Genomic DNA, 68,025 nt, shown 5'->3' on the forward strand with positions numbered 1-68,025 from the left:
AACAGCAAGGTATAATAATTTTAGCAAAACATATGGGGCTAAAAAATGTTTTTGCTGTAAATATGAAACGTACCGTTGTTGCATTTTAATAAAGTGTGCTTGAATGAATCTGAAAAATGTGGAATGTCAGGTTACAGGGCTGACTTCACCTTAATCTTTCGGTTTATTTACAGACTAGGGCAGGAGGTTAATCCTTCAGCTTTTGCAAATTCCTCAAGATTTCTCACATCAGCAGCATTAAGCTACATGGACAGAACAAAGCATTGCTTCAGTAGCTGCTGCCAATCCCTTTTGGCTCAGCCTGGATGGGGGGCATATCAGCTCCCCCAGAGGCTGCCTGATCCTGCAGCCTCTGGTGATACACACAAAGGGGCATCAAATTCTAGAGCTCATCAAAGGCGTCTACCACGGTTGTGTTGAACAGCCTTCTATTTCACATGGAAGATCATTACAGTCAGTTTCTGAGTAGTTAGGGACTTGTAGGAATAAAATTATTCAAGAACACTGCAAGCAAGAATTCATGCAGTGGTTTGTGATTTTGGCTGCACATCAGAATCAGCTGAGGGCTTTTAAAAACATCCATGCCCTGTTCCCAGCCCAGAGCAATTGGATGGGAGGCTGAGTGTGGGGCTTGGGCATCAGCAATGCTTCAAATCTCCCCAGGTGATTCCCATGCACAGAAGAGGCTGGACTTACTGGCATGTGAAGCTTGGTAATTACGTTGGGAACACCCTCCAGCCACCAGCACTGATGCCAATCAACTTTGCAGAAATTAACCTGGAGGAGGAATGAAAGTCCCTCTCCCAAAGGAAGCCTTCGGAGGTTCTGTTACGAAAGTTCTGGGTGATCTAAGTGAATGGAGGACAGGTGAACTGGGCTTCTGTTCACCCCCACACCCCACTCACTCGTTCCCTCAATGTTTCTAGGTTCCTCCGTGCCAGACCATGTGCTGCACTGGGCCAGATCCAGAAGCGAGCTGTCCCCCAGAAAGCTTGAAGTCTGGCCACCGAGTGCACAAAGTGACCAGGAAGAAGTGTCATGGAGCATTCAGGGGAAGGAGCATGTCACCTATCCCAGCAGAGGCAGAGGAGGGAACACCCTTGAAGACAACTCTCTGAAGGAGGGGACACCTGGAAGAGGCCTGGAGAAGGACAAGGTGTGAGCCAAGTGCGGCACTTCCGAGAAATCAGCCACAAATCCCCTGTGAATGTGGCTCTCCGCCTGGGCTGCGCCACGCAATCACCTGGGAGTTTCTAAACACATCCCAGAGGCTCAGGTTTAATTAGCCCACAGTGAGGTCTGGACGTTTATATATTTTAAAAACATCATTATACATTTATTGAGGTAAAATTCACATACCATAAAATTAACCATTTTAAAGTGAATCATTCAGTGACATTTAGTACATTCACCATGTCGTGCAACCACCCCCTCTGTTGGGTTTCAAAACATCTTCATCTCCTAAAACGAATGCATTAAACAGTCACTCCGCATCCCTCTTCACCCCAGGCCCTGATAACCACAAATCTGATTTCTATCTCTATGGATTTCACTATTCCAGACATTTCATATGAAAGGAATCATACAAAATAGGACCTTTTGTGTCTGGAGTCTTTCACTTAGCATTTGTTTCCAAGGTTCATCCATGTTGCAGCCGGGGTCAGCCCTTCATTCTTTTTTAAGGTCAAGTGATGTTCCATGTCTTGCCAATGGGTTTCAGCCCCAGACAAGTTCACTATGGATGCAGTGTGACCAAAGAAATGACAGTAGAACGTTCTTGGGGTGAAAGGGTTATACCTAACTTTATTTCCATGGTAGCGGGTCAATCACTAGAATCCCATCCACTCAGAGCAAGTCTGCATGCAGCAAGCCGGTCCCTGCCTCTGGGCCTCTCTACCTGAAAAGCCGTCCCATTCTCTGCCCTTGGCACTGCCACCACTCCAGCCTCTGCTCTCCTGCAGCTTGCAGCTGTACCACCATGTCACCCAGAGCACTGGGCAGAGCTCTTTATATAGAGTCAATAATAGCGCATTGCCCATACACGTGTAGTGAGCTGGCCAACCAGGGCCAGGTAAGAATCCTGGCCACAGGAACCTTCATTTTATCCACATCCATTATATGGATATTCCATGATTTGTTTATCCATTCATCTATCAGTGGACATGTAAGTTGTTTCCATCTTTTGGCTATGGTAACCAGTACTGCTATGAACATTTGTACACAACTATTTGTTTGACATGTTTTCAGTACCTTGGGGCATATACTGGACATCTATATATTCTTTAAAGTTCTCCTGATGGTTCTAAAATGCAGCCAAGGTTGCAAACCACTGACCTGGAATCGTGGTCCCGAAACAGTGGTTCTAGTTTAATAGATTCCCAGACCTTGCTCTGGATAGTTTCATTCAGTGGCTAAAAAAATCTCTTTCCCTGGTCCCCTCTCCACCTTGGCATTTCCTTCTCCCCTGCTGATAGGCCAGCTTACCTGTCAGCCTCGGGAGTGCTTCTGACAATATGCCCCTCATCACATGCAGGAACACCTCCATCCCTTCCCAGAAGGTCCCTCACTTCCCGAGCTCAGGGACCCCCAGTGCTCCCAGCTGGATCTTCTGGGGCCACTTCAGGTGAGGCCAAAATGCCTCTCACCCTTCCTGCCTGGACCAGCCTCTGCTCCAGTCTCCTGTGGGCAAGTCATAGGCCCCACAGCCCCTAAAAACAAATCTTTGTGTTTAGAGACACAGTCTGATTTGCTCTTTAAGGCCTGAAGATCACTCCTTTCTACAAACTCTGCAAGGATGAATTTAGGCTATAGATGCCCCTACCGATCACATGACCCTGTGGTATATCCTGGTCTGAAGCACTGGTATTCTGCTTGCAAGTGAGCACACAGCTGTCGCCAAGAATCTTTTACATCTGTGTCACTCAAAGGCCCACCCTGGAGATCTTCCCCAAGCATAGGAAGCTGCTCCAGAAGTGATCACTCAACAACTGACAACCACTTTCAAATGGCACTTCTCTGGCTTCAAAAAAATTCAAGTCCCTGGGCACTGGTTATTTAGATAAGCCAAAATTGTACAGATTCTGGCACGAGTGTCAAATTCAAGAACATCATGGGGCCTCTATGAGTACTCACAAACTTCCCTGGTGTGACCTCTTGCAGGAGAGGGGCAGCCACTTCCCTCACCTGAGAACCGGAAAACCCAGGGAAGCTGACTTGTTGGCTTCAGGACGAGAGGTCGAAGGGCTCTAACAAATTTGAGCAATAAAAGGCCAAACTTTTGGAAATATTCTTGTGTCAACCAAATCCTAGGCCACAAGTCAGAGAACAACGCCAGTTTAATACATTCAATTTATGCGTCAAAATACTTGTAATATTTATTTTTACCATGGGCCAAACTGTCTGCTCAATTAATCCCCACAACTATCATGTGAGGTAGAATTTTTTATCCACATTTTAAATGTAAGCTGAGGCCAGAGAGGTTCAACAACATGCCCAAGGTCACACAGTAAGTAGGGCGACTGGGATGCGAACCCAGATCTGTTTGACTTCAATGTGTATGCTCTACATGACAAATATCCTCTTGAAAAACGCTGGGAATGGAGTGACCTACCTACTGATCTGCACGGATGCTGTGCCCACTCAGAGTGGTGCGAAGAATCTAAAAAAGATATTCACTGATTGTGTTTTCAAAATAGAACATGATGTAAGCTAACTGCTAGACTGTGCAGTCTTTGAGGCGAAGGACCCAGTGAACATCCGTGGTTCACAACACCTAGCCCGCTGCTAGCAGGATGCAAGCAGGGCTGGGTAAAAACTGGTCACTGATGACATCCCACTTCCTATAATGAACAGGCTAGTTATTTCTGTGGCCCCCCAAGCAATGTATTTTGTGAAGAAATTATGGATGAGATCGACCTTTAAATTTTTAATAACGTGTAAATCAACAAAATGACGTCTTTTGGGATGAGTTTGTATTGCACAAGATGAGTTGTAACATTTTTCATTTGGACAACGCAAGTTGTTGAAAAGGCTTTAGGGGACTCCAAGAGTTACCATAGAAATGGGAACATTCTTTCCTCGAGTGGATAAGTTTAGAGCTCTCGTTCTTTCCTGAGGTGACCACGTACATATTATCATCTATCCGTTATCCAAGGAAGTCCAACCAAGGAAACTCGTGTAATTAAATATTTCCATCCCCAGAGCTGCCTCACCTACCACATGCCCTCCGGGCGCTTATGTGCGATGGTAATTTTGGCCAGTAGGTGGCGACCTAGCCTACAACATTCTGCATTCCAGGCCTCTCGGAGGAGCAGACAGCTGTGGCACTCAGGAAAATTAACGGCCAAAGAAAATTAACGTAAAAATTCTACCCTGACGATTCCTTGGCGGGGAAGCTGCTGTTTGTAAACAGCAACAGAAAAATGCTAAAAATAAATAAATAAATAAAAGGTGCTTTCCCTGGTTTCTGATCCGTTTTTAGAAGGAACTGCTTTTTTAAAAAAGAAAGATAACTGCTTGCTTTTCACAACTTATTGAAAATTTGATAGTATTAAATTCAACTTTTTAATTAGTTTTGGTGGTGTTTTTTTTTTCACTGGTGTCAGGTGACTTTTTCATTTGCCTCATTTTCCAAGACTGTTTGGCACCTGGACATTCTTCAGAAGGAGTGCTCAAAGCAGAGGCTGAGCAGGCTGACTGGCCCTGCAGGAAAGTGTCTGTTTGCAGCCATCAGCCTCACTGGGTGGCAGCATTTAAAACATTATTTCTGACACTTGAGGTCCCAACCTGTCTCTGGGTTCCTTGGCAGCATCTTATGGAGGGGCTGCGAACCCAGAAACTAAGAAAGGGGCTGTTCTCATTAGAGCACCTGTTTTTGTATTGGAGATCAAGGGTAAGACTATTTCATAGCAATTTCTTGTTGCTGTCAAAACAAACAAAACACCTTTGAAAAACCACTGTTCATTTCACAAAGGTCCAGGGGTGTTCCGGTGGCACAGACAAGGCAGCTGGGGATTACACCTCAAGTCCCTTGACTCCAGAAATAAATGAGGTTGGCAAAGAAAATGATGTTAGCTATTTTGTTATGGTCAATTTGCACAGATTCTCAAAAGTTAGTATTTGTACACTTTAATTGTAAATTCAAGAAACCTAAGCATCAAAGTGGAAAACCATAATCAAAATTATTTTTTTAATGACCAATGCACAACCCTTTTGGATTTGGACAAGTTAGAAGTACCCCACACTCTTTGACTGGGAAGATGAAAACAGGCATTACCACTTACAGCACAGATGTGTTTTCCAGGAGCACACCTGGAAAGGGGGTGGCAGATCATCCACGCAGTTGGGGAAAAGTGATGGAGAAGAGGGAACACCTGATGGAGCATCTGCTGGTCTCATTCAGACTTTTGTGCTGGGAGAGAATTGTGTCCTCACTGAGCAGGCAGGGTCAGGCATCTCCCCACTGCTTGGGGTTCCTTCTGTCCTTTCTTTGCTTTCCTCGAACATTGATTGAGGTCCACTTTGCTGCCACAGAGAAAACCATGGTGGCTATCTTTTTATTCTAGCCCTGATAAGTGCAAGAACCACTGTGGGTCATTTTGGAGCTGGAAGAGACAGAACTCAGATGGTCCAACTCCCTCGGTTTACAGGAATGGGGGGGGGGTTCAGTGACTTGCCTGGGTCATCTTGGGTGACACAGCTGGGCTGGTGGCAGCAGATGTGATGTCTAGTTAGGAGTTTTTCCCATTGCATCCCAAGCGACCAAGACCAGCTTGGTGGGACTGTGCACATCAGAAACTGCCTTGGAAATTCTTATAACGGAGTCCCCAGAGAGTTCTTTGGGTCATGAACATTAGTTCCTATGATGCAAAAACCAAAGGAATGGTGAATTTTCAGAATATTCTGGTTGTTGTTTTTTTCATGGCCATAATCTGTTTACTAAAAGAGCTTTTAAATATACACATGCAATTCTTGGTATGTATACTCTAGCTCCTTTATTAGATTATGAGCTCTTGGAGGGCAGAGAAAGGGTTCTATTCATTCTTGTGAATTATGTAACTCCCTCTTTGCTGACAGGTGATGTGTAGTAAGTACTCATTGTTTGAATAGAAATGACTCCAAACTGAAGACTGGGTTCAGAGAGGCAAAGCAATGTCAAGAGTTTTCTTATCTCTTATTTTTAGGCCTTTTTCTCCCCTAGAGCAGCTTTCTGGAACTTTCTCTTCCCTCTTAAACTTAATCTCTGTAACGCTCATTTGAAGTTTAACCTCAGACAGCCTTTCCCTCTTACTCACTTTTGTCATATACAATGTCTTATTTGCCCATGAAAGTTGTCCTTTCCCCAAAGGCCAAGCTAATGTTTTCTGTACCTACAATATCCAAGTCCATATCTGTTACAGTGCTGGACACACAGAGAAACTCTGAAAATACTATTAAAAGAATACTTTCCAAATTGGCAAGAATTAACATAATACTTTTAAACAGCATTTTATTTTTTAAGTCACTTCTCCTCAAAAGTTGTGCCTTTTTCAACAACCTACTTTTAATATGCAAATTCTGTTCAAATTTTTTTTATTTATGTTACTTTTAATTGTGAAATTTCATAACATGAAATATGCCATTTTAAGCATTTTTAAGTGTGCAAGTCAGTGGTATTAAGTACATTCCCATAGTTGTAAAACCACCATCGCCATCCATCTCCAGAACTTCTCCATCTTCCCTACGTGAAAGTCTGTACACATTAAACACTCTCTAGTCCCCACCCTCTACAGCTCTGGGTAACCACCATCCTACTTTCTGTGTCTGTCTATAAATCTGACTTTTCTAGGTACCTTGTGATAGTGGAATCATACTTGTGCACAAATTGTATTGGTATTTTTTGTGACTGGCTTATTTCCCTTAGCATAATGTCCTCAAGTTTCATCCACGTTGTAGCATATTTCAGAATTTCCTTTAAGGCTGAATAATATTCTATTCTTGGCCAATCACATTTTGTTTATTCATTCATCTGTCTGTGGACAGTTGGGTTGCTTCCACCTTTTGGCTATTGAGCTGCTATGAACATGGATATACAAATATCTGAGTCCCTGCTTTCCATTCATTTGGGTATATCCCCAGAAGTGCGATTACTGATCATATGGCAATCCCATGTTTAAGTTCTTGAGGAACCACAGTGCTGCTTTCCATAGTGGCTATGCCATTTTACATTCCAAACGGCAGTACACAAGGGTTCCAACTGCTCCATATCCTCACCAACACTTGTTATTCTCTGCTGTTTTGTTTTGGTTTGTTAATGATCATCCTAATGAGTGTGAAGTGGTAGGTCACTGTGGTTTGGATTTGCATCCCTAATGACTAGTGATGTTGAGCATCTTTTCATGTGCCAAACATCCATTTTTATATCTTCTTTGGGGAACTGTCCATCCAAGTTCTTTGCCTACTTCTTAATCAGGTTATTTGTTTTGTTGTCATTAATGAGTAATAAGAGAGCCTGAGCCAACCAGTTATATGGTTTTCTCAGAAAATGTAAAAGCATTTGTCCTACTCTCTTAATCAGGTAGGTTGGCCTACAGGATCAATGTGACATTGTTTTCATTACTGGGTGAACCTCTGTCCTTCTCAGAATACCTTGTAAGGAGCAGAAGTGTGAAGACAACATCCTACAGATGCAATGAGTGAAAAAAGTGTTGGGCAAGGCCATCTCAGAAAAAACTGTTACTCTTGGAATTTTAATAGGCCAAATATTATAAATTTTATCTGAAAGGCATATACACGACAACTCTGTAGAAAAAAGTTTATACCTCAGAAAATAAAGGATAAAATGAACTTATAACTCTAATCACAGGAGAAGAAGGGAGGTTTGAAATATGCTCCAATGACAATTTTGTGCTTATCCCAGCATCAGAACTAGCAAAAGCTTCAAATACAATTTCCAGAATGTCTGGTTTAACCCCAGAAGCATTTATTTTGTCACTCACTTATGTTATCCATAAAGTTACCTATGTCTACTCTATATGATTTAAAGAAATTGCTTACATTTTCCCCAAATTTGAAAGCAAGCACTTTTCTTTCTTGAGGGCTCACATGAACATGAATACTTCCTATATTGTCTCATTCTCAAGTCACCAAAAACATTTGAAGTGTCAAAACACATTTTTGTGATATTCTGCTTTGGGATTTTCAAACCTTTTCAAATCATTAGTCTTTATGTGAAAGTGTATGTTGACCTTTTTGAATTACTAGTTTTACTGATATATAAAAGAGAGATGGTAATATAATGTAAGTGAGTTGTACCTAGAAATTCATATTAATAGAGTGTTCTGAGGAAATAATAATCATGACAATAACACTTTAGGGTTACTACTTACTAGGATGGCAATGGAGATTATAATAAAATTTTCCCATCTTTTTGGTGTTGCAACCTATCCAAGTCAAAGAAAAACAGGGTAAAACATTTTCCACCTATAAGTGGCAAATTTTGTACCATCTGCACTTTCTTTATTAAAGAGATTATTAGAAATAATCTTTCTGTAAAAAAATTTAAAACATTTTTATTATGGAAAGTTCCAAGCATACACAAAGACTTAAGAGGGCAGTATCGTGAACCACCATGTTCCTGCCACCCACCTTCAACATTCTTGTTTCATTAGCCTATATCCTTCTCCCTGTCATCCTGATTATTCTGGAGTGAATCTCAGATAATGCAGAATTAAAATGGAAAAATTAAGGTATGATGCCACCTGTAAATGTCTCCAAGGAATTCAAGTAGCAGCTATGGAATCCTAAAAAATAAATAAATGGACAATAATAAAAAAAACAAAAAGTAACCTTCCTGTTAGGAAGAGGAAAAGCATTAAATGTCATACCCTGTAAAGCATGGTGTGATAAAACTCTCACTGTAAGAATGTTTAGATTATATAGATAGAGCACACACAGGTGAAATAAAAGATAATACTTTTTGTCTGAAGGAGTGCTTTTTTTTTTTTGGAAAGCAGTGACTAAGTTACAGAAATGACAAAATACTAAATGATAGAATATCTGACACACACATCCTTCCTTGGGGCTAAAAAAGTGATGAGATCAAGTTAGACGTCTCTGCAAAGTGAGTGATTAGATATATAAAGGGAATACGAGTAAGCAAGGGGAATGGAAAATTACCGACTTGTTAGAACAAAGCTGTGACAGCTGCTGACTCTAAAATTAGGAACAGAGACAAGAAATGTCAGAGCAGCACCAAGCAAATCCCAAAGGCTCGATCCACCCAGCACCTTCCAGAGTGATTTTAACCCCTAAAGGAATCCGAGGCAAACAGCTCCGGCCAGGGTGATCACTTGGTGGCCGTTTCATGTCCCCAACACTCAATGCTCACTAAGTTCTGGGCCACTTCTCTACAGAAAGCTGCCCTTGAAAAACAACTCATGTTAAATACCAGTGCAGAGAGTGCGCATCCCTTTAAGGACCTTAGTGTGTCTACAGTTTACCGAGACTTTTATGATTTCACAGCCCATGTGTAAGTCATCATACTCTCTATGCTCTTCTGGCTCAGACTCTGGAACTAAAACGATTCCCTAGAGCACTCTTGTTGCATCACAAAGATCATTACCTAAAGTAGAAGCTTAGCCATGCTACTTAAAGTTAAAAAAAAACAACTTTAATCCCACATAAAGATCTATAAACACAGCACTTTGGGGTGAGTAGAAAGCAGTGTTAGGAGCCCAACATCTAGTTTCCAGTCCAGTCACTGCCCCAGGGTGACCAAGGACATCATCCAAGCTAATGTGGGACTTTGATTTCCTCCCCTGAGAAGAGGGAGTAGCTGTACTCGCCTTACCTCAGCCACAGGAATATGACTAGGGATGACCAAGGAACTATCATAAACAAACTTTGAAATTATTAAAATGCTAATAAGTTAGCAGGCACAAGGCTTTCTTTTGCTCCGTTTCCATATTGGGTATATATTTTTTGAACCAGTGGTGGTCATTAGCCTTTTACTATTTTTAGTCAATCACTATTTGATGGCCTAACAGCAGCTTCTCCTTCTGTCATTAACAGCAAATTTGCCCCCAGGAGTGTCCCTCCCTATTCCCAATCCTGTGGTTGGGTACCCTTCACCCCACCCTCCCCACCACAGCAGTGGCAGGCCAGGCCACAGGATCACATGTGCTCCAGAGAGAGGCAGTGTGACTTTGGATGGGATTCTAGAGAAGTGATGAGTGACATTTCTTCTCTACTTGCTGGACTGGATCCTGAGGAATGGGAGGGTGGAGGTGTGGCCACCTTGCCTGGGAATGAAGGTGGGAATGAAGCCAAAACCCAGAGAGAACAGAGGCAACAGACCAAGAGTTGGAGGCTGGGGACATCACTTCAATGTCCCAGTCCAGCTTCCCCAGAACTGCTCTGCTCTGTCAATACAGTCCTGGTTGGGGTTGAGTCTTCCGTAATTTACAAGAACAAGAATCCTAATTGACAAGACATTCATTCAGTCACTTGGCATAAGGCACTTAGCAGTATCATACGGGGAAGTTAACTACACCACAAAGGATCTCGGTGATTCGTTTAGTTACTGACGAGTGTATAGATTCTGAGCTAGTTCAGATTACTTCTAAATCAGCACTCTTAAATAATGCCTAAAGTGCCTAGTATCACTTCCTCCTTTGCTCCCAAGAATCAAGGAACTATCATTGGAATTTTTAGGATTTCTATCATAGGATGTTGGCTGTCATGTAGAGAGTATTATCTAGGTCCTATATATTTCAGATTAATTGCTACGTGGTGATACTAATATGGAGATATTTGCCACAAGGAAAGAAATTTGTGGGTTATATCCATTTTCCAGACCACCTAAGAGCCAGGAATTTGAAACTGCTCTTCCATAATAACTAAAAGGAAGAGTTCTAACCATCACCTCTCCAAAAAGCTGGAATATGGGTACTGTGCAGGGTTTCCAATATAAAATAGCAAAAATGTAAAATGAGATGTAGGAAGAGGTTATAAAATCATTATGTAAGGTCAGGTTCTGGAACCACTAAATAGGGGGAATGTTTTTTTAACATAACATATTGTCTAGAAATACTTTTCTTGGTAGTAGACAGATGCTGTCAGGACCTTCCTAGGAAACACTTTTCAATTACATTACATTCACTATGATTCTTTGATGGTCAGTATGGGGCAAGGAAATGTCACCCCTGTGTAGATCACGATTTCTCGACTCCAATACTGTGGACATTTGGGGGCCAGGTAATTCCTTACTGTGAGGGCTCTCCTGCACACCGTAGAATGTTTAGGAGTACCCCTGGCCTCTGCCACCAGATGCCACAGCTGTCCCCCAGGTATGACAACTAACAAATGTGTCCAGACATTGCCAAATGTCCCTTGGGAGGACCCTCTCCCTCTGTCCCAGTAGAGGATCACTGGTGTACAGTGTCAGCGACTGTAGCAGAACACTTATCGAGTTGACACGGAGCTGGTGAAATACCCACAAGGCTGGGATGCCATCTGGTACAATCATTATAAAGATTAATGAAGAAGCTGTCTACCGTGGCGCATTTGGGAAATGCCAAAAAGTAAAGTATGGGCTGATAATCCTACATTACTTAAATAATCAGACTGTAATGTATTTATTAGAGTATTCATAAGCCATACACAATTTCAGTTCAGCAAAGTTCCTTTCTTTAAATCATTTTGAGTGTAAATGAGAAGTACAAAACAACAGAGCTTGAATGATTACACTCCTCTGAGGTTCCTAGAGTCAAATACACAGAGACAGAAAGTAGAAGGGTGGGTGCCAGGGAACGAGAGAGGAAAAATGGGGAGTTATTTAATGGGCATGACAGTTTCCACTTGCAAGATGAAAAGTTCTGGAGATTTGTTACACAACCATGTGAATGTACTTAACACTATTGAACTATATACTTAAAATGATTAGGATGGTAAAGTACATGTCATGTGTGTTTTACCAAAATAAAAAAATTACAGAGTTCACCTCACTTGTAGTGGAAAGAGAGTGAACCTTTTCCACACATTTAAACATCCCTTCACTTATGCCGGGTTGATAAACCCAGAGAAGGGCTCTGATTGGCCTGGCCTTGGAAATGCGTGTGTGTGGACCAATCACAGGTGAACAGGTTGGCAGCACCATGATTTTCCCAGGCCTTAGGAGAGAAGGAAAGATCAGATACCCACCCCTGACCCAGTTAACTAGCCAGGGATGTGGACTCTGTCATGGCCAGCTAGCAACCAAGCCATAAGGCTGGAGTAGGCAGAGAAGCAAGTTCCAGACAAAGGTGGGAGAGGAGGTTCAGGACAGACAGAACGACTGAATAGTCCAATATTCAACCATCACAATTATGATCTAGTGTTTTCTTTCCTTGTTCCCTTCTGTTATCACTGTCACCAAGTTGAAACTGAGCTAGTTACATACACACAGGGTCTGAGATACCATCTGGTACAGTCGTTATGAAGATTAATAAAGAATGGCAGGCGTCTGCAAAGGGAAACCTATGATTTATGAAAACTAAGCCTAGTTGAATAAGAACTTGCATTGCATAGCCTGGGAACAGACTGGAGTTGACATGACTTTTTTATCTATCACCTTATCAATTAAGGGATCAGACACTAGAATGCCCTGGACAGAGCTGCACCACCAGGCCCTTTGGAGTCGGTGAACCTGAGTTCACAGCCTGGCCCCACCATTTGTTGGGGGAGTTCACTTCATCTCTAGCAGCTACCATGTTCCTCTGCAATTAATGGCAATGTAGAACATCCCTACCAGGCAGGCTTTGGAAGAACACAGATGCAGGCAAGTAATTGGGGCATGCCATGAAGCCATGGCTGCAGGGAGGATTGGACTCCCAACCAGGGTACTGCCACCAGATGGCCTGATGGCCTCTGATGTCTGTGGTAGGAAGGCTGTGCCTAACTCTGAGGGCCAGATTACTTGCCACCCCTCTGCTGTGCGTGACCTTCATTGAGTGAGGGAGGCATTTAACAATCTCTCGTGTGTGGTATAGAAGGTGGGAAATGCTCTAGCCAAGTGGCAGCGTGATCTAAAGGAAAGTAGGATGAAGAGGGACAAGATCAAGGAGGGTGCTGATGTCATAAGTAATTCCCTATGGCCCCTGGAGGGCTTTAAAGCAGGGAGCAACAGCGTGGTGTGACTGGGGCAGCAAGGTCAAGGTGGAAATATTCCCAGCTTCCGTCCCATTCCTGGGCTGATGCTCTACATCAGAGCATTAGAGTGGTAAGATTTATAGACAGTAACTCACAAAGACCACAAAAATAGAGAAGACAGGGGAAGAGCTCCTACAAGCAGAATGCAGGGGGAGATTTTGGGTGGAGAATGATATGAATGGACTCAGGGAGTTTTTTTTGATTGACTTTATTTCTTAGAATAGTTTTATTAAACTAGTTTAGCAAAACTGAATGGAAGATACAGATATCTCCTATACCACCTGTTCCCACATATGCACAGCTTCCCCGAATATCAATATCCCCCACCAGAGGGGTACATTTGTTACAATCAATAAGCCTACATTGATACATCAGTATCACCCGAAGTCCATAGCTTACATGAGGGCTCACTCTTGGTGGTGTATTTTGTGGGTTTGGACAAAAGTATAATGACCTATACTCACCATTATAGTATCATACAGAGTAGCTTCATTGCCCTAAAAATCTTCTGTGTTCCACCTATTCATCCCTCTCTCCTGAACCCATGACAACCAAATCCTTTTACATTGTTTCCATAGTTTTTGCTTTTTCTAGAACATATAGTATTTAGTCTTTCAGATTGGCTTATTTCACTTAGTTATATGTATTTGAGATTCCTCCATGTCTTTTCATGGTTTAGTAGCTCATTTTGTTAGCATAGAATAATAATCTATTACCTGGACATCCCACAGTTTATCCATTCATCTACTGAAGGACATCTTGGTTGTTTCCATGTTTAGGCAATTATCAATAAAGCTGCCATAAATACCTGTGTGCAGGTTCTTGTGGGGCCACAGGTTTTCAACTCATTTGGGTAAATAGCAAGGGGTACAAGTGCTGGGTCATATGTTAAGAGCATGCTTAAGAGTTTTATAAGAAACTGTTGAACTGTCTTCCAAAGTAAGTGGACCATTTTGCATTCCCACTGGCAATGAATGAGAGTTCCTACTGCTCTACATCTTTGCTAGCATTTGGTGGTGTTTCTTATTTTGGACATTCTAATAAGTATGCAGTGGCATCTCATTGTTTTAATTTGCATTTTCCTGAGGACACATCTTGTTAAGCATCTTTTCATAGGCTTATTTGCCATCTGCATATCTTCTTGGTGAGATGTCAGGTCTTTGGCCAATTTTTTAATTGAGTATTTGGTTTCTTATTATTGAGTTTTAAGGTTCTTTCTGTATTTTGGATAACAGTCTTCATCAGATATGTCTTTTGAAAATATTTCCTTCCAGTTTGTGGCTTGTCTTCTGATTCTCATGTCTTATACAGAGAAGAAGTTTTTTTTTTAGTTTAAGTCCAGCTTACCAGTTCTTTCTTTAAAGGATTATGCCTTTCTTGTATTCCAAAAAGCAATCACTATGTCCATGGTCATCAAGATTTTCTCCTATCGTATCTGCTAGGAGTTTTATGGTTTTGCAGTTTACATTTCGAGTTAATTTTTGTGAAAGGTGTGAAGTCTGTGTCTAGATTCATATTTTTTACATATAGATGTCCAGTTGTTGAAAAGACTATTTGTTGAAAAGACTACCTCTGGTCCATTGTATTGTCTTTGCTCCTCTGTTAAAGATCAGTTGGTATTTTTATGTGGGTTTACTTCTGGGCTCTATTCTGTTCCATTGATCTGTCTATTCTTTTGCCAATACCACATGTCTTTGTTGCTGCAGCTTTATAGTAGATCTTGAAATCAGGTAGTATCAGTCCTCCAACTTTGTTCCTCTCCTTCAAGATCATGTTTGCCATTCTGGGTCTTTTGCCTCTCCATATACATTTTGGAATCAGTTTGTTGATATCTACAAAAGAGCTTGCTGGGATTTTTTTATTGTTATTGCACTGAGTCTGTAGGTCAAGTTGGGAATAACTGACATCTTCACAGTATTGTCTTCCTATCCATGAACATGGACTCTCTCTCCATTTATTTAATTCTTCTTTGGTTTGTCAGAGTTTTGCACTTCTCTTACATAGATCTTGTATATAATTTATTAGATTTATAATTAAGTCATATTTTGGAGGTAGCAATATTTATAGTAATATATTTTTAATTTTGAATTCTACTTGTTCATTGCTGGCATACAGGAAAGCAATTGACTTGTATATTAGCCTTGTATCCTGCAACCTTGTGATAAGTTTTATTTGTCCCAGTTTTTCTTTCTTTCTTTCTTTCTTTCTTTTTTTTTTTTTTTTGTGTGTGTGTAGATTCTTCTGAACTTTCTGCATGGCAATCATGTCATCTGTAAACAGACAGTTTTGTTCCTTCTTTCCCAGTCAGGATACTTTCTATTACTTTTATTGTCTTACTGCATTAGCTAGGAGAGCCAGTAACAGTATGATGCTGAAAGAGTGGTAAGAGGGGACATCCTTATCTTGTTCCTTTTAGTAGGAAGCTTCTAGCTTCTCAGAGACTTTTTTTATTTGAAAAATACTGAACACAAAAAGTTAAAATGATCCATAAAACCTGTGTGTGTAAAAACTCTCCACTCCTCTATCTTCCTCCCTTCTTCCACTATCACCTTCCCTTAAGGCTATCACCAATTAATATTTCTGTGTATTTCATGCTGAAATTTTTCTTATATATTCTCACATATACTTTTTGAAAAATACAGATGGAATTGTGTTATATTTGTCTGCAACTTGTGGTTTTTTAGTTAAGTGTATATGCTGGTCACTAGCTTTCTAAGCCAGTGCATATATATTTATCTTATTTTTTAAATGTCTGCATAATAGAGGAGGATTTGAGGAGATAGTGTCTAGGATTAAGAACAAGACCTGTTTTGATATTTTTAAGATGTAGAAATGAACATTGGAAATGTTTTAATTACCTTTGGCTACTGGGGTGTGTTTTTTTTAATGCCACAGCAAGCTGAGAAAGGCATTGGGGACCCCAAGACTTGTTCAGGTTACATTAGAGAGATCCCCAAGGCAGTAGGGTGGAGGATAAGATTCATGGAAGATGGTGTTTAGACTAGAAAGGGAAAGGAGAATAAGGACAGAATATCTCTGTAGAAAGAGAGGGAGGAAAAATGCAGCCAGCAAGAGAATCTAAAAATCAGTGCTAAAGGCAAGAGAAGTGCCAAGGGAGAGTGCTATCCTGAAGTGCAACAGGAGAGAAAAATGTCAAGAAGAATGGAGTGGCAAACAGCATGCTTGAGAGAAGCCAGGCAAGGTCTGAAAAGGGTCCTTTGGATCTAAGAGATCATGGGTAATTTCAGTGGCATTGAGGGAGCCAGGCTGCAAGAGGTAGAGATGTAAGGGTGGAGCAATAGGGTGACACAGCAAGTACTGAGAAAATTCATTCAAGTTGAAAAGACAGCAGTTAAGCAGTGACTAAAAGGTTACAGGGATAATTTTGAACTCATATCATTGTTATATTTAGAGAGAGGAAAAACCAAAGCTGAGTCCTTTTCAATTTTATGAAATCAAACTGTCAAGTTAATGGAGCTTCACAAGTGAGTCAGACCCTATTAGAGCACATGTTACTTGGCTGTTACAGGTACCCAGCCATGACTCAGAAATGCTGACACAAAGCCATGTGGGACCATATATTACTAAGCATTGCCTATGCATTGTCAATCAGTGATTTAAAAGCTTGCACAGCAGGCCGAATGGCCCAGAACTATGGAAGTTATATTTCCTTTTGTGGAAACTTTGGGAACCTGTATTTGATTAGAAAATGCCTTAAGATTATAAAAACCAGTTCATAGATACAGAAAAGTTGCAGCTTTCTTCATATCTAAGCCTAGGGGCAAGAATGACTCAGAAATGTATTGATTCAATTCCATGGAGTATTTTTTTGGCTTAAGAAATTGATCTTTCTAAAAAAAAAAAAAATAGATGGCAGAGTGATATAGTGGTCAGGAGCACAGGCCATGGAACCCAAATGACTTATGTTTGAATCCCAGGTCAACCTCTTAGGAGCTTTGCAATTTGGGGCAAATTCCTAATTTGTAAAATGAGAAAAATAATTTTAAAGTCCCTTATACAGAGGGTTGTTATGCAGTCCAAATCAGACCATGCATATGCAGCACTTGGCTCCGTGTATAGCACCTAATAGGTGCTCAGTAAACACGAGCCAACATTCAGTTCCTGAGACCTGCAGGTAGACACTGGTAGAGAGGGAAATGCAGGCTGAAGTGCTGAAGGCAATAATGACTGCGGCTCAGCTGGGAGAGGAGAGGATACTGGGAGGAAATCAACAGGGAATGAAGGAAGGTAGGGTGGAGTGAGGTATGTGGATCTTTGGTTGGGAAAAACGAAAGCAAGACTTCCAGATAGTATCAATATTTTATATATATTGATAGGAGCCTTTCCTATGCTTTGCTAAACCTACGACAGAGATGTCATCTAGGCCACGCTTTCAGTATGAAGTGACAAAAACGCAACTTCAAGTGTCTCAAATTAAAATTGCACTATACGAGCTCAACGGCCCTGGAAACCGAAGTGGTGGCTCTGGCCTAGCTAGATCCAGTGCCTTAAAGAGGACCAGCCTTACTCACCCCTCCTCTCAGCTCACGTGTCTCCGTGGGCTCCCAGGTTCAGCAGGTGCTCCCCTCTCGGTGGCCAGCAGTTCAGTTACCTTCCCAGCGTCCCCCACTAGAAAAGCATGCTTCTAGTCCTGGGATTGGTCATGTTTACTTACACACCCATCTCTTTACCCTAGTCGCCACCGAGGATTGGGTTGGGAGGTGCCATTCTGATTGGCCAGCCTGAGTTCTGTGAGTTCCACCCAGGTCAACCTCGCAGAAACCACATGGACTAAGAACGGGGAAAGGTGGTTCCTTAAGGACAAATCAACAGGGAGTAGATTCTGAGCAAGCAAAACAACTCATGTCCTCCATCACCTCCGTCTCAGAGGTTGCAGATACTTTTAAATATTTTCAGTTCAAGAAATTAAAGGTCTGAATAAATTCTTGTGCATAGTTAACAGACTCCAATCCTCTACGGCAGAGTTTTTCAAACTCACCACTATTGACCTTGTGCAATGGATAATTGCCCATTGCAGTCAACTGTCCTACGCATGGCAGGATTTTTAGCAGAACCCTGGTCTCTACCCACTAGAAGCCAGTGCACCTACCTACCTTTCCCTTCCTAGTCTGACAACCAGAACCAAATATCCCCTGAGAAGCAGTCACCCCCTGCTGAGAACCTCTGCTGTAGGCTATGTGATTTCCCAGGGTTTATTTTTATGACAATAAAAATTATGTGGATAAAATCCAATTTTATCAAGTGATTCTAACCACAGCAGATTTCTCAGTGAGAGAAATTGGCTTTAGGGAGTTGGGGGAAAAAATCCTGTCCAAGTAGCTCTATTATGAGAATGTAGTCCTTGTGCGATCCAAAGAAGGCTGAATCAGCAATCCTGAAGGGTCCTTCTCAGCCTCTTCTCCCCCATGCTGTTTCTCTATTTCTCCACCCCAGTATCCAGTGCCAACTGCAGCTAGAATTTGTGTCGATGAGAGTAAATAGGGAGGAATCTGATTAGTTCTGCTCAACTTTTCAAGCCATGTCCCCAAGTCCTGTTCTGCTTGGACCAGAGGTCTGCCCAACCAATCAGCTATATCCAGGGATGGAGGGAAAATGGGATCCCATGTTTCAGAATCTCCCCCTTCAAACAATAGGAGCTGAAGCCAGGGAATCCTTCATGTATAGGACCATGGATTGAGTGAGAATGCAAATCAAAACACATCTACTATATGACGGACAGGTGGAGGGGAAAAGCACGGAATGTAAGACATGGACGATTCTCAGTTAGTCTGGCACTGACTCGGGTTTTTTTCATTAAAATTTTGTAGTGGTAAAATGTGTGTAACAAATGACCATTTCAACAAGTTTAAGTGTACAGCAGCATTAAGTTCATTCTGTTATGCTCTGTGTACATTAAGTAATACTGTGGCATTAAGTATATTCACATTTTTTGTGCAACCATCATTACCATCATCTCCAGGATGTTTTCATCTTCCCCAGCTGAAACTCTGCATATACTAACGAACACACTGGTCCTGTAGTCGCTGGCAATCACAAAAATTTTATTTTTTGTCTCTTTAATCTGACTAATTTAGGTACTGCATATAAGTGGATCATACAGAATGTGTCCTTTTGTGACTGGCTTATTTCACTCAGCATAATGTTCCTCAAGGTTCATCTATGTTAGAGCAGGTATCAGAATTTCCTTCCTTTTGAAGGCTGAATAATATTCCATTGTATAAATACATCGCTTTTGTTTATCCATTTATTTGTCAATGGACACTGGGGTTGCTTCCATCTTTTGACTACTGTGAATGGAACTGACTCATTTTTTTTAAAGAAACCCTAATATTTTCATCTTAAAATAGGGAGTGAATATTTTATTTGGTCTTATATTTTAGCATTAAACAGAGATTTCCATGTCAAAAGCATCAGGAGTGTACAGAGCTGATGATTCAGGGCACTGACCAAAGAGCATTCATAAAATTATATATCTTACCTTTCTTTTTCCAGTTTTATTGAGATATAATCAATACATTATTAAAAAATCATACATATTTAATACATACATTTAATGAGCTGGGATATATCCATGTATCCATGAAACCATCACCACCTTTATCAAGGAAATAACATGTTCATCACTTCCAAACGTTTCCTGTGTCCCTTTGCTTTTGTGTGTGTGGTAAAAATATTCAACATGAGATCTACCCCCTTGAGTTTTTAAGCACGCAACAGTATATTATTAACTATAGGCACTCTGTTGTACAGCTGACCTCTAGAACTTATTCATCTTTACATAACAAACTTCATACCTATTAAACAACTCCCTCTATCTCCATCCCCCATTCCCTGGCAACGACCATTCTATTTTCTGTTCTATAAGTTTGACTATTTTAGAAACTTCATGTAAGTGGAATCATGCAGCCTTTGTCCTTCTGTGCCTGACTTATTTCACTTAGCATGTCTTCCGAGTGCATCCATGTTGTCACAAATGGTAGGAATTCCTTCCTTTTATTAAGGCTGAATAATATTCCCTTGCATGTATGTACCACACCTTCTTTGTCCATTCATCTGTCAATGAACATTTGAATTGTTGCCATGTCTAGGCTACTGTGAATGCTGCTGCAATGAAGGTTGGATTGTAGATTATCTCTTCAAGATCCTGATTTCAGCTCTTTTGGATCTATACCCAGAAACGGAAATTATGAGATATATGGTAATTCTATTTTTAACTTTTTGAGGAACCTCCATACTATTTTCCATAGAGGCTGCACTGTTTTACATTCCCACCAACAGTTTCAATATCTCCACATCCTTGTCAACACTTCTTTTGTTTTCTTGAGAGTAGCCTTCCTAACAGCTGTGAGGTGATATTACATTGTGGTTTTCATTTGTATTTCCCTGAAAATTAATGATAGTGAGCACTTTTTTTGTATATGTGTTAGTCATTTGTATGTCCTCTTTGGAGCAATGTCTATTTGAGTTCTTTGCCTATTTTTTAATTGAGTTTTTAGTTTTTTGCTATGGAGTTGTATGCAACACCCCTGTATGTTTTGGAAATTAACCCCTTATCAGTTATATGGTTTGCAAGTATTTTCTCCCATATCATAGATTGCTTTTCATTCTGTTGATTGTATCCTTTGCTGTGCAGTAGATTTTTAGTTTGACATAGTCTCACTTGTCTATTTTTTTTCTTTTTTAGATTGAAGTATCGTTGATATACAACCTTATATTGGTTTCAAATGCACAACACAGTGGTTCAACAGTTATCCATATTATTAAATCCTTACCCCCTCTAGTACAGTTACTATCTATCAACATAGTAAGATGTCACAGAATCATTGGCTATATTCTCCATGCAGTACTACCATCTTACTTGTTCATTTTTGCCTTGGTTGCCTGAGTTTTTGGTGTCATATCCATGCAATAATTGCTAACAACGTCATTAAGATTTTCCTCATGTTTTCTTCTAAAAGTTGTATAGTTTCAGATCTTAGATTTAAGTCTTTATTCTGGGACTGGCTCAGTTTAGCACTAGAAGTCCTGTGTTCTAAGAAACCCCTTAGTCCTAGACAAACTGGAACAGTTGGTCACCCTAGATATGTACCCAGCTAACACACCGGAAGCCAGGGTACTGGCATAAGCAGGCAAGGGCAGCCCCACCATGGAGCTCAGCCTGCTCAGAGCATGATCTTGGTGTTCCAGGAAAGGTGGCCCTTCCTGCACAGCCTCTGAGGACTGAGCAAGCTAAAGAGAGGTGGCTTTCAGAGGTCCCCAGTGGAATGTCCAGCCTCAGTGACAGAATGCATGTCCAAAGGGGACATTGAAGATAACTCTCTCTCACACACATTCACATGCCACAATTTTCGGTTTTGCCTAAGCCTGGCCTTATTTGTAAATACCAAAGTGCATCAAAGATCTAACTCCTGTAAAGCTAAGAAGATTTTCCATTAACAAAAAACTTTATTAAAATCATGCATTTTCAAACAGATCCTACCATTTGCAACAACATGGATGGAGCTAGAGGGTATTATGCTCAGTGAAATAAGCCAGGCGGAGAAAGACTAGTACCAAATGATTTCACTCTTATGTGGAGTATAAGAACAAAGGAAAACTGAAGGAACAAAACAGCAGCAGAATCACAGAACCCAAGAATGGACTAACAGTCACCAAAGGGAAAGGGACTGGGGAGGATGGATGGGAAGGGAGGGATAAGGGCGGGGAAAAAGAAAGGGGGCATTACGATTAGCATGTATAGTGTGGGGGGCACGGGCAGGGCTGTGCAACACAGAGAAGACAAGTAGTGATTTTACAGCATCTTACTACGCTGATGGACAGTGACTGTGAAGGGGTATGTGGGGGGGACTTGGTAAAGGGGGGAGCCAAGTAAACATAATGTTCTTCATGCAATTGTAGATTAATGATACCAAAAAAAAAATCATGCATTTTCAGTAAACCTGAAATCTATTTCTTCCCTTGGTTTGTGCATTATTTCTTAAACACACTAGCTGCCAACGGTCTCGCTTTTCTATGTATTTTTTTCACACTGTATTGCTTGCGAGAAAACTGAATGCTCAGTTTCTGGCATTAAACACATTTTTTGGTATTCCTGTCAGCATAACGAACAAAGCTTCTGTTTTTCATGGTCTGCAACGTGGCTTGTTGTGTGTTGAGAACAGGAACAGTAGGTTTTGGGGAGGTGCAATGTTCTATTTGCATTGGTTTCCCAACTGCTAAATGTTGACAGATTTGAGCATCTTTCAGGTCTGACGTATTTTAAATCTTTGATGGTATTAGAGATGGGGAGAGGAAAGAGATTTATTAAAAATAAGTACTTGATCTGTTCATCATGGAATCAAATCATACTCTTTGGACTTTAACTCTCATGTTTTCAATCTCAGCTGTGTGATACTGTCTTAGGCCTACTGGTAGTGTAGGATGCAGAATTTTTTAAAGTCCATTTTTATGGACTGTTCAGTTAATTTTTCTACTTTTGTTAAATAAAAACCTTTATCTCCTAAAAAGAGGTTCTACCTATAAATATTAGGTGGAACATGATCAGATGTAAAGAAGCTGAAAGACCTCAGTAATGATGTAATATTGACCATCATAAACTGAGTGAACAGGCAACTGGGCCTATTTCTAAAGATCACACAGCCACTGGTAGCTTCACTTTGAGGAATCAGAATCGTCAGAGGGGTGTTCCTGGCTCATGTAAGCGTGGGCCTTCGTTACCTTCAGCACACCCTCCAATTCAACATGTTAATACATAAGAACACCTACGTGGCTGGGACTGATGATTGATTTAAAATTTTAAATTATGTGTAATGATATTTCAGAAGATAAAAGCTTCCCCTGGGGCTGAACTATGTGGCTTGGAACAGTCAGGGGGCTGTCTGCACAGCCAACTGCAGAATGTTGACAAAGGTGCCTTTTTCAGTTCATGGGGTGCAGTGGTACCCCTTGCACCCCAAACTTATAAATTAGGAGACGCAAGAGGCCTGACAGGGGTGCATGCTGCTGGCACTTGCCCAGGAACCATTCCTCCTCCTCCCAATAAAAGTCCTGATTTCTCCTCTTCAAAGGGACATAGGATCTTTATGGTACATAAAATGATGGTTTATAAGTGCTTATCTTTACTTTCACTGCAAAATACGTACTTATTTAAATTTTACATTTACTTTATATTTTAATTTCTTCAAGTTTTTAACGTAGAAGTAATAGATGCATAGGTATAAAATGTCAGACTGTGCAAATGATTATGCAGGGAAAAGTGTCTCCCTCCTCTCCTGATCCTCAGTCTCTTGGATCTCCTTCCTAGAGGAAGCCTGTTACCATTTTTGTTATTATCTTTCTCAAAGTATTCTATGCAAAGACGAGCATATCTATAAATAGAGAACCCCATTTTTACAAAAATGGTAGTATGCTACACACATTGTTCTTCATCTTGTTTTTAAAATTTTTTTAGATAATTGTAGGTTCACGTACAATTTTAAGAAGTAATACAGAGAGACCCACGTACCCTTTACCCAGTTCCCCACCAAGGCAGCATCTTGCAAAACCGTTCTACAATATCACAACCAGGATGCTGACACTGACACACTCCATCCACCTAAATCAGATTTCCCCACTTTTACTTGTTTTTCCCTTTGTGTATTCAGCTCTATACAATTTTATTAGATTAGTAAGTTTGTATATCTACCTCCACAGACAAGATACAGAACAGTGCCACCACAGAGATCTCATGTTGCCTTTATAACCATACCCTACTCCTTCATATCCCCTCCCCCATCCTGAACCCCTGGTAACCACTGTTCTCCATTCCTAAACTTTTGTCTTGTCAAGACTGTTATATGTGGAAACATCCAGTCTGTAACCTCTTGTTATTGCTTTTTTTCTCCAAGCATAATTTCCTGGAGATTCATCTAAGGCGTTGCATGTATCAGTAGTTCATTCCTTTTTATTGCTGAGCAGAATTCCACAGTATGGATGAACTCCATGGTACCACCATTTGTTAAGCCATTAACCACTAAAGGGAATCTGGGTTGCTTCCAGTTTGGGGCTATTATGAATAAAGCTGCTGTGAACAATCACGTGCATGTTTTTGAATCCACATAAGTTTTCGTTCCTCTTAGATAAATGCCCAAGAGTACAATCACTGGGTCATATGGTAGTTGTACATTTAATTTTATAAGACATTGACAAATGTTTTTAACCATTTTACATTCCCATCAGCAATTCTGATTCTTTGCATTCTTTCCAGCATTTGGTGTTGTCATTGTTTTTCTGCAAACAGGGACAGTTTTGTTTCTTCCTTTCTGAGTTGTATGTCTTTTATTTCTTTTTCTTATTTCAGTGGGGTTTTTTTTTTCCTCATTTGAGAATGTAACTTTCTGATCATGAGGTTTTCAGTTGAAGGTCTTCTTCCTCCTTTGTTTTTTTTAATGGTGGACAATTTGGTGTCAAAATAAAAAAATTCTACAATTTGCTTAGCATCAATGACAGATATTTGATAAATATAATCACTGGTTTTCTTTAAAGAATGTCTTAATCCTTTGATGCTGTCAAGAGCATTATGCACACTGAATTTGATTCCTGCATCATTTGGCTTGTGTCACTAATTTTACGTAGTCTATCACCAAAAATTAGTACCAAATAAATAAAATTTAAAGTCGATATTTTCAGAAGTATATTTTTGGCTTGCATTCTTTACCAATTGTCTTTATCAGTTATCATTATCTTTATCACTAAAATTATCACAGTTAAAAAATGACATAATATAATTTGGATATCACGTCAAATCAATAATGAATCTACCTCATTCTTTTTAATCATTTTGCAGTATTCCATTGTGAAACTGCCTTAATTAATTTTACAAGTGCTCTGTTGATAGGTTTAGTTGATTCTAACCTTTTAGATACTTCAGTGAATGTCCTTGTACATATCTTATAAATGTGTACAATATTGTAGAAAAATATCCTAGAAATAAAATGGCTGCATCAAAAAGTATGTTTAGTTTGTATTTTAATAGTGGCTGAATTGCCCTCCAAAGAGATGAAACCAATTTACTATAGCCTTATACAACACAGTGTCTTCTCAAATTTTATAAATTGTTGCCCATCTGATAGGTGAAAAAAAGAATTTGCTTTGGTTATGGTTGCTGACGTTTAAGATGAGTTTCAACATTGCTTAAAATGAAATGAAATTTATAAAACCAAAAAGTGACTTTCAAAAAATAGAAGAGCAATATGTGATCCTTCATATATCAAAGTTAGATATTACTATTTTTTATTTAATCCTGTTCTCCAGGATGTATTTCTTTTTAATGTAGCACTCATTATACAACTCTTTCATGTATATTGAAGGAGCTTTAGTAGACGCACTTTAGCCAACAATCACCAAACACTGGTATATGCCAAGAAGAAAGCTACTGTCTTCAAGGAGTTTGTGGTCTAGCAGGGGAGTCCAAACAATTTCACTATAATACAGTAAGAATGAGTATAACTGTTTCAAGAGGATACTATCTCTATACTACAAATAAAAAAGGAACTAAGCTGAATCTAAAGGTGAGAAGACTTTGTGAAGGAGAGAACCTCTGAGCTGAGAATTAAAGGAGGAATAAAAGACTGGCCAGGTGAAGAGAGGAGGAAAAGTTATCCAAGCATAGGGAACAGCATGGGCAAACACAGAGGCATGAATGAACTTAAGGAGTGAGGAAAATACCAGGAATTCAGCATTGCTAAAGGCACAGGCAGAGGATTAAGCCAAAGCTACAAGCAGGAGACCAGTCAGAAGCAAAGTTTTAGGCTGTCTCCTGCAGGCTGTAGGAACCATTAATGGTTTTAGGATAAAAAGATCAGATTTGCATTTAAATTGCTTATTCTTTCCTTGTTGTGCAGGAATAAATAAATATTAGAATAAATAGGAAATCAGGTAATTACGACTTTTTGGTGTGCCTGAAATATTTCATAGTAATAAAAACTGAATGTGGTTGTACATTAACATTTTTTCTAATCATGGCATTGCTATTTTTATTCCTTTCCTATTACTGCTTAACAAATTACCACAAGCTTAGTGGCTTACAACCATGCAAATGCATTATTTTTTAGTTGTGGAGGTCAGAGTCTGAAATGGGTCTCAAAGGGCTAAAATCAAGATGTTTTATATTGCCAACAGTTTTCCAAAGTAGTTGTACCATTTTGCATTGCACCAGTGATTGCTGAGGGAGTTCCACTTGTTTACAGTCTCATTAATACTTCTGTCCCTTTCTTTTTAGCCATTCTAGTGGGTCTTACGTCTTGGTTTTATATTGCATTTCCTTGATGACCAATGAAGTTGGGAATTTTTTGATTTTCCCTGATTTTTTTCCTCACCTTTTTATTACAAAATTTTCACATTCAGAAAAGTTAAAAGAATTACATAATGAAGAATTTAATACCTAGTACCTAGATTTAAGCAATTGTTAAACTTTTGCTATATTTGGGGTGTGTGCATATGATTGTTTTGCTGATCCGCTGAAAAGTAAATTACAATCATGACACTTTATCCATAATTACTTCAGGAATATCTCCTAGAAATCAAGACATTTTTCTATATAACATGATTGTGTCTAGCAAAATTAGCAGTAATTTCCTAAAAACGTTATCTAATAGTTGTGTTCAAGTCTCTCCAGTTGTCTCCAAAGTATTTGCAAGCTAGTTTTTTGAACCCGAGCCAATCAAGGTTGACTTGTTGCATTTGATTACTAAAACCCTTTGAAATGACCTACCATCTTCCCTCACTGCCCCCCCTCCACCACCACCATGACATTGACTTTGAAGAGCTAAATTCTGTTCCAGTTGTCTATATAAAGAAATTTAAAAATACTCAAAAATTTTAGTGGCCTAAAACAACTACTTATGTCACAATTTTGTGGATCACAGTATCAGGCAGGGCTCAGTCAAGAGATTCATCTGTTTCACATGACACTGGCAAAAGCCACTTGGTGGTATTCACTGGCAGATGGACTGTCTAGAGTCCAACATGGATCTGCTGTCAAGTCTGGCACCTTGGTTGGGAGGGCTGGAAGGCTGGACTCAGCTGGAACTGCCCCCCAGAGCATGTCCATGTGACCTTGGAGTGGCCAGTTTTCTTATATAATGGCTCATGGATCCTTGGTGAACAGGACAGAAACTGCATTGCCTTTTATAACTTAGCTTCAGAAGTCACATAGCATCATTTCTATCATGCTGTATTTGTTGAACTAGTCACAGAGAATTTGAAACTATGTTTTAAAAACTATCATGGTCTGCCCTCTGGCCACAAATTATTTGCCTTTCTCTCACATGCAAAATACACACACCCTTTCCCATAACTCCTCCGAAGTTTCATCTCATTATGACATCGGGGTCAGGCTCTTTGAGATATGCCTTTCTTTATCTTGGGCTCCTTGTGAGACTGCTGTTGGCTGTTGGACCACATCTTTAGGAATATTAGAAGCACTACTGTCTAGCTGAGAGGAGCTATGAGGCATCCCTTACGACTCTTAGAGAGCTCTTTGTGTACCTGACAGGGTTATGAGGCACCATCCTAAGTCTTTCTGAGGTCATAAACTTATGTCTTCTAGTCATGCATCAGATTCCCTGAGACAATATTTTATTAATATCCTTATACAGGGCTCCACATTCTGATTCTGTCTACTTGTTTCTTCTTGTTGAACTTTTCCTCAAGTTCCCCCTCACTTACTCCCATCTCTCCTGTAAAGTCAAATCTAGTGGCTTGACTGGTTCAGGTTAAATACTTTGTCAAGAACACTCCTGGGTGATTTGGCACATATTATGTCACATGATATCTACAGACACTCCATATCAGGCTGTCCTACCACTATTGTGGCACGTTTGATCACTTCCACATGGTGGTGACTTCCAGATCTTTCCACTGTTAGAGTAATTTTCTTCTTTGTGATTAGCATGTAATCTGTAGGGTGATACTGTGAAATATATGAGATGCTTCACAAATTCACATCATCCCTGTGCAGGGACCATGCTAATCTTTCTGACATCCTCCCCATTTTACTCTGTGCTGTGGAAGCAGGCCTTGACCTGACTCTCCTGAACTGAGTTCTTCCATCTCTTGCCCAGCACCTCCTCCTGCTCCAGGTATCTGTTGACTGAGCTGAAAATATCCCTGAACTACTCCAGTTTCCTTAGTAGTAGGTTGTGCCTATCGAGGTCTAAGCTGTATTTTTCTTCGCTCCAGTTTTTCTATCAATCTGATCCTGTCTGCTTTCTATCTTACAGGAACTACTATATCCTTCTGATCTTCCAGTGACACTCTGTTGTTTTCCTCTGTTTTTTTGTGGGTTTCATGTATACATATGAAATATCTACAAAGAGATAGAATATGTAGATTCAGCAGATTTGAGGCAAGAAATAGGAAGGTTGATGCATGTGGCTGTATCCAGCAGACATCTCTAGCTAATATTTGCTCTTGGTAAACCATATTGTAGGGAAACAATGATAAAGTGTCAGAGGATGAAGATGGAAATCAGATTGTTATGGCCTGAACTGTATCCCCCCCAAATTCATATATTGAAGCCTTAACACCTAATGTGACTATATTTGGAGCTAGGGCCCATGAGAAGGTAATTAAGGTTAAGTGAGGTCATATTCCTATATGACTGGTGTCCTTATAAGAAGAGACACCAGGGATGTGCATTCACAGAGAAAAGGACATGTGGGAACACAGCAAGAAGGTGGCCGTCTGCAAGCTAAGAAGAGACCTTAGGAGAAACCAGCCCTGCTACCTTGATCTTAGACTTTCAGTATCCAGAACTATGAGGGACTTTCTGTTAAGCCATCCAGCATGTGGTATTTTGCTATGGTGGCCTTAGCAAACTAATACACAGATCTTAGAAGATGCATATGACTTACCTATGAGTTTAGAATTTATTCTGTAAACAAAGCAGGGTTATAAGCAGGGAAGTAACAGAATCAAATCTTTTGGGTTTGAACATCACTATGATGGAAATATGAACGAATGTTGGAGCAAGTAGAGAGTAAAGGCAGAGAAACACCAGTCAGGAGGCATTTTAGGAGTATGGGTAAGAAACGATGAGGGTTTGAACAAAGGCAATTGGACCAACAGAAGGATGCTACGAAGGGAGCATCAGCAGAATGTATCGCCTGGTGGGATATGGAGAGGGGAGAGAGAAAGCAATACTGAATTCTTCCCAGGTTTCTGAGTTGCGTAGTGATGGTGCTGGACATTATATTCTACCCAGCCTCCTCCTTCCCAAAAGCACCCAAATTGTGTCCCAGGAATTGCCCCCCACCAGTCTTCCTGGTTGTGTAGCCCATGCACTTGGGGGAAGGTAACTTTTATACCAGCTTTAAAGGTGGGCCTTGACTGACTTACACTGACTAGCATGTTCCACCTCTCCGGCTATAGCTTTTGGTTTTGGTTCAGGAGAAGCATGTGATCTAAACCTGGCAATGAGTACAAATGTCAGAATTCCTGGTCAGAACTTTCTACTGGAATACTGGAACCAAATGATCTGCCCCACTGGACAAGAAGAAGGAAGCCTGTAGACTTGATAAACATCTTTCTTGTGACCCCAGGGGAATAAGCCATAAATTGAAGCAGACCATGTGAGGAACAAAGCAGATCCCCAGCGAGAGCACGGGCTGCTGGAAGAATGGACCATGACATCCTAGACTCTCCAGGTATGCCATCTAGGAATCCTCTTGTCACTTAAGCCAGCTTGGATTGGGTTTTCCTGTTATTGGCCACATAAAGATACAGGGAGTCGCGTGGATGGTGGAGCCACTAACTGGTACATGCAAGGCACAAAGAGGAGCTGATTTGAAAGAGAAGAAGTTTTTTCCTGAATTTTCACAATCCTACATCTTTGCCTGAAGATTATCCTTGGGTCAGGAAAGACCGTCTCACATTTGTGGGCCTCCTGTTCACACTCAGAGGCCCCACGCTGGTGCTTCTTCTTCTGAAAGCCTTTGTAAACCTGTCCTCTGTCCAGGTCAGAATTCCCAAGTCCTTCTGAGCACCCATGACATTTTAGATATGGCTTTATCTTAGCTTTTATGGTGATAAATTAGGAACCTCCTGTTCCTAATTCCTCCACTGGGCACCAGCCTCCTAAACTCCATATTCTTGTCCACGTCTGCAGCCCCAGGGCATCTAACAGGCATCTTGATGAACATCTTGATGAAAAAACAACAGCTGCCCCCATATTCTCCTCAAACTGATGAATTTACTTACCACTCCGCCCCCTTTAGACTGAGAGGAAATTCTAGCTATCAGATTATGGATTAAATCATATAATAACTTACCAGAAAAAGATGAAAACAGAGGAATGAAAGGAAGGGGTATTTTTTGAAGCTGGGAATACAGAAAAAGAAAAGTTGGATTAAACAAGTACCTCTATTATAATGATGTGATAGCTGCTTCTTCGCCAAGTTATAAGGGTCACACACACACACACACACACACACACACACACACACACACAATCTCTCAGAATACATAAGATGGGGGTATAATTTTGCTGGTACTGCCGAAGACTGTGGGAAGAATCTAAAATCGGCTCTACCCACACATAAGGTCGCATCATGCCCATCAATTTATTTTGATATCACTGAAGGCGTTTTGGAGCAGTGCTCAAGAAATAGCTCAACCAAAAGAACATTTATATTATGTAAAAATGAATTCCAGTGATTTAAATCCATTAACCTTACATAATAAAATTTCAAACATAGTAATGGTAATTCAAAAATTAAAAAAAAACTTTAATATTTTGAACTCATAGGAGATAATTTCTATCTGAAATTTTGCAGATAATAATTTATCACCTTCAAGTCCATTTAGAAACCTAAATTGGTGGAAGGGAGTGGGGGGTGGGGCACTAGAGTGTAGTGTAGTCCAGCCTCAATCAATGGTGATAATAATGAAAACTGATAGCTATTTAACGAATGTTCACTGAATGCTTACTACATATTGTTCAAGGATACAGCAGTGAGCAAACACATCTGAATAATGATCTTAAGAAGGACATATGAGTCCTGACTACAGGCCCTGAGCTAACTGCTCTGCATATATGGGTTCATTCATTCCACTCCCACCACAATCGTGTGAGCTACTACTATTATCCCCATGTTATGATACAGAAACTAAGCTTCACCGGAGGTCACAAAGCCAATTAAAATGATGGGAGCTGTCAGATTCCTAACACAGCAATCAAGTATAAATGGCTGCTGTGAATGTTTCCCATGTAGGGGACAAAGCCATTTTAAATCCTGTTTGCCCTTTTTGTTTCGCATTCCATTTTTACAGTCGGTGTAAAGGTAAAGTTCAGTGTAGTTCAACCAAAACCTCAACAAATGTAAATTAGGGGGCCCAATCAATGAGCTGTCATCATGGCATCATTCAGACCATGACTATGGAAACCTGTGTGACCTTGGCTGTAACTTAGCCAAATATTTTGTCCAGTGATTTCAGGGTTTCACTGCTACCTCCTGTAACTGCTATAATTTCTGTATTCCACCTGTAATATTTATTATTTACTTAAAATTGATTCATTGTTTTTCCTTAATGTTTCAAAGGAAAATAATATCACCTCTGAAAATAAAGGACCCCTAATTAATCCAGCAGATATTTATGGGGTGCCCAACAGGCATAGGGAGTGGGAACATAGCAAGGTAAAGTATACCACAAAGAATCCACACTCTTGTTCTAGCAGGGGTGCCAGCAAAATATATAGTACCTTAAAGAGTGATTAGTGCTGAGGGGAAAGAGGGAGGGGGATATCAGGTGTCAGCAGGAGGGGGTTAACATTTTGGATAGGGTGGCACAGAGGGCCTCACTGAAGTGACTTTTGAGTAAAGATCTTAAAGGGACCATTCACGTGGAAACCTAAGAAAAAGACATTCAGGGAGTGGGAAGAGACAATGCAAAGCCCTGAAGAATGAATATCCTTGGGGTTTTCAAGGAACAAGGTCATGGGCAGAAGCAAGATTAGATAGGAAGCCTCTGCAAAATCCAAGCAAGAGATTATGGTGGCTTGGAACAGAGTGCTGAGAAATAGTCAAATTCTGGAAGATAGAGCCAACATTTGCTAATGGGCCCTTTACAGAGTGTAAAGGGAGGGGAATCAAGGAAAACCCTCAAGCTTTTGGCCTAAGCAGCAACTGGAAGGAAGGAGTCCAATACATTCTTTTTTTCTTTCTTTTTTCTGCCCTCCCACCCCCACCCCCAGATTTGCATTTCTGTCACTTGTGTCACAGCCTCCGGACTCAGTGGAAGAAACTTAGAAAGACTGGTGTTCTAAAGCACAGACTTAAAGCTGCTTGCAGCCTTGTTTAGCTAAAGTCTGTGCTACACAGTTCTATGATTCCACAATTTTGGAATGATGACCCTGGAAACAAATACTCCATTTTTCAGAGGTCCGGCAGACAACCTTCAGAAAACTGAAATTCTGTATGTTGTAAATATATTGAACATACTCTGAGTATCATAAATATACTGAAATTCTGCTTAGATGGATTGACTGGGGACTAAGGAACACAAGCTTTCTTAGAGAAAAGAAACATTCCTGGAGCTTAAAATTTATAAACAGATCTATACTGGACAAATGGCATGCCACTTTTGTCAAATGACTTAATGCAATTGTTTAGCGTCATATGCTTAAACTTTAATTTCACTTTTTCTGGCTTACTCTTTGGTTCAAGGAGAGGACAGATAAAATAGAGGAAAAATATACAAGCAGTGAATACTAGTTTCACATGCACAAGACATTAAATAAGAAAAACAAGGTAATCTGATTTTATCTTAAACACCAGCCTATTACTTTAGTACTAAAATAACTGTGGTATTTGAGTTTAGAACCAAACACTCAAAATATTTCCTGTCTTTGGCACTGATGAACCAGTAATCATCCATCTTAACTGTTTCAACATAAAAAATAGCTTAGTCTCCTTGTCAGTAAATAATCTGCACTGACTTCAGTTAGACAAATTAATTTACATTCCTATTCCAAACTATGTCCAGTATGCTACATCCATTTCATCAGAGAAACTATAAATTTTGACTATGAATTATGTTTACTTTTGTATTGGATGGTGTAGCAAACTGAACATTAAAAATATAAAGAAAAAGACTCTCATGTAACTACCTTTAAATAGATGCCTAACTAAAGGTTCAAGGCTGGTTTCCCAACTGGGCTGCAGACTTGCCTGCCTAGTGGCTCCTAGATTCCCTGAGGGTCAAACTGAAAACATCTTTTGCCTCAAACTACCCACATTCCTATGCTCTATATATATTAATGACATCTCCATCCACCTGGGTAACCAGGTTAAAGTTTTAAATCATCTTTGACCTCTCTCTATCCTTTACTTCCTATATCCAGTGAGTTGCCAGGGACTGCCCACTGCACACCTTCAAACTGGCTTCCCTGCATCTAATCTCTCCCTTCTTCACCCCAATGCCAGAACTCTCTTCTTAAAGCTCTGATTAATGTTATTAATTGCTAAGAAAAAAAGTACACATTTCCCCCTATTTCCTATGAAATAGCCTATACTCCTCAGAACAGCACTCAAGGCTTTCCACAATTTGGCCCTGAGTCCCCCACTGCCTCTTGTTTTAATTACACCCAGGATTTAACTGACAGAGGTGACTGAGTGATCACACTGAGTGGTCTGTGCCGTTGACAGAACTGCTCACATTTCCCAAGAGAAGGGAGCACATCACACCACACAGGTCCTCATGGGAAAGTACCAGGGTCAGTCAGGAGGCCACAGTAAGGCAAGAACATGGTCCAGATCCTTCACTGTGGTTTCTGTGGGAAGGAACAGGCAAGACAGTGGGAAAGTGTGGGTAAAATTGTAACATTTCCAGAATATCTCGCCTGGTTTTAGTATATGTGCATATTGATAGGCATACAGAGGTAGAAAGAAGTATGGCTGTAGTACATTTGCATCTTTCCTCAGTGGTGGAGAAGTTCATCTCCATATCAGTGGGTGATTACCTGGGCAACAGAGGGCTTATCTGTACCTGAGAGGTGAGTGGGAGGGCCGGTGTGGTTGCTGCTGGAGCAGTGAAGAAAGAGGGCCTGGGAATGCAGTTTGTGAGCAATAAACCAATTTTAAGCTTTATTTCTCCCTTTGACTGATTTTGGTTTTTAGAGGTATTTTGCCCCGGGATTTCCTTTCCCCGCACTTACAGAAAGTTTGAACAAGTGTAGGACTGGATAGTTTGAATGACGTTGGTGGGCTCTGGGCTTTAAGGGTGGTCTCTCATTGTCCAGTATTTGGCCCTGGGGCGATTTAGGCCGGGGAAGTACTGGCTTGATATGTGAGTTAGATAAAGGAAGTGGTTGGGGATATGGGCTTTGAGGGTTGATTTGGGTATGATATATTTGCAGGCAGGTTGTTTGTTACTTTAGGAGTTAGCCCACCCAGGCACGGACAGTTCCTCCCCAGAGGCCTTAAGGCTCCAAGATGTCAAAGCATCATTAAATACAGAAAATAAAAAACATGACTAATGCACATCTCCCTTCCCAAGAACCCTTTGCTCATAGCTCTAGTAGCCCCAGAAAATGCTTTTCTATATCAGTTCTGCAGTGCATCTCTCAACACTGCCACCACCAGAGCCCTGACAGAAGAGGTACCCCAAGTGTGGTACTGTGTAACCATAATACCTCCCCTGCGCCCACCCATCCCACTGGACCAATGATGGCACCTGACATAGGCATCCAATCAGTAGGGTGGGTGGCAACCTCTGACCGGTGGCCTGTTTTAAAAAGATAAACTGGGCCAAACAGACTTCCTCTTTTAAGGATTTAAATTAAAAGCCACAAAAGAAGACTGCGAGTTGATAGTAAGGTGTGCTGGGAGGCCATCAAGTAGACTCAGAGCCTTTGTGAGCCTCCTAGTCTAGTTAGTGCTCCACCCCTCCTCCCACTCCATCCCATACCTCCTACAAAATACTACAAAAGCCCAAATAACTATCTGGAGCTAGTGCTGGAGATTTTGTTTTAATGTTTCTTCCAAGTACCAATATTAACGGAGATGCACAGTGACAAAACTATAGTAAAGAGGTCTGACTTGATCAGGCCTGGGGTGGAGGGCACAATGATGCTCATTTGTAAGCCCCCAAACATGATGCAAAGTGTTTTTAATTTCACATAAACATTTAAAGGACCACGTAGACACAATTTCGTACATACGCATTCTGCAGCTTCAATGGGCATTTCCAGCTTCTTTTTAAGGTTCCCACACTGGGCTACACTCGGCAGTCATAAAACTTCTGGTCGACCTGCCTACTGCTCACCCTCCAAGAATCGCGGCGGACCAAATCCGCAAATTCGCAGGCTTTGTGGATTGCTTCTGCCTGGGCGGACTCGCACGGATCGACTGCTCCGGTCTGGCCCCGCCTTCGGAGCGGGAAGAATTTCAATCCCGGCGGCTGCAGCGACCTCTCAATCCTCACAGTGCTGACCAGCTCCTCCTCCTCCTTTTACATCCCGGGCTTCCCGAATAGCGCAGTGGAAGCAGAGAAGCTCGAGCCACCGCCATGTCGGAGGCTTATTTCCGGGTGGAGTCGGGGGCGCTGGGGCCTGAGGAGAACTTTCTTTCGTTGGACGACATTCTGTTGTCCCACGAGAAGCTCCCGGTACGCACAGAGACCCCCATGCCTCGACTCGGCGTTTTCTTCCCCGAGCGGAGCCGGGGGACAGAGACTGACAACACGATTCCTCAGGTAAGTCTTTCCGCGCGGACTGTCACCTGGAAAGGCTGCGACGCCCGGCTTCCGCGCTGCCCTCTGGGATTTGTAGTCCCGGGGTGGGGGCGGGGCCGTGCGCGCCGTCGATTCCGCTCCCAGGTCCCAGCGCGCGCCAGTGGCTTCCGGGCTTGGTCTGCGCCGCCCGACGGAAGACAGATCTGTTCGAGGCCGTCAGGCTCCTTCCAGCACTGATTTCATCTCTGAATCTGTCCGAATTCAGCAGTCTGTCCCCACACCCCATGTGTTGAATGCGTAAAGACTGGGTTGTGAAAACTTCAGGGTCAGGGTTGTGGGCACGTTTACCTTAAAACAACAGCTTTGGATTCTGCAACACCTGCGCTAAGTCTGGGAACCGCAAATCGCTAGATTCAATCCTACATAATGACGGACAGCAGCCGTTTTCTGAGGGCTTTAGTGCCGGCTGGAGTAGGGAGTGTAAACTTCTCCATCTATTACTCCTATAATCTTCATCAACCCTACGATTAGGTATCGTTACGTACAAGGAAACAAGCGTAACTTGGTCAGGGTCCCACTGTAAGTGGTGAGCTGGAATTTGAACTTGGGCTCTACGACTTCAGATACAAGTTTGTCCCAAGAACATGAGTCTTAATGGTTATTTCCTCACCTAAAGTTTGTTAGGAAGAATGTTTTTGGTCTGTTTGTTTTGAGTTTATTTAAATTAAAGTAATACATTCAAAAAGTTTTAATAGTCAAAGCAGTACCAAAAAGGTTTATAACAAAAATAACAGCCCCTGCCTTGCTTTCCCCCCACCTCTTTTCAGCTCTAGGGGGTCTGTCCTCTATGTTTAGTAGTTTCTTCAAGATTCACCTACATATTTCTAACTGATAGTCTTAAACGTGTCTGCTTGATTTTTTTTTAAATTTAGATATAATTTACTGACTTTACATTAAAGTAGGTAAGGGTTTCCTTTTCTTATACATTGGTAAACAGATGTGCGGCCCATGCTTTTTAATACTTCCTTCGTTTTCCCTAATGTCCTATTTCTGTGCCAGGATCCCAGCCAGGGTACCACACTGCATTGAGCAGTCATGTCTTTTTAGGCCTCTCTAGTCTGTGACAGTTTATCAGACTTTCTTGTTTTTAATGACCATAGCAGTTTTGTGGGGCACTGGTCAGGAATTTTGTAGAATGTTCCTCAATTGGGACTTGTCTGATGTTTTTCTCATAGTTAGACCGCGGTACTGGGTTTTGAGGAGGAAGAGAATAGAGGTAAAGTGCCATAGTGCCATTCTCATCACATCATGCCAAGGATATGTAGTATCAACATGCACATGGATGTGAGCCTTGATCACCTGGCAGAGGTGGTGTTTATCAGGATTCTTCACTATAATGTTACTCTTTTTTCCACTTTTCCATACTGTACTCTTTGGATGGAAGTCATTATATGCAGCCATACTTAAGAAGTGGGGAGTTATGCTCCACCTCTTTGCAGGCAGAGTGTCTACATTATTTATTTGGAATTCTGCATGGGAGATGTATGTGGGAAGGTTTTTAATGACACTTAATTTAATTCATAGGTATGACTATTTAGATTGTCTACTTCTTCTTGTGTTACTCTTGGTACCTTGATTTTTGTCCCTAGGAATTAGACAATTTTCATCTAAATTTTCAGATGTAGTGGTTTAATGTTTAAAATATTCTTTTACTATCCTTTTAACATTTGTAGGATTGTAGCAGTGTCCTGATTTTTATTTTTGATATTGAGAAATAATGCTCTTTCTTAATCAGTCTTGCTAGTTTATCAATTATATTGTTCTTTTAAAAGAACTAACTTGTGGCTCTGTCAGTTTTCTCTTTTGTACCCATTTTCTAGGTCATTAAGTTCTTTATTCTTTCCTTCTACTTTCTTTGAACTTAATTTTCTGTTGTCCCTCCATTTTGAGATGAGCCCTAGGTCACTGCATCTGTGAGACCCTCTATGTGTTTTTAGCTGTACATTTCCTCTAAGCACAGCTTTAATTGCATTCCAAAAGTTTTGATTCATTGTATTTCCATTATCAATGAGTTCAAAATATTTTCTAATTTCCATTGTGATTCTTCTTTGACTCATGGGCTATTTAGAAGACTAGTGCTTAATTTCAGGCATTTTGGGGTTTTACTGTTTCTCTTTTTTGTTTTTTATTTCTAGCTTAATTCCACTGTGGCCAGAGAACGTAGTCTCAATGATTTCAGTCTTTCTAAAGTTAAGACTTGCTTCATGCCACAGCATACGATCAATTTAACCCTTCTAGGACACTTGAAAAGATGTATTTTATGAAGTCATGGTGTATAATAAATAATCTATATCTGTAAATTAGGTCAAAGTTGCTGTTTGTTGAAATCGTCTACTTTCTTCACCGAGTTTTTGTTTGCTATTTCTCATTTCCCTAGAGAGAATATTAAAATGTTCCACTGTGATTATAGATGTGTCTATTTCTCCTTTTACTTCAGTCAGTGTAGACAGGTGTTTATATTTTTCTTGTGGATATAATGACTCATTATTGTCAAATGTCCCCTTTATCTCTAGTAATGTTCTTTCTTTTGATCACTGTTTACATGACATTCTTTCCATTCTATTTTCAACCTTACTGTGTCTTTATATTTAAGGTATGCCTCTTTTAAGCAGCATGTAGTTGGGTTTTTTTTTCCATTTAGCAATTTTTAAATTGGTGTACTTAATTTGTTTGCACTTAATTTTTGATATACCTGTGCTTATTTTTGCCTATTTTGTATCCTTATTGTCTCCTTTTCTTTCCTTTCTTCACTTCTTTCGGATTAATCAATTTGGCGATTATCCATTTACCTTTTTATTCATTTATTTAGTTGTTTAATCTATTATTTTCGTGGCTACCTTAAATATTACGCATTTTTTACTAATAAGAATGTTATAGGCCGTGCCCCGGGGAAGATGGCGGCGGGGGCGAGGTGAGGTGTTGGCATTGGAAAGCGGCTGCGGCGCCGGGAACGTGGTGGGGGCGGGAGTGGAGTGATGGCCGGGGGGCCGGAGAAAACTCCGTCGCGCCGTAGGTGTGGGAGGGAAGGAAGGAAGGGCGCCACGAGAGTAAGACGGGGCTGTACGAGCTGGTGTGGCGGGTGCTGCACGCTCCGCTCCGCTTGCACCGCACGCTCACCTCCTGGCTCCGCGGTCGGTTCGGCACCTGGAACGGGATCTGGCGGCGCTGCTGTCGCGCCCCCTCCGCTGCGGCCCTAGCGCCGCTCGGCTTCACGCTCCGCAAGTCCCCGGCTGTCGGCCGGAACCGCCGTCACCACCCGCACCCGAGAGGGAGGCCGGGCCCGGCCGCCGCTCACCTCCAGCTACGCTGGCGCGCGGACGGCCGTTCCCTGGAGAAGCTGCCTGTGCACATGGGCCTGGTGGTCACCGAGCAAGATCAGGAGCCCAGCTTCTCCGATATCGCAAGTCTCGCGGTGTGGTTGGTGTATGGCCGTGGGCATCTCCTAACATTTGCGTCTACGACCACCAGGGTATTTTCAAAAGAAATAATTCCAGATTTATGGATGAAAATTTAAAACAACAGCAGGAACTTCTGGACTTAGATTGTTCCAAATACTCACCAGAGTTTGCGAATAGTAATGACAAAGATGATCAAGTTTTAAATTCCCAATCGGCCGTGAAAGTGCTGGCCCCAGAAGATGGAAAAGCAGATATTGTGAGAGCTGCTCAGGACTTTTGCCAGTTAAGTAGCACAGCAGCAAAAGAGATCCGCAGATTTGGATGTAGCTATGTTAGACAGTTTAATTAGTTCAAATGGTTTCCCTGATCCTGATTTAGTATTGAAGATTGGTGCTGTGGACAGCACATTAAGCTTTCTTCCCTGGCACATCAGATTGACTGAGATAGTGTCTTTGCCTTCCCATCTAAACATCAGTTATGAGGCCTTTTTCTCTGCCCTACGTCAATATGCAGCCTGTGAGCAGCGTCTGGGAAAGTAGTGATCCCTGGTTGTGTAATTTGATTTCAGGCTTTTGAAGAAAAGGACCCAAGTGACTCTGATGTTTACAAAGCACCTATGAAACCCTGTACACATCTAGTTTATAATCCTCATAATTTATCAACAAACACAAATAAGTGTCTTACTTGAGAGTAAGCGTGTGTGTGCTCATATGTGTGTGAATGTGTGAAAATAAACTTATAAGGGAAGTATTGGAGAAGAAAACATGTAGACCTGCAACTTTAAGCAAATAGCAGCAATGTTTTAGAAGCTGAAATTTGGCTTTATGCAACCTCAACTACTTCCCTATTTTTGTGGGGAGAAGGTGGGGGTGACTAAAGCTGTTTGTTTTGGGGAAAGGGAATAATTTTTGTTTAGTCCTTCCTAAGTGACCAAACTTTAATTTTTAAGATAACATTCTTAAATGGAAACATTCTGAGTTTGAGGGGTCTCCAGAGGCATGGGGTTCTGTGTTGCTCACATGATAAAAACTTGCTCACCTTTGGAGCAGAGGGAATATTTATTTTCAGATATCAGTCCATTTTCATCTCTTCATTTTAGTCAAATAGTATGAGTTGAGCATGTTGCTCTGGTGTCTGTGTTCTGGGTTATGAAGATCATTTGAAAAAGAACTCTTACTACATTGAAATGCAGACTTCAAAAATTTAAATACTGTATTAGGTAGCCAAAATGGAAGAAATTTAATCTTAAAAGTAAAAGTGGCAAATTTCCTCAATAGGAAAGAAAATTTGATTTCCTTCTTTGTTTGGTGGTCAGTGTGTACCCAGCATAAATTATTTCCATTAACTATTTTAATTTTAAGCATTTGAGGGAAGTTACCAAGGCAACTCTTTTCCTCAAAAGTAACCTGTTCCTCTTTGGAATAGCACATTTAGGGCCATGTTAGTACCCAGGATTTTTACTCAGTAAATCCTGATGGTGACTTTGCATAAAAGATCTTGAAGTAAGATTGAGGCTTGTATAGGTAATAAAGTATTACCAAAGTCTACAAAAGTAATTTAAATTAGTTTTATATGTTCTCTTTCATGGTGGAGAACAGCACTGGTTCTGTTATTTTTTAAATAAATAGATGATTTTTTGATAGGTGTTTAATATTTCTTCTCTTACTGCTGATCCTCGGACAGAAACCATTCTTTATATTTTTTGATGGCCTGTTTTCAGAAAAATCTTATCAACAAGTGTACAATAGTTACCTAAAATTATACATTTAGAATAGAATAGTTTAAATACTAGGTGTCAGAAGTCTGAAGAATAGCAAAGAAGATTGGATTTGGAAAGCAGGATCTGAAATTGCTTGTCATTCTGAAGCTATGAAGGATAAATGTTTTGACTTTTACAAAACCTCGTTTATGATTTTTAAAATACACTTAAAATAAAACGATTAAATTTTGGTCCAGTGACATTACTTTGCACTTCATAGTCCTTGGTACATTATAAGACTTCTTTTAAGTCTTAATTTATTGCTAAAAGTTTTGTGTGAGGCTGTAGTGTATCTCTAAACTTTACCAGAGAATTTATGATTTCTGTTCCCATGTACTGTTGAGATCCATGATCTGTTGAGGCTTTTTTGCCTTAGTTTAAGACTGAATTTATGCCTCTTATAAACATGGTATGTGTCTTTTATAAACATTCTAGAACATGTATGGCATTAATAAATTTAATGGGCCCAATTAAATTGAAGAGATTTAATATTTATTAAACTGAAGTTAGACAAATAAATCACCCACTAGGATATAGCCAAAGTTGCTCAAGGTTTAATAGTTGAGTCTTTGTACTTTTATTTTCTCTATTTCATAGCAATATAGTGTTACACATCAATGTAAATCTGTAACCTGTGACCTCAATCTGCAATAGTCCTGGGAAGAGAACGTTAAAATGAGTTGTTAGAGATTCTGAATTCAGATATAGAAATTCCAGATCCTTCTCATGAGTTAAACTGCTAGTGTGGTCCCTACAACTTGAATGGCATTTGTCATTCTCTAAGTCTTGCTTAAATCATCATAAGTTATGCATCATCAGGGTTCTCTTTGTACTCCCAAGAAAAACTGATTATTTTAAAGAAAAGCATTTTTTTTATCTTTATTGTATTGAAAGATACAATCTAAATTGCTTCTTCATGACATTCCCCGCAATGAAAAGATTATCAAACCTACTTTATGGATGGCAGCTTGGAGTATAGCAAGAAGTTGGAGAATTTGAATTCTATTCCCAATTCTGGTTGTGTTTTGTGTCTTAAAACTGATTACTGTCACAAAGTTTAAAAGCTGCCTTTGATGTGAATAGTAAAATTCTGGTGTATTGTGAATAAGGCTTAAGAAAGCCCAACTCTGAGAGGAAGGTGTTACGTTAATGAACAGTGCCAAATACACTGTGTATCTACAATTCAATCTTTGAATGTATGTTACTTGATTAGCTCCCTCCTCCTGTGAGATGGTACCATGCATAGAGTCCGATCCCTGTGATGTTTTGTATGGCTCAGGACTTCGGCAACATGTAAATAACGTGTAAAGCAAGTTTTTATGATTAAGGAATCAAATTTATTGGAATTTAATATTGAAAGTGAAACTTAACATGTATGAAAAAAAACAATAAAAGAATATACTCTTTTCATGGACTATAGTATTATGTGAATGCTACATTTATTCTGAACATTTAGGGCCTGCAGAAATGTAATGAGAAACTCATGACTAGATAGCAAAACTATTTTTTTAGATGGTATGTTCTTGATTAAAGTATATTCCCATTATTTACCAGGTTAAATATTTAGAGTCTTAACAATGTTACTTGCTTTTTGCTAGATAATAGGGTAAAAGTCAGCTTCATCATTGCTAGAACTGTCAAAATTCCACAATAATTAAAATATGAGTTGATTTTTATTGAATATGGAATGCCAAATTAAACATGTATATGTATACTCTTTTAAAAAGCAAATTGACAGTTCTTGTCAAACCAGGAAATGGAAGGGTAAGAATTGTGGTTTATGTTACATAGAATATTCACTTTCTAACTTGAGTATCTAATTATAAGGTATTTGACCTTTTATGCATAATTTTCATCCACAATCAAGTTTTTCAGTGATCACATTTTAATTTTGATTAATAGGAAATACCTTTAACAAAAATTAGTATAGGAAATGTTTAGTATAGTTTGAGTAAAACCCAGGAAACGAGATTGCCAGCAGTTGTCCAAGAATCCTAGTTGATAGGCCATAAATGTCTTAAAATCGGTGGAGAAGGGGAATACAAAAAGAATGCATAAGATTTTAAAAAAAGACATTCATTGTAGAAAAGGGCATCAGAGAAGCAAAAATAAAGGAAAATAACTTCCAATATCATTGCTCATTGGTTACCTTTTTGGTGACAATCCTACAATTTTTTGTACTTATATTTGAAAAAATCCTGTAAAAGCTTTAATAAACATTTTTTTAAAACTAAAAAAAAAAAGAATGTTATATGAATTGCTGTTTTCACCACTTCACAGACAGTGCTAGAACCAGAGAACACTTTAATTCTATTTCTTCCTCTTTTCTTTTGTGTTATTGTCATGTATTCTAATTTGGCTCATTTTAAACCCTATAAAACATTATTAGTATTATTTATATTATTCTCATTGTTATATTTACCCCCTTGTTTACTCTTTCTATTACTCTTGTTTTTCTTCCTTCATTTCCATCTTTATTTCTGGGATCATTTTCATTCTCACTTGAGGATTTCCTTACTCTGGGTCTGCGGGTGATAAATTCTCCAGTGCTATCTGTACCAAGGGTCCACAAGATCAACCCCAGGTTTGATGATTCACTAAGAGGACTCAGCATATAGTCATATTTATCTTTAAATTTTAATACAATGAATGGATACAGAGCAAAGTTAGCCAAAGAGAAAGGGTGCATGGGATGAAGTTTACAGGAAACCAGACACAAGCTTCCAAGAGTCCTGTCCCTGTGAAATCACACAGGATGCAATTAATTTCTCCCATAATGAATTGTAATGTATGAATTACTGTCCACCAGGGAAGGTCAGCAGAGACTCAGTACCTGAGGTTTTATTGAGGGCTGGTTACACAGGCACTCTCTATAAAGCACATACCAAGATTCCAGACTTTCAGAAGGAAAGCAGGTGTTTGGCATAAACCACATTGTACAGTTTAAGCACTATGAGGAACTCTTACCAATTCTGAGAATGGTGGGAGCCCTTCTGAAATCTCAAGTTCCAAGACACCAACCAAGGACCGACCTCACAAGCAGACCTTTCTAAGGAGAGTAGGTGCAGGCTTGCTAGGTTAACTCTTTTCTGCACAGTTTTTGTCTGAAAATGCCTTTATTTCACCTTGCTTTTAAAGGATATTTTCACTGGGTATAGAATTTTAGATTAGCAGTTACCCTCCTTTCAGTGCTTTTGAAAAGATGTCATTCATTTTTGTTGTTTTGTGGCTTCTATGATTTCTCTTGAAAAGTTGGCTTTATCTCTCACTGCTCCTTCTTTAAAGAAATGTGTTCCTTACTTCACCAGCAATTGCTTTTAAGATTTTCTGTCTTCATGTTTCAGCAATTTAAGATGTGCCTAGTTATGGTTTTATTAATATGTATCCTGTGTAGTATTCATAATGTTCCTGGAATCTGTGCTTTGATATCTCTTTTTAATTTTAGAAAATGTATGGCCATTGTCTCTTCAGCTACTTTTTCCTTAATCTATTCCTTCTCTCCTTCTAAGATTCAAATTACATGCATGTTAGACCTATCCTTTATTTATTTTTACTATATTCCATATGTCTCTTATACTCTTTCCTGTGCTTACTCTCTGCTTTAATGTGAGTATTTTCTATTGACCTTTCCAATTCATAATCCCTCATGACAAATCTGGTAAACCTGTTAAATTTGACTTAATCTGTTGAGTTCTTAAGTACAGTTATTGCATTTCTCAGTTCTGGAATTTCCATTTGATTTTTAAAATTGATGCCTAATTGCTCTTATATCTGGTGCCAAATACTGGGCTTATTTCTCTCCCTTCTTTCTCAAATCTTGGTGCCTCATATCCTGGCTGCTTTGGGAGCTTTGAACTCAGTATTTGTCTCCCAAGTCCTGTGAGGTTTGCAAAAAGCTCCTCTTCAAAGCCGCTCCCACCTTTTGCAGGAGTTCTGCTCTGTGAGAGTTTAACACTTTTGTAGTACTGGAAGCATCTACAACTGAACAATTTTTATTTTTGTTAGAAAACTTTCCTTTTATACCACATTTTTGTTCTCTATGTTTTTGTTGTATAAATCCATTTTCTCTCTCCATTCCATCATGACATAGAACTTTCAACCCACGTAATTCATTTCTTCAGGTCACAACCAGATCTGCATGTGATAATCACTCCCTCAAAGAGAAAAAGCAATATTGATATTCACTGAGGCAAGGTGTATTTATTTCCTTTCAGTCACACCCATTTACTGTGTTATTTGTTTTAAAATCTACATTCCTGTCTGATGCAGGGCTCAAAGCTTGAATTCCCCTTGTGGCTGGCGAAAGGACTGTTTGACAACAAGCGGCGGATCCTTTCTGTGGAACTTCCCAAGATTTACCAAGAAGGTTGGAGGACTGTGTTCAGTGCAGATGCCAATGTGGTGGACCTCCACAAAATGGGGCCACATTTCTACGGGTTTGGCTCCCAACTCCTGCATTTTGACAGTCCAGAGAATACAGATATTTCCCAGTCTCTCCTGCAAGTAAGTAAGTGATGTGAAAACCTACGGTGTTGCACATGTCTTAGGAGCCAGCTCCTGTTCAAGGAAGAATATAATTTACACAAGTAGTTAATTACTATTCCACGTCAGCCTACAGGTGCACTGTGTTTGCTTGTCTGCTGCACTTCATGCTTGCTTGCTAAGAGTTAGGACCACCAGGAAGTCCTGGAAATAAGAAAGGGGCAATGGTTGATTACAGGTGACAGGCACTTAGACTCACGGTCCCCGCCCTGCCCCAGTACCAGTCTGAGGCTTCTGTCGGAAATAGATGCACTTTTTGGTTATTTGTTCCCTTCCCTTACTGTAGGGTTAAGACCAGGCCCAGCCATGTACTAGTTGGGTCACTTGGTCAAGCTGCTTGACCCCTCTAGGTATCAATAAAATATAAATCTTCATCTGTAAGATAGAGATAATACTAGTGCCAAACTTACAGAGTTGTAGTGAGAGTATGTAGTGCCATTTAATAAACAGTAACTATTGCTATTCTTTTCCATGAACAAAATAGTGTTTAACACATACTTATCATCCTTCACAATACAATCTTATTTTAACTTTTTGTAATTATTTTTTATTCTGTTAATATTAGAAGAAACCATCCTTCCTACCTCTTGTTTTACATCCTCATTTCTAACTTCATGAGAAATGTTGGTTCAATGCACATTTGCTCCCTGGACCATGCAGATACCCTCCATCAGACTCAGGGGTTGTTTGGCCTAACATATACTAGTGCTAGTGCTGTTTTTAATGTAGATAGTAAAGAAAAACTTTGTTGCTCCCCATTCAGAAAAAGAAGTCAATACATAGACTATAAACAGTTTGAGCTTATGAAACTTTTGAGCAGAAAGCTAAAAGTGAGGAAAATCCATTTGTCTGATAATGTCGCCAGGACATGTTCTTAAATTGAAATACTGCCCTTTCTTTGTGAGTTGTATGGTTGTTTTTTTTTTCCATCACTGCTGTGAAGTGTATACATTAGAGTTGCTTATATATAAGGAAACATCACTGTGAAACAGTTGAAGAAACTGAAGCAGGGCTTGTGGCTTGGGCTCAGAAACCTATTGTAAAACAACACCCCTAGATCATATGTGTTTCCAGCCTGCTTTCTGACTGAAAAAAACAGAAGCTAATTCAATTAAAACAGGAGTCTTCTGGTTGAAAGCTGTCTGCATGTGATCCCAGTACATTATTGTTGCCTTCGCTACTAATAACTGATGGGTAATGCTTTTCAAGGAGCTTGCTCTTGTGAGCCGTTTGCTAGGTGCTCTACATGTATTACTTCATTGATAACAACCTGTTGGATTTTCATAACAACCCATTTCACACACAAGGAAGTTGAGGCTTGCCAATGTGGAATAACTTACCTGGGCAGAAGAGGACGCTCAGATTCTTCTTACTATGTCCGAAACCAAATTCTTTGCCTTTGTGTCATTTAAAAGTTCAGGAATAAAAATGGATCTGATCTCTCTCACTGCCTTTTTCTTCAGACATTTATTGGACGTTTTCGCCGCATCATGGACTCCTCCCAGAATGCCTACAACGAGGACACTTCAGCACTGGTCGCCAGGCTAGACGAGATGGAGAGGGGATTATTTCAAATAGGGCAGAAAGGACTGAATGACTTTCAGTGTTGGGAGAAGGGGCAGGCTTCTCAGATCACTGCTTCCACCCTCGTTCAGAACTACAAGAAGAGAAAATTCACTGACATGGATGATTGAAGATCAGAAGAACACAGAATTGCTCCTTGTAGACTTATCCCTCTGGGTGTCCTTGGTAGGAGCCTATTCTACCTTGTAAAGGGCCAGAATCATTGCCCATCTCATGGCTTATTGCCTGCAGCCATCTCAGGAGGCTACTATCTGGGTGGGAGAGAACAAACTGGACAATACGCCTGGCCCTATGAGTCTGTCCCAGCCTTCTGACCTATAACCCAGGATTACTTAACCCAGGAACCCACAGCCAAGGAGAAATCAAAGTCCTTCGCAAATAAGGATCATTAATACAAACATCACAACAGAGTTGGGACTGGAATTCCTTGAGCCTGGGAGTTTGGATGGCCTCCAATGCCCGGTTTCTCCAGCTCCTTTAAAGGACAGGTACAAATGGGCTTTTGTAGCCTGTTCACAAAATGTTCTCTTGGGCTTAATCGCCTCATCTGCCTCATGGTTGCCCAAAGGATGGCCCGTCCAGGACCCTGGCCTTACTTGTAAATATCACCTGCCTGTGGGGAGTTACTCCCATTTCCAAACACAGTGACCAAGAATCAGGAAGGAAAAGGGAAGAGCAGGTGAATGGCATGGGTTTTATAAAAACGAAGATGCTGCTTTCCTCTTCTGTAATCAGGGCTTCATGAACTGGGATTTCACATCCCTCTCCCGTCAACCTAGGGGGGAAATGGTTAAATAGCTGCTTTTGTCTCTTCGATCTTTAGAAACACATGCAGTCATTCCATTCCCTCCCTAGAAAAGCTGTCAGGGAGTTGTTTGGAATTGCAAAGTAGTTATTAAAGGGTGTTAACCAGCCCTTACAACATGGAAATCAAGACTTTAAGGTTACTGGTTAGGAAGAGCTCTGTTTGAGACGCTAGCAATGGCACGTAAGTGGGCATGAGACCTTGATTATGGCTTTCTCTCTTCAATAAATTTTGCGACATTACATAGAGGATTCCTGTCCCTTTACTGAGAATCTGTTTAAGCATGCACAAAATTCTTCCCCTGCAGATCAAGCAGGAAACCTCAAGCCAAGGAAGAAACAGCATTCCCTGTCAGCCACTGTTTACAGGGCAGCTGTCTCCACACTGGCTTTCCACAACCAGTGAAAATTCTCTTTGTCATTAGAACTTATAGAGGGATTTGGGAATCCAGGTTGTGGAGCTGTCTTGATGCAAGCTTAGAATGTTAGAAATGCTTTTTAAATGCCTGTTGTAACTGATGTTTTTATAAGTTGATTTTGGTGCTAAATAAATGATCCACTTTGTACATGAATACATTCTGAACAAGTACTATTTCTGTAACTCAAGTACTACAGATGCTCAGGCAAAGCCATGAGAGAATATTGTCTTTGACCCTATTTGACAGGAATGTCTATATAAGTCCATGTTTTAGCAACTGCTCTTCTGTTTGCGTTGCGCTTATAAATCTTGAGAAAATTTCCCTGTAGGACTGTGCTGTGTCCCAACCATTCTGCCACAGCATGGACATATAGCCACAGCCCCAGGGACAGTTCCCAGTCAGTGAGAAAAGTATATTATTTGATTTTTGGATTCATTATTTTCACAGATAGCTTCATATTTAAAGCCAGTCCTAAGGCTGCTTCCATTTTTCTCCTTATTAAAAAATAAAAATTGTTCAAGGTCCATGTACCAGGGCTATGTGGGTATGTATGTGCAGAACTTATTGTTTTAAATTTTGAACAGTTTTTACAAGTAGCTTTTGAAACCCATACTCAAGTACAGATTTGCCTTCAAGCCTGTTGATTACTACCCCTGTCCCCTGCGACCCTCTCCAAGTCAGTCTTTTGCATTATTATTTGGTCTCCTCAAAGAGGTGAATTTTTTCAAAATGAGTCAACAAATTGACTCAAATACCAAATTGCTCTTAAAATCAAGAGGGAAATGTCTACCCTTTCCCCTTAAAGACCGTGTTGCCAGGTAACTCTGACTTTAGTGATCTAGAAAAGACCTCACTGTCTTCGGGAGTTCCCTGAGAGGTCTGAGCTGCCAGAGGGTGGGGCCAGGCTTGGTCTCCTGGGTCCATTCCTCCTGCCTTCCCTGACCTCTGAACTTTGGATGGCTCCAGGCTCAATCCTTGGATCCCTTCTAGCCAGTCTCACTTCCTCGGGGATCTCCTCCAGGGTCAAGCTTTAAATCCTGTCTGTATGCTAATGTCTCCCAAATTCAATCTGCTCAGACCACTCCCTCCAACCCCAGACTTGCATCCAGCCACCTGCTAGACATTCTACTACATCTACCCTAACATGGCTGAAACTGAGCTCCTAGTCTTGCTCTTGGTCTGCTCCTCCTATACTCCCTCATCTCTGTTGTGGACAACTCCGTCCTTCCCTGTTGCTCAGGACAAAAACCCAGGTGTCCTCCTTGGCCCTGCTCTTACTCTCCGTATCTTTTGGATCTACCTGCAAGTCGTCTGCAGAATCTAACCACCTCTTCACCACCTCCAGTCCTGTATTGCATGGTTGCAGTTGCCTCCCAACTGCCTGCCTGCATTCACCCTCCACCCACCTTCAGACTCTTCTCACTGTAGCAGCCAGAGTGGGCTTGTGCAGAAGCTAATCCGATCTTGTTCATTCTTTGCTCAAAACCCTCCCCGTGTCAGAGAAAATGGCCAGCCCACCATCCCAGCACCATTGGTTGAAAAGGCCATCTTTACGCCAGGGATGTGGTACTAAATTCTTACTGCTTCTACAGCAGAAGGAATTTCTTATTTCAAATAAAAATTTCACCTTATGCCTAAGAGATTTCTTAGCATCTTAAGAACTTCTGATGATTCTCTCAGCACCACTGGGCCTGAGAAGTTTCTGGAACGTATGTGAAGTAGTGAAACCAGAATGCAGAAGTATTGAGTGACTCACTCAGGTTGATACAGAAGTCAGTCTCGCTGCAAGGTTTTCTGTTCTCTGCTCTTCCTCCATCCTCCAAGAAACCCCAAAAGAACTTTTCATCTTTATGCTTCAAACAGTTGTGTTTGAGTGAAAATAAAGTATTTCACACTGATCTTGGCAAAAGAAAAGAACTGTGCAGAGGCATGTGTATTTTTTTAAGTAAATGTCTTTGTGTTCAAGAGCGAAATCTATATTTGAAGTAACAAAATGTAGGATAGATGCTGAACTGTGAGAACCTTAATTTCAACAATCCTTACCTAGTATGGGGAAACTGAAATTTTTAATGCTGAATACACATAGAAACAATTTTTAAAAGACAATTAAATGCCCTAAACCTAAAGAAAAGTGTCTAAAATTTGAAATTCTGTTGCCAACTCTTGACATTACCATTTTGAATGAGCAATAAATCTCCCACCCTTGACGAGTAGTGAATAAAATATACAGTGAATCAAGGGTAAGCCTGAGAAACTGTGTAACCACCCTCTTAGTGACAGCAGCTGATTAACACAGGTGACAGGCCCGGCTAGCTTTGGTGTGAGCTCATTTTGTCGCTTATGCCAGACTGCTGTATTTCTGCCTAGCTAATCCAAGGAGACCCTGTGCGAGGAGACAGAGCTTGCTTGCCCAGCAGCCTTCCCCTGGGACAAACATTCTTCAGGGGAATGCTGTCCTGCTGCCTCCTCTGTGGTCCAGAGGAAGGTGCAAATGAGGCTCCCTTTGCATACGGACATTTCAGAGAGCAGACTCAAGTCATTTAAAAGGGCATCATTTCAATAAACTCTGATTTAGAAATAATTTTAGATATGGAACAGTTGTAAAGAGAGTGTAGAGAGCTCCCCTCTACCCATCAATCACCCAGCTTTCCCTAACATCTTCTATAATCGTAGCACATTTACTAAACACTGTTGCCTAAGCCACAGGCTTTATTCAGGTTTTGCTAGATTTCCCACTGATGTCCTTTTCCTGTTCCAGAATCTGATCCAAAATCCTACATTGCCTGTAAGGGGCAGTCGTTTTTGAATGCAAAACAATATCAGACTCCTACATTAATTGCAGCAGCTTAGCTTGTTGGAAAAGTTTTGCTGCATTGAGGTGGTTAGTTGGGGCCGACTTGGGGCCTGTTAGGCTTTGCCCAGGAGCAAACTGCTGATTAGCTCATGAAGAAGGGAGGTCGGTGTTTGCTTTTCACCTGCAAATTTCACTTTTTCTCTAGTAATGGCATCTGATGGAAAAGGCCTCTGATTTTACTTAAAACTTTGAGCATTTGCCCTCTGATAGCAATAGCATAATTTTCTCCCCTTTCCCTTCTGGCACATACTAGCTAATTTTCTTTGTGTCTAAATGAGATTAAAACGAACACGGCTTTGTACACTGACATTATTAACAAGTGTCAGCACAGCTCTGAAAATAGTGCCTGGGAACTGATGGTGTTTCAGATTCCATAAAGGGCAAGAGCACAGAACCCGCTAATCCTTGCAAACATCTCCCACCTATGGCAGTTTTTTTTTTAAAGCCCAGACTTTTAAATCTTTATGATAATGAATCACCTGGAGAGAGAAGTTTATTTGATCCCCACATGATTTGCTTGGCTCCCTTCGTGCAACTAAAATTCTTCCCTGAGGACAGTTTTCTTTGGATGCAGTGAAGCAAATGAGTAGCTAAGGAGTACAGATTCAAGGGCACAAAAGAGGTGGGAGAGAGAAGGATGGTGTGATTTATTGAAGGAGAAGTGTGGTGAGGATGCATTTTCATGCTTGAAGAAAGACTAGAGACAAACTAGTATTAACAGCCAGCATTGCCCAAGTGGAGAGATGACAGCAGTTGTTCCCAGAGAGCGGCCTTATCTTAATGGGAACAAGAGGGCTTGGCACTCAGCTATCTCTTAGGGTCAGGAGCAAAGCATTTCAAAAGCTTTTCAAAGGATGCTGTCATTTTCTAATTAGCATTTGATGTTCCCTTCTTTATCTAAAAGTTTAGATAAATATTAAGGAATGTGCTTCTTCTCAAGTAATTGAGCAGTCCAGGAAAAATTTTCCCAGGTTTTGAGCCAGCTCAGACCTTGATCAACATTTCAGAGGATTCTACTGGCTGAATTTCTAGATCATTTCAAAGGTTGTTAGGGAGAGCTCTGCATGTAACATGATACGTCATGATCATGTGTGGCCAGCAGTGAAAATCAACTTCTCCAATTTTGAGGACATTTTTTAAAGAAATCAATAAAAATTGAAAATCCTTGCTCCACTTTGAAAGACTATTATCTCCGTAGACCCTTGTGATTTAAAAAGCCTTTTCTGCCACTGCAAATAAGAAAAAAAGAAATCATAGGAGAAAAATGTGTCTCAGGGTTATATATGTGTATCTGTTGAGAGAACAGTGTTTAGCTGCATTAAATGGAGATTAATATATTGCCTTGTTTAATCACAGCTCAAGCATACCCACCTCCTTCGACGTCATTCACACAATGTGGGAAGGTCCCTGGGGGACACACCTTCCAGAACAAAATCTCTCAGGAAAGAGGTTATGTCTTCAGGCCCTGGTGATGGTCATTAACTCCGGCAAGCCAAGAAAGAGAACTGATGTAGGGGTGACTTTATTTGATATTATTCTCTGTGGGACCCCTTTGTTTAGTGGTTCCAGGCCTGTTCCCTTCCAGAAATGTATTGGATGGGAGACATGTGTCTGATGGCCCCCTTATTCTTTGTCTGACTTGGGCCAAAGGGCAGGAAGGTGCTGGAGGTGGTCGGGAGTTGGGCCGGCCACAGGTCCCCCATTGGAGCCCTTTCCTCCTGTCTGGGGATCTTTCTCTGTACCTCCCATCACCAGCCTCCAGTCTCCACTCTGGGTTTTGTGCCCAGCATTTGTTTTGGGGGCCTCAAAGGCAGTGAGTGACACGCCTGCTCTTTCTAAATTCTTCCCCAAATAAGCAGATGATGGGGAAAAGGAGCACATCCTACCAGATATCCCTAAACCGGTAGCCGCCGTGCAATAGCTGAAGGGGCCCATAAGGAATATGGGCTGTAAAATTATTTTCATCATGTTAGGTTTACATGTAATGAATGTAAAAGGATGTATGTAACATCTTTAGATTATGAAGTGTTACAATATCATAAACACTCAGGCACTTCCACTCAGTTCATTGTAAAACATGATCGATGCTGTGTTCCTTCTACCTCATTCCCCTGTTGCTCCCACCCCTAGAGGAACCACTGTCCTGGATTTTATGTTTATTTTTCCCTTGCTTTATTGCTCTAATGAATATATTTTGCTTTGGTTTTGAGCTTTGTAAAGAGACCATGCTGTGCACAGTCTGTGGCACTTTGCTTCTTTCTCTCAATTTTATGTTTCAACATTCAACCCTGTTATTGCAATTCATTTTTATTGCCGATTGATGTTCTGTTATGGGAACATGTCACTTCTGTAAGCATCCTCTTACCACTGAATATTTGGTTTGTTTCCAGTCTTCTTTGCTATTATAAACATCGTCCGTGTGCGGAATCTTACACACGTCTGAATAATTTATTTAATTATTTCTCTGGGGTGAGTCTCACCTAAGCTTGAACTTGCAGGCTTGTAGGGTCTGTGGGTGCTCTACTTCACCAGATAGTGCCAAATTTACCAATTTACTCTCCCATCAGCTCTGTATGAGTGCTTATTATTCGATTTCTGAATTTTTGCCCATTTAATGGGTAGAAGATGAAACCTCAATGTGATGCTGATTTGCATTTCTCTGAGAACTCATGTTTTGTTTTTTTGTATGTTCATTGGCCATTCTTGCTCCCTTTTCTGTGAAATGCCTTCTTTCGTGTCTTGGCCATTTTTCTGCTTGGCCATTTGTCTTTTTCCTACTGATCTGTAGGAGCATTCTGGGTGTTTTTCTTTTGTCAGTTACCTGTGTTGCAAAACATCTCCCAGTTCGTGGTTTGTCTTTTAAAATTTTCTTTGTAGTATCTTTTGATGAGTTGACAAGTTCTTAATCTACCATTTAAAAAAAAGAAAAGAAAAAAGGCACAAAGAGGTAATAGGAATTCCTCAAGATAAAAGTATGACTACTGAAAAACAAAGCGGGACCTTTACCTAACACCATATACAAAAACTGATTCAGTGTAGATGATAAACCTAAACATAAGACTAAAAGGACAGAACTCCTAAAAAAAATAGGACAAAAGCTGTATAACACTGGATTTGGTCATGATTTTTTGGCTCCAACACCAAATGCACAAGCAACAAAAGTGACAGATGGGACTACATTAAGTGTAAAAACTTCTGTGCATCAAAGGAAACAACCAAGTAAAACAGCAAATTGCAGAATGGGAGAAGATATGTGCAAATCATGTGTCTGATACGGGGTACATAATGAACTCCTACAACTCAACAACAAAAAACAAATAAACTGATTTTAAAAATGGGCAAAAGACTGACTGCATAGACATTTCTCCAAAAATGACATACAGATGGCCAACAAACACATGAAAAGATGCTCAGCATCGCCAATTGTTAGGGAAATGCTAATCAAAGCTGCAATGATATATCACCCCACACCATTAGGATGGCTACTATAAAAAATGATAATTACAAGTGTTGGCAAGCATGCAGAGAAATCAGTACTCTTGTGCACTGCTGGTGGGAATGTAAAATGGTGCAGCCACTATGAAAACTGTAAAGGTTTCTCAAAAAATTAAAAACAAATACCACATGATCCAACAATCCTACTTGTGGGTATATATCCAAAAGAATTGCAAGCAGGACCTAAAAAGGTATTTGCCCACTCATGTTCAGAGCAACATTATTCACAAGAGCCAGGAGATGGAAGCAACCCTCATGTACATCAATGGATGAATAAATAAACAAAATGCAGTATATATCTACAATGGAATATTACTCAGCCGTAACTAAGGAAAATCTGTCACATGCTATAATGCGGATGAACTTTGAAGACATTAAGCTAAGTGAAATGCCAGTCACAAGAAGACAAAATACTGCATGCTTCCACTTACATGAGTTATCTAAAGTAGTCAAACTCTTAGGAACAGAAATAGAATGGTGGTTGTCAGGGAGGGAAGGGAAATGGAAAGTTGTTTTTCAAGGGGATAATGTTTCAGTTTTGCAAAATGAAGAAGTTCTAGAGATCTGTTGTACTGCAACGTGACTATACATAAATACTGTTGAGCTGTACACTTAAGAATGGTTAAGATGGTAAATTTCACGTTATTTTTTTACCACAATTATAAATTAAAAAAAAAATTAAGTGTTATAGGTAATAATAGCTGTCATTTCTTGAGTGCTTATTCTGTGCCAGGGAGGTGACACCAACTTTATAAGCATTAGCTCATTTCTGTTCACAACATCTCTGAGAGTGAAATTAGTCTTTCCCCTTGTTTTCCTGAGAAAGAGACAGGCTTAGTGAGGTTAAGGAACTCCAAAGTGACACAGTGGCAGGTGCTGAGCCCAGGACTGGAACCCAGGTCCAGGGGCTTCTTAGCTGCTCCACTGTACTGTCCAGTGAGTGGCAGAGCCAGGCTCGGTGTCGTAGGCAGCCCACTTCCCACCATGCCACCACACCTACATGTCTCCTTTGGGGAAACTGGCCTGAGATATGCTACTGTCACATAATCACCATCAGCAATATAAATAGGACTCTTCTTTCTATTTCAAAACACTATTCCTGTCATTGACAACTCATGCTCATTCCTGAGATTGTGAGTTGCTATTTTTGAGAAGTTATTTTGCATGGCATCTTAGCCCCTGGGGCTGACGGCCTGCTTAATCTGGGTATCTCAGTTGGCAGAACGCAGTGCAGCCCTCTGGATTTGATTATATGTGTCCGATCTGCAACTTCGGCTGTGCCTGCCATGAACTCCCGTGCCTCTCTCCAGTGCCGCCCCACCCCCTTGCTCAAAACACAGTGCTGGATGGCTGATGTGTGGCCTGACGGAAGGAAGGTTTGCAGAAAGAAGAGCCCACAAGAGGAAGACTGCCTGGTTTCTGGCCTCCTCCAGTGTGGATTTCACTGACAACAGAAGCTAGTTGTACTCACTCGCTCCTCCAATGAAGCACTGCTCTTCCTCAGTGCTGGGCACCAGTGCATGGTGGGGTGTGGAAGGTCACCCCTCCCTGCCCTTAAGGAGTTTACATTCTAAAGGGGATTGGATTTGACTGTGACAGACCTGTGATGCGAATTAAAGAGGTTGTGAAGGGGAACAGCTGCGGGACTGTCTTTAAAATGGTGTGTTTATGAAAGGCCTCTCTGAATAATGATGTGGAGCAGGGAAGAATGTTCCAGGCCATGAGTGTAGCAAGTGCCAAGGTCCTGGGGCAGGAAAGGGTGATATCTGTGGTTTGGCCTGTTGTGAGGAAGTAAAGCAAGGTTGGGTGGTAGAAGGTGGAGGGCAAGGATGAGAGTAACAGAAGGTTGGGGGGGTTAGGAAGCAGGGGCCAAAGCATCCAATGCTTCAGTGAATACAGCAGACCCCAGCCCCATCCATGGAGCTGACTAGCATCACAAACATACAAATATGAGAATCACAGACATACAGAACGAGCCATGCAGATTATCTGAGCGCCTATGGCAAGAGCACTTACCAAGTCAGCGTGTGTGCAAGTGTCTGGGAGACTCTCAGGAGAGGTGATACATAGGATACATTGGGAAAATCCCACAGCAGTGGTTCTCCAAGTGTGGCTCCTGGACCAACAGCCCTGGCACCACCTGTGAATTCGTCAGAAATGCAAATTTTGGGCTCCACCCCAGACCTACTAAAAACCTAGAACACAAAGCACAGAGGTCCGTACCCAGTAATGCTCTGTTATTGCATGGTTGAACTGCAAGCTGCCCAGTTCCAGAATGCACCCTGTATTAAGACGCAGTTGTGTGGTAGAGACAGGGCCCAGGAGATGTGGGTATAGCTGATGTCAGGGTTAAAAAGCAGAGACAGAAATGCATCTCTACAGCTCTGCCAAGTGAAATTTTGCACTTGGCCTCCTTGTGCCCACAGCTGCACTTCAACTTATACAAGGTGTGGAAAGAATTAACATTTGCTGCTGCAGGCGGGAAGCCTCGAAACTGGTTTCAAGTTACAAAAATCAGGCAAAAAGAAAAAAAAGTGGGAGGCAAATTATGTTATCAGCCTCAGTTAACTCAACACCAGCTGCAGAGGATGTTGCCAAATCATCTGCTAAGAAAACCCACCTTGGAGCTGAGAACAAGCCTGAGACTTCAACCCCCGGGGGTCCCTTTGAAAAGAAAGTTCTCTGCCTGCGAACAGCCGCTCATTTAAAAAGTGCCTCCTCCACAGCACTGCAGAACATCAGGCCTCGACACCTTAATTGCTCTGATAGAAACAACTTAATGGGGTTTTCATAAAAATAGAACTCAAATAGGCATTGAGTCCCCTTATTTTTTGCAACCAGAGATCTCACGTCCACAGGTGTTCAGGCTGGCCCCCTTTATGCAGCAGGATGCCACTGAGAATTACAGAAGGGAAATGGGCTCATGGATTCAGCACTTTGAGAATCACCCACAAGCCATGGAACTCCCAAATTTATGGCCGATTGTGATTGGTTCTATGGTAGATCCCGGTAAAACAGGTCAAATCATGTCCGTCAAATGACCACAGACAGTAAAAGCTTGGTTGTAGGGGTGTCCAGTGGGTTCTGGGCCAGTGTGACTAATGAAGCCCATTGGCTGCTCCTGAGTCAATTCAAATCTTTAAAAAGTAAATAAGGTGTCAGTTTTTATCTCAGTAGTGACTTGGAGTAAACTCATTCAGTAGTGAAGGGCCCAGCCTCTGGACTGAAGCCACCTGGGTTCAAATCCCAGCTTTGTCACTTGAGGGCTGCCTGACTTGGGGGCAAGTTGCTCACCTCTGTGCCTCAGTTTCCTCATCTGTAAAATGGGGTCATAATCACACTTACCTTGTAGGGTTTGTAGGAACACTAAATGAGTTGTATGTAAAATGCTTCACCCAGCACATGATAAGCCCTCGAATAATGGTGGCTGGCAGGGGAGACTGAGAATAAACAAGTAGGAATTATCAGGTTGAGAAAACCAGGGAAAAGCAGGAGTCCAGAGTGGGGACAGCAAGATTTAATAGAAGACTTCCCTACAGAGGCAGTGAAGAGCTGAGTCAGAGCCACTACAGCATCAAAAGGAAAAAGTTTTGGGGGTTTTGCAGTTGTCAGTCCTTAGCCAAGTGGATGTTCCCATGGGCCTGGGCAGGACTCAGGTGCAAGAATTACCGTCTCTTGGTTAGTGGGACCTGAGCCCCTTGGATGTTCTCAGGGTCTGGACAGAATGTTTCCCTGCTCCTCTCCGGGTCTGCATTTCTCTAAGAATTAAACTCAAAATATAACTATTAGTTTTCTCGTTTCTGCTCCTCTACAGAAATGAAGATTTCAGGTACATATAGAGCCACAAAGAAGACACACCGGCTGATGTGATAGAGAGACTGGGGGCCAGGAGTGTCGGGTGCTTCTGACAGGCCTGGGGGAAGTGAGAGTCCCCAGGGAAGGAAACACACAGAGGCCAGGGCAGGTGGCTCACAGCAATTCAAGAGAAGGAAGTGAGAAGCAGTTTAGAGCTGGGCCAGGGCCAGGTCACATAAGGGATTGGAGGGCAGAGCAATGGTTTTATTCTAAAAGCAATGGGGAAGTAGGAACTGATCCACTATGTAACCTTTTTAGAAGGTCAGAGACCATTCTGGTTGCTAGGCAGAAACAGACGAGTCAGGGAGGGAAGCCTTTTGGGAACAGGAAGACCTGTGAGGAGGCTACTGCAATAAGGGAGTAAGAGTGCCTGGGACATGAATGGCCGTGGGGACAAAAAGCAGCAAAGGGAGCCAAGAGGATGTGGTGGCCACAAAGCAGGGAGTGAGAGAAAGTAGGAGTCCAGATGGCCTGCAGGTTTGCGGCTTCACAGCTCCGATGGGAAAGCTCCGGGGAGAAACTAGCTTGGGCCAAAATGTGATCCTGCTTCACAAAGCCCCTGCGGCCCGGCCGCCTTTCCCAGGAGTGCGCGGTCCACCTGGCCAGCAGCTGCCGGGCATGACCTTTACAGATCCATTTGCCCCTTGCTGGTCGGGGAGCCTGTTTCCAGTCCTGACTGTAACCAAGATCCAAGACCCTTCCCAAGACTTCCTGTCAGCTTGAAAATACAGCCTGGAGCAGCCCAATGAAGGGAGCATTTTGCAGTTTAGAGGCTTTTTTACTTTAAAACTTCTTCATATTTTCACTCTGTACTTTTTAGTTGATTACGTAAATAATGTATTCATACGTATACAGACTTGTAAAAGACTCAAATCATCCAGAACAAAACGTAAAGTCCTCTTCCCCCATCACTTCCCACACCCGGCACCCAGCTCCCAGTGCCTCCCTGGAGGTAACCACCATCAACAAACAGATGGATTCCTTCCAGTCCCTTGGCAATGCCTTTCTCCTCCTATACAAGTCCTTACGTGCTTTGGACCTCATTATACATTCTGTTCTGTAAGCGTCCTTTTTTTCTAATTTTTTTATTTTGCTATCATTAATGTACAATTACATGAGCAACATTATGGTTACTAGACTCCCCCTATTATCAAGTCCCCACCACATACCTCATTACAGTCACTGTCCGTCAGCGTAGTAAGATGCTATAGAATCACTACTTGTCTTCTCTGTGTTATACTGCCTTCCCCATGTCCCCCCCTCCACCCGCTACATTATACATGCTAATCGTGATGCCCCTTTTTCCCCCTTATCTCTCCCTTCCCACCCATCCTCCCCAGTCCCTTTCCCCTTGGTAACTGTTAGTCCATTCTTGGGTTCTGTGAGTCTGCTGCTGCTTTGTTCCTTCAGTTTTTGCTTTGTTCTTATACTCCACAGATGAGTGAAATCATTTGGTACTTGTCTTTCTCTGCCTGGCTTATTTCACTGAGCATAATGCCCTCTAGCTCCATCCATGTTGCTACAAATAGTAGGATTTGTTTTCTTCTTATGGCTGAATAATATTCCATTGTGTGTATGTACCACATCTTCTTTATCCATTCATCTACTGATGGACACTTAGGTTGCTTCCATTTCTTGGCTATTGTAAATAGTGCTGCGATAAACATAGGGGTGCAAATGTCTTTTTCAAACTGGGATGCTACATTCTTAGGGTAAATTCCTAGGAGTGGAATTCCTGGGTCAAATGGTATTTCTATTTTGAGTTTTTTGAGGAACCTCCATACTGCTTTCCACAATGGTTGAACTATTTCACATTCCCACCAGCAGTGTAGGAGGGTGCAACTTTCTCCACACCTCGCCAACGTAAGCTTCCTTTTTCACCTAAGCAACGTAACTTGTTTGAGCTCTATCTACCTTGTTTTTGTTTTCTTTTTAACAGCTGCATAGTTTTTATGATGGAAATAAAATATTTAACTACTTACCTTCTCTGAAGGGTTTGGGCCTTTTACCAGTCTCTACAACATTGCAGTGAATGTCACTGGACTGACATTGGGGCTCACATGTAAACATTTCTATAAACACATTCATGGAAATAGAATCTTGGAATCAAAGGGTATGTAATAGCACCCGACTATCTTCCCAAAAGCAGCTTTTTCCTTTAAAATAAAAAAACAACAGAAAAACTTTACTTAAATGCAAAGGTAACTCATATTCTTGCAAGAAAAAATTAAATACAGTAAGACCAGAAAAGAAATTCTCAAATACTCATAATACCATTACCTTAAAATGACAACTGTTAACATATTATCTATTTATTTGAGTCCTTTACTATGCATATATGTACATATGAGGTTTTTATGAAAATGTGGTCATGACGTATACTCTTCTTAGAAGCCTGCTGTTAATAGTTAACTGTATATCACCAAGATCTTTCCAAGTCGTTAAAGATTCTTCCATGCTGCAGTTATAGGTGTTAACATGGTTTGGGGGCAAGAAGAGGAAAGTTGATGTGGCAGGAAGGATGCTAAAAAGTCTTTTTTTAAAAGACTGTACTGAAACATCAACAACCTATGTGTAAATTACCTTCACGTGAATTTATTTATGTAGAATTATTCTACAACCCTGGTTCCTGAATGTCTTTGAGAATCTCATAGCGCTGCCTTGTTCCCAGTAATGTGCACAACCACACAATTTGTATATCACTTGAGGGGTTTCATGCCCACTCTCCTCACCAAAAAAATACCATCATTTTGAATGGTTGCATTAAATGCTTCAGTATGGTTTACGCATAGATGATTTAACCCATGGAGTAGTTAAGAATATGGGCTCTTGAGTCAGAGACACCACATCAAATCCTGGCTATGTTTCATAGTCTTCAGCCCCTCTGCCTATTTCCTTGTTTGTTAAATCCAGACAAGAAAAAATGGGTGAATGGGCTATCATGAGGTTTAAAGAGTTCATATGCCTCAGATGTTTAGAACAGGATTTGGCACATGGTAAGTGCTAATTAAATGTCAGCTCTTATTATTTCCAGTGTTTTGCTTTTGTAACATTTCTAACTGTATCTTTGCACACATCTGTGGTTACTTCCCAGGGATAAATTCCTAGATGTGGACTGGCTGGGTGGAATCATCAGTGTATTTATAAGATTTGGGATACACAAATGCAAAACTTCTGTCTAAAGATTGAGATTCAATAAATTATTCCATGACTGGGTTTACAGTGGTAAGCAAATGGACAAAAATCACTGCCCCTTTAGGGCTTACATTAAAAACAGTGTAGACAGTAAACAAAGAAGTGATCTACTTGAAAGTCACAAATGCTATGGAGAAAAATAGTGCAAGGATGGCGGGTGGGGGTGTGTGTGCCTGGGATGGGATGGCGGTTGCAGTTTTAAAGAGTGTGGTCAGAGAAGCTCCCTGAGAAGGTGCCATTGGAGCAGAGACCTGAAGGAGGGAGGGAAACATGACTTCTGGGGGAGGCAGAGGGAACAGCAAGTACAAAGGGCCTGGGGCAGGAACCTGTCAGGGTGTTTGTGAGGAGGAACTCCCTGGGAAGAGAGGTGGAAAGAGCAGTAAGGGGGTAGGGACATCACGGAGGGCCTGGCAGGCTGAATCAAGCTACACTTAGGGAGCAGTTTTTATTTTGTCTAACTATAGGTTCAGAAAGGATGGAGTAGCTGTTAAAGGAGAAAGGAGATGATTAAACTGAAATTATGTTTTCCTTGTTTCAATCTATGCTTCAGATCACTAAAAAGAAGTGACAACTCTCACTGTTTCCCAGAAAAATTAGAGGTCCCTTCTTTTCTGAGTAAAACACATGAATGTTTCAGATGCCCAAGTCCAGTCTTTTTTTCTGAGAACAGTGAGAACCAAGCATAAAATAAAAAGACAAGCCTATTTTGTCTGTTCTTGGGCCATGTTCCCAGGCAGCCTGTTTGCCAGGTGTGCGATTTTGAGACACTATTTACCAGAGGAATTTAGTTTTTTGAGTCTGACATTTCATTACCCGGGGTCGAGGGTCTCTGGGCCCCAGACCGCTCCTGTTTTCCCTGCACCTCCCAGCCACAAAGCGTTAGCCCCAGACACACACACAGGGCAGAGGGCAGCTCGGAGGTTGCAGTTCAGGGCAAAGAAGCAGCGAGCAAAGGTTCATCTTGGGCACCACCATGCTTGAAATAAGTGACCTGGAATTGCTACCTACTTCCCCAAACAGCAGAGCCTGTGCTTCAGATAAACTAGGCAGTTCCAGGGGCCTGGGAAGGACCACACTTTGAGCTAAAGTGGTTATAAATGAGGGGAGGTGTGGAATTGAGCCCAGTGAATGTGCCTGTTGCCTTATGGGGTCAAAGATGAGTCCTGTCATGATGCCTGCCTGGCCTGTGTAGGCGCCATCTACACAGCAGTGCACCCACTTGTGACTTGGCTTGTTGACGGAACGTCACCGATCACCTCGTGTTCAGGCACAGGGCCGGGTGCCATAAGAGAGGATATACAGACTTGTATCTGAAGGAGCTGCCAGTTCCCGCCAGGGGAGGGAGGGACACTTTGCTCCCCGAGGCTTGGCGAGGTGCCCCACAAGCCTTCCTTTCTCCAAGTCAACACGAATCCGCTTGTTCTTTCTTTTTCTCCCCCTCCCTTCCTTCTCTCCTTTCTATTTCTTTCCATTCTCTCCCTTCCTTCTGTTTTGCAGACGGTACAGTTTTATCATTATGAAACGGGATTCAACATAGCTGATAACTTATCTTGATAAGTGTACCTTTGTTTAATTTTTTAGCAAAAATAATGCTTGTTGAAAAAGATAAAACAATATGAAAACATCCAAATAAAAAGGTCAAATCTTCACCACTTTCACTCCCTGCTTTACCTCTCCTAAATTACTGTTAACATATTAGAGTTTACTTTCCAGATAAGACATTTCTTTCCATTCACACACTTATTTCTATATATAGTTTTTATGCAGAAAGGGAATGTAAACTCCTCCTGTTTAATTTACTGCTGTGCTCTAGCTCTTGGCACATGGAAGACACTGAAAATAATTGTTGAACAAGTGAATTTTAATTTCTGAAATTTGTCTTTCTCATTCAAGACCACACTATGGACGCCCTCCCTTGTCTTCTAGCTCATTCTTTTTATGGTTGCATAGTGTTCTGTAACAACTGGCATCGTCATTTAAGCAGAATACTGTTGTCTGGCATGAGGCTATCACTGTGTTTCCAATATCTGAAGTGCTTGCACCTATATCCTCACACACTTGTGGGAGTCTGTCTGTGGACAACTGTGGGAGGCAGAATAATAGCCTCCCAGAGAGGCCCACAGCCAAAGCCTCAGAGCCTGGGAATTGTTTCCGTCCATGGCAAAGGACTGTGATTATTAAATTAAGGATCTTGAGATGGGGGAGTCTCCTGGATTATGAGGTGGGCCCAGTATAATCACATGGCTCTTTGTAAGAGGGAGCAGGCTGCGCACGGTTACAGCAGACTGTGTGGAGAGGAAGCAGAGGGAGGGCAGCAGGCGAGGCTGGACAGGAGCAGAGGCTGGGGTGGTGCCATTGTGGAAAAGGGGCCATGAGCCAAAGAGTATGATGGCCTCTGGAAGCTGGAGAAAGCACGGAAATGGATTCTCCCTTAGAGCCTCCAGGAGGAATGTGGCCCTGCCAGCCTCTCTTGGACTTCTGACCTCCAGAACTGTAAGATAATCAATTTGTGGTTTTGTTTTTTGGATTTTCCTATTGTAGTAAAATACATATAACAGAAGATCTACTATCTTAACCATCTGGAAGTATACTGCTCAGCACATTCATAATGATGCACAGCCATCAACACCATCCATTTCTGAAATGTTTCACCGTGTAGAACTGAAACTGTCTACCTATTAAACACTAACTCCTGGTTCCCTCCTCCCCCGTGGCCTTGAAAACCAGTATTCTACTTTGTCTCTATGATTTTGAGTACTCCAAGGATCTCATACAGTGGAATCCTACAGTATTAGTCTTTTTTGTGGCTGACTTATTTCACTTTGCATAATGTCCTCAAGGTTCATCTGTTTTGTAGCAGGTGCCAGAATTTCCTTCTTTTTTAAGAGTGAACAATATTCCATGTTATGGTGGTGGATTTCCAGGTGGAACTGAGGTAGGCATTCTTAGCTGAGACACCAAGAAGAGGTTCAAGCTGTTTTAGAACATCAAGGCATCAGGTCCCAAGTGGAAAAACCAGCTGACAATTTATGGCTGTATTTGAATCAGCTGACAATGTAATAAAGCTACCCATGGGGGTGGAAAAAAACCCAGTGACAGTAACTTGTGAAGCTTAAATCATAACAGATTTCAGAAGGAAATCAAGTCTGTTTTTAGTTTTTGTTTTTTCTGTTTATTGAAAATGGGCTAAATCAAAGTTGATTTGAGGTAGAATTCTTAAAAAGTGGGTTATTCTGACAGAGTTATTCCAGCCATTGGAGATATAAACATGCATGAGAACTTCTGGGCTCTTAGTGATCAAAACTAGTGTGTAAAGGCCAGAGAGGCTTTAAACAGGTCAGAAAAGGGAGCTCCTTCCAAGAGAAGTTTTGCAGACTGTTAATTGTAGATTTTCATGTGCTGTGCTGTGTTTAAAAAAAATGAAAACTGAAAACTTTGTTTATCCACTTATTTGTCAGTGGGTATTTGGGTCAGTTGCTTTTATGTTTTGGATATTGTGAATAATGCTGCTATGGACATGGGTGTGAAAATATCCCTTTGAGACCCTACTTTCAGTTCTTTTGGGTATATACCCAGAAGTGGATTTGCTGGATCATATGGTAAATCTATTCTAAATGTTCTGAGGCTCTTCTGCTGCAGGCTGGTCAGGAGAGAGCTGGGATGACAGCTTGTAAGAAATAAATGCGTTTCTTAACTTTAAAAAAAAAAAAAAAAAACTCTTCTAAATGTTCTGAGGAACATTTTATACTGCTTTCAATAGCAGCTATACCATTTTACAATCCCACCAACAGTGTGCAAGGGTTCCAGTTTCTCCACATCCTTACCAGTGCTTGTTTTCTGCTTTATAATAGCTCTCCTAGTGGGTGTGAGGCAGTAACTCATTGTAGTTCTGATTAGTATTTCCATAATGATTAGTGATTTCTGAGCATCTTTTCATGTGCTTATTGGCCATGTTTATATTATCTTTGGAGAAAGAGCTATTTAAATTATTCGCTCATTTTTAAACCAGGTTGTTTTGCTGTTGAGTTTAAACCAGGTTGGTTGTGTTGTTGTTGAGTTTCATGAGCCTGGTGGTTTTGTTGTTACTGAGTTCTAGAAGTTCCTTATATATTCTGGCTATTCAACTCTGTAATCAGATAAGATTTGCAAGTATTTTCTCCCATTACGTGGCTTGTCTTTTACTCAATACTATTTTTTGATGCACAAAACTTTTAATTTCATGAAGTCCAATTTATCCTTTCTCTTCTGTTGACTGTACTTTTAGTGTCATATCTAAGAAATCATTGCCATATTCAATGTCATAAAGTTTTTGTCCTGTGTTTTCTTCTATGAGTTCTATAGTTGTAGGTCTTATATTTAGGTCCGATCCATCTGGAGTTAATATTTGCATATGGTGGTAGGTAAAGTTCCGCTTTCATTCTTTTGCCTTTGGATATTCAGTTTTCCCAGCACTATTTGTTGAATAGTTTTGGCATCCTTGTCAAAAATCATTTGACCATATATATGAGTATTTATTTCTGAGCTCTCTGTTCTATTTCATTGGTCTATTTATCTGTCTTTTTACCAGCGTCACACTATTTTGATTATTATCACTCTGTAGTAAGTTTTGATATCAGGAAGTATGAGTCTTCCAGCTTTTTTCTTCTTTTTCAAGATTTTTTTGGCTACTTGGGGACCCCTGAAATTCCATATAAATTTTAGAATAGAATTTTCGATTCAAAAAAAAATTGGGGATTTTGGTAGAAATTGCATTGAATCCATACAGATCACTTTGGGTAGTACTGACGTTTAATAATATTAAGTATTCCAATCCATGAACATGGGGTGTGTTTCTATTTATTTGTCTCCTTTTAATTTCTTCCAGGAATGTTTTGTGGTTTTTATTGTGTAAGTCTTTCACTTGATTAATTCCTAAGTATTGTATTCTTTCTGATGCTAGTATAAATGGAATTTTCATAATTTCCTTTTCAGATTGTTCATTGGTAGTGTATAGAAATGCAACTAATTTTTGTGTGCTAGCTTTATATCCTGCTACTTTGCTGAATTTATTAGCTCTAACAGTTTTTGTATGTATGTGTAGAATCTTCTGGATTTTCTACATATAAGATCTTATTTCTTCTGTTCTAATTCAGGTGCCCTTTATTTTTTCTTGCCTAATACCTTTGGTTAGAACTTCCAGTACTATGTTGAATAGAATTTGTGAAAGTGGGCATCCTTTTCTTGTTCCTGATCTTAGGGGAAAAGCTTTCAGTTTTCTACCACTGAGTATGTTTGCTGTGAGAGTTTTGCATATATGGCTTTTATTATGCTGAGGTATTTTCCTCCTATTCCTAGTGGTTAAGTGTTGTTGCTTTTTTTTTTTTCATAAAAACATGTGGAATTTGTCGTGCTTCTTCAGCAAATGAGATCATGTTTCTTTTTTATCCCCATTGTTATGTTAATGTGGTATAATGCAGTGATCAATCTATACATGTTGAATCATCCTTGCATTCCAGGAATAAATCCCACTTGGTCATTGTGTATGGCCCTTTAAATGTGCTGCTGAATTCAGTTTGCTAGAGTTATGCTGGTGAGGTGGGTGGTGCTTGCAACAACAGGGGGAGGGTCACAACAATAGGCACCTGCCTCTTTGCGCCTCTGTGATCAAAAGCATAATCAGCCGTCAGAGCACAGGTCTCTGACATTTGGAGAACAGGGTCCTTTTTTGCTCACCCTGGTGCCCTTGAGCTATGTGCAAGCTGTTCCAGGAATACAGGCACAGTTGCCCACAACGGAGATAGAGGAATGGGTAGCTGCTATCCTCAGAGCAGAAATTGACCAAAATTAACTGCCATTAACTTGCTCAAGTCTTCCTCTAAAAGCTACAAGCCTTCAATAGACTCCAGAGTTCCAAAGTTCTTAACATCAGAAAGATTCTGCCAGTACCATTGTTGTCAAGGTGGGGAGACAGATTTCTGGTGCTTCCTACTCGGCCTCTCAATCTGTCATTTTAAGTGATCTAGTTCATAGTAATTTGTTCTAGCAGCAGTAGGAAACTAATTCAGCAGGAGACCTAGAAATGAAATTGCTGGTTCAAGGAGTAAGCTCATTTGCACAATTCATGTATGGTCTCCTGTAACTCATAGTTTCCATCCTGATCACTGCCCTCTGGAAAATTTCTGA

At 40.8% G+C, this 68,025-nt stretch overlaps 1 protein-coding gene, 1 long non-coding RNA gene and 2 pseudogenes across 3 annotated transcripts; 2 read left to right on the plus strand and 2 right to left on the minus strand.

The window, feature by feature from the left end:
- Positions 1–13,767: 13,767 nt before the first annotated feature.
- LOC130681168 (uncharacterized) lies at positions 13,768–35,624 on the minus strand. The gene is made up of 3 exons (XR_008994218.1): positions 35,387–35,624; positions 14,117–20,353; positions 13,768–14,086 (listed from the first exon to the last, which is right to left on the minus strand). It is a non-coding gene; the product is annotated as an uncharacterized LOC130681168 (long non-coding RNA).
- Positions 28,144–28,244, minus strand: LOC118918784 (U6 spliceosomal RNA; annotated as a pseudogene).
- On the plus strand, positions 35,624–48,617 carry GINS3 (GINS complex subunit 3). 2 transcript variants are annotated; one of them, XM_036897952.2, is made up of 3 exons: positions 35,624–35,919; positions 45,385–45,618; positions 47,121–48,617. In XM_036897952.2, the coding sequence occupies exons 1-3, from the start codon at positions 35,734–35,736 to the stop codon at positions 47,349–47,351; spliced, it is 651 nt and encodes a 216-aa protein (XP_036753847.2). In that variant the 5' UTR covers positions 35,624–35,733; the 3' UTR covers positions 47,352–48,617. The 2 variants fall into 2 exon arrangements, with proteins under 2 accessions (XP_036753847.2, XP_036753848.2); XM_036897953.2 differs by lacking the exon at positions 45,385–45,618.
- Positions 36,325–45,378, plus strand: LOC118918607 (dehydrodolichyl diphosphate synthase complex subunit NUS1-like; annotated as a pseudogene).
- Positions 48,618–68,025: the final 19,408 nt, after the last annotated feature.

The sequence above is a fragment of the Manis pentadactyla genome, chromosome 15 (assembly GCF_030020395.1).
Source record: "Manis pentadactyla isolate mManPen7 chromosome 15, mManPen7.hap1, whole genome shotgun sequence".
Taxonomy (NCBI): domain Eukaryota; kingdom Metazoa; phylum Chordata; class Mammalia; order Pholidota; family Manidae; genus Manis; species Manis pentadactyla.

Excerpts from the sequence above, each read along its gene's own strand:
- GINS3 (XM_036897952.2), top strand. The coding sequence starts at position 35,734 with ATGTCGGAGGCTTATTTCCGGGTGGAGTCGGGGGCGCTGGGGCCTGAG. Across the intron at positions 35,920-45,384 it reads CTGACAACACGATTCCTCAG|GGCTCAAAGCTTGAATTCCC; the intron begins GTAAGTCTTTCC and ends TGTCTGATGCAG. Across the intron at positions 45,619-47,120 it reads TTTCCCAGTCTCTCCTGCAA|ACATTTATTGGACGTTTTCG; the intron begins GTAAGTAAGTGA and ends CTTTTTCTTCAG.